This window comes from Triticum urartu, chromosome 7A (assembly GCF_056163025.1).
Source record: "Triticum urartu cultivar PI428250 chromosome 7A, HENAU_Tu73, whole genome shotgun sequence".
Taxonomy (NCBI): domain Eukaryota; kingdom Viridiplantae; phylum Streptophyta; class Magnoliopsida; order Poales; family Poaceae; genus Triticum; species Triticum urartu.
Genome location: NC_141879.1, coordinates 706,813,621 through 706,885,709, shown reverse-complemented (window position 1 = coordinate 706,885,709; position 72,089 = coordinate 706,813,621). Strand labels below are relative to the sequence as shown.

Genomic DNA, 72,089 nt, shown 5'->3' with positions numbered 1-72,089 from the left:
GTCCATCTCCGCTCACCAGGCGCCGAGTCTCCACTGCGCCACGCCGCCGAGATCCGCCGTCATCAATGGACAAGATGAATCACCGCTCCTCCTCTTGTCCCCTCCAACCAGCACTTGCTCCAAAACAATGCCCCCAGGAGGGAGAACGATACCGAAGGCACTGTCATCGTCTGATCCGGTAGACCCAGATCTAGGGTTTCCCTCGGAAGTTCCCAATCAGGTTGACGTGACCTGCAACGACGATGCCTTCAGAAGGGAACGACGTCTGAGACGCCACCATCGTCCTCCAAGACCGCAATCAGGCACGATTTTCACTGGAAGCCACATCTTCCCGACCTCTCGGCTGGCTGGAACCGAGCGGAACCTCGCCATGAAGACGTACATCGCCGTCGGTAGTCCGGCAGAGATCCGGCATCTCCTCACCGGCCCCTCCACGCGCCGCTGGTCAGCGGAAGGCCTCCCCGCGGCGGATCCAAATGGGGCGTTGGATCCGCAGTGACCGCCGTCACCATCCCGACCAGAACAGCCCACCCCGCCGGATGGGGCACTGCCACCGCCGCCGTCCATTCAGGGCCGCCACTCCGCCGACAATGGTGCTCCGGCCACCGCCGCACAGCCTGGGGTCGCCGCCCCAGCCGCCGCCATTGGATCGCACGAGAGGAGCCGCCCCTGCCGCCTCCTTTCAGATCCACCGCGTCCACCCGCCCAGATGCCTTCGGCACCGGGCCCGCTGCCACCGCGGCCCACGCCGGCGGCAACGACGACAGGAGGAGGCGCCTAGAAGGTGCTGGCGGCGCTAGGGTTTTGGGGCCCCTGGCGTCGCCCAGGTGGAGGCTGCGCAAGGGGGTACGCGAGGGGGAGGAGAAAAATCTGGCCTTCCTTACGTCTACTGGCGGGAATATATTTGTGATTCATTGTGTTGTTTGTTCCACTGGCCATTTTTAAGAGAACCAGACAAGACAAAATAGCTTATGTGTAGCCTGTTATTTTTAGGCCTCGTCAATTCACAAAATGCTAAATCGTAGTATTTATTTTGGAGGACTACTTTTTATGGTAAAGATAATTGAAAAGGAATACATCCACTTTACCTTCGGAAGTGGCAATTGAAACGGCATAGTCGTGCCATTGTACATCCCGGCCTTTCTTTCCATTTGCACAGTTCCGATCTCAAACGCCTTACGTAGTGCTTCGAAACCTAGAAGGCCCGGCCCAATACAATGATATTTTTGGCGACGACAATATAAGGACATTTCATTTTTAAAAGAAGTAAAACTGGTTCAAATTAGGATTACTCCAGGTGCTTGCTGCTCGTCCTTAATTCCACTCAGTCCGAAATTATTTCCATGCTTGCCGCCTGTTAGGAGCTAGGGTTCTGCCGGTTCTAGGGCGGAGATTGTAGAGGAAGGACGGAGGAGGACGAGGCTGGGCGCTGTCCTTGCGTGGTGGAGAAGAGGCGGCAGCGGCGGCGCAAGAGGCAGCTACGGTTAGGTCTCCCGGCTCCCTAAGGGAAGCCGAGCAAATAATGATTGCTTCTTGCTTGATTAGATTGATACATCTCCTCTCCTTACATAGATAGGTTTACTTGACTCCTAAGCAAACGATCCTAATAACGATAAGATAATTGGGTTAAGCCCCTAATAATGATAAGATAATTGGGTTAAGCCCCTCATAATGATAAGATAACTTGGGCCACAACCCATTGGGCTAAACCCCCAATATGCTGGTCATAACACTTCTCCCCGCCTGCACAAACAGCTCGTCCTCGAGCTGTAAGGTGGGGAAGCGCTTGCTGAACTCCTCGAGGTGATCAACCAGCGTCAAACACCTTCGTGACAGCTGGGGCGGCCAGGTCGGCGGCGACGGCGTCCTCCGGAATGTAGTCTGCAGCCTCCAAGTAGAAGAGTCACGGGCAGACGTGGCCGGGTGTGTAGGGCTCGTCGCAGTTGAAGCACAACCCTTGGCGGCGACGCTCGAGTAGCTCGGCCGAGGTGAGCCGGCGGAACGGGCGTGCCGCGGTCGCGGCGAGGGATGTCGTGGAAGCCTGAGCAGGCTGACCTTGCGTGGGAACATCCGGCGAGGGTAGGAACCCAGCGGCCCGGGACGGTGATTCCTGCTGGATGGCCACCGCGCGGTGCTCGAACGCGCGGGTGTAGTACATGGCCATCTAGAGATCCTGGGGTCCCCGAAGCTCCACGTCCACGTGGATGTGATCCGGAAGTCCACCGACGAAGAGGTCGACCCGCTGTTGCACCGTCACGCCCGACGCGTGGCATGCCAGGGCCTAGAAACGGTCGGCGAAGTCCTGAACCGTGGAGGTGAAGAGAAGGCGGCCTAGCTCTGCCAGGCGGCTCTCGCGGATCGGCGACCCAAAACGAAGTAGGCAGAGCTCGCGGAAGCGCTCCCAAGGGGGCATGCTGTGTCGCAGAGGTGGTAAGAGGCAAGCCAGGTACGCTCCGAGGCGAGGGTGCGCTGCCCGTGAAAGAACTGCTCGCACTGGTTGAGCCAGTTGAGTCCTCCGTGCCATCATAAGTGGCGAAGTCTAGTTTGGCAAACCGCGGCGGTGTCTAAGTCGGAGCGCCGTGGCCGACTGGCTCGGAGGTGCGAAGCAGCAAGGATTGGGGCGCTCGGTCAGCATGGCCGCGACCCGTGGAGTGCCCCGCCGAGCCGGAGGGATCGCCGAACTGCAGAGTGGGTGCCGGCGGGTCTCCAGCCGACGTGTAGACAGGTGGCGACGATGATCTAGTCAGCCAGGCCGGTATTGGGGACGGTGACGGCAGGAAGCGCACTTGCTGGATAGGTTCGCCTCCCTGCGTGGGTGACCCGGGCCCCGTGCTGGGCGGGAGCGGGGCCGGCAGCTGCGGCGGTACAGACCCGGGCGGCGTGGGGGGCACAACAAGCGCCGGGGCCGGCCACTGTGGCCATTGAGGCGCGGCAGCGGGCGACAGTGGGGCCGGCAGCTAGGGCTGCGGGTGCCCGGACTCGGGAGGCATCGGGGGCGCAACGAGGGCCGGGGCCGGCCACTATGGCCATTGAGGCGCGGCAGTGGGCGGCGGTGGGGCCGGCAGCTGGGCGGCGGCTGCCCGGACCCGGGAGGCGTCGGGGGCGCGGCGATCGCCTGAGCCGGCCACTGCGGCCAGTGGGGGCGACGGTGGGCGGCGGCTGACCGGGCCAGTGGTGGTGTAGAGGCCTGATCGGCGCCGTGGTGGCCGCGTACCAGGGCAGGGCGGCTGGCCCGGTCGCGGCGGCCGGCTCCAAGGGTGGCGGCTGCCCGTAGGGCCCGGCCAGGTAGAGGCGTATGCCCTGGACGGCGGTGACGAGGTCGTTGAGGACCCCGGTCATCTCCGCCGGCAAGTAGATGGTGACGGTGGTGGAGTCCAGCGGCGCGGTGGAGAGAGGCAGAGGCGCGGTGGTGATGGGCAGCGGCGGGTTGGGTGGTGGTGCATACATGATCGGAACTGAGCTATCTGATACCAAGGTGTTAGGAGTTAGGGTTCTGCCGGTTCTAGGGCGGAGATTGTAGAGGAAGGACGGAGGAGGAGGAGGACGAGGGCGCGGCGGCCGGTGGCTGGGCGCCGTCCTTGCGGGGTGGAGAAGAGGCAGTGGCGGCGCAAAAGGCAGCTAGGGTTAGGTCTCCCGGCTCCCTAAGGGAAGGCGAGCAAATAATGATTGCTTCTTACTTGATTAGATTGATACATCTTCTCTCCTTATATAGAGAGGTTTACTTAACTCCTAAGCAAACGATTCTAATAACGATAAGATAATTGGACTAAGCCCTAATAATGATAAGATAACTTGGCCACAACCCACTGGGCTAAAACCCCTAATATGCCGGTCATAACACCGCCATACTTGCAACCACTTGCTCATGATCATCCTCTATCGCTCCTTCCTGTGCTTGCCTCTGGGAAGCAAATGCTCACTCTCTGTTGGTCTCCTGGCTGGAGCCGATGCTACTTCGTGTTGTTGTACCTGGGACTAGATACACTATGGGAAGCAAATTATCCCAGGCTTGGGAGCATATTATGGCCAAGAGTGACGAACTGAATGCCGATGCTGGAAACAGTGAGAAATATGGGAAGGATAAGGAAGGATGATAGGAACGAGGAGTTAGGAAAATTCTAAGGTGTTTTTCAGGTCCAATTGCCCCTTTCTCAAAAGAAAATCCACAAAACCCAATAAAAATCTTTGATCTTTTGAATTGAGTTACTGTTCTTATGGTAGAGCTTGCTCGTCTATGCCAGGCTTTTCCTGGGATGCTGCTAGTGCTGCAGACACATAGTAAAATGTTGAGATCGGAGCCATCCAAAAGGAAATTAGTGGCTTAAGGTGTACAATTACAACACTATTATGCCTTTAGAGTAGTGTTGGCATCTCTGTTGGATGGCAGATGACACGCATAGTTTGTTGCATCGTTATGCCTTTAGAAGTTATTGTTTGTACCAGTATACTCTACTATGTAACTTACCAAGTCCTCTAACACAAAGCAACCGAATTTTGCATGACCTAAGTTTTGCCGCACTGATTTTGTTATGTTTACATTCCTTTGCGTACCTATATATTCCAACTTACAAGTACTGCAAAGTTATAGTGCTAAACATAGAAAAGTGATTATTTGCAGTTGGCCAGTCGCATATTCCAAATTCAGTTGAGACCAATACCAATTGGACGAAATGATACCCTGCTTCTGCCTTTGATACCATTATTATTTTAGGCCTAATATAAGACCAATGATTTGTTCCATTCTGCTTATAAGCTCTTAAAACAATTTGAGCTTAATTTCTAATTTTTATTTATTTTTCTCAGATTCCATGGAGTCATAGTCAGATCAACATTCATGTCCGCAAAGCTCAGAGAGATTGTGATTGCAACACCAAGGATTTCTCGCAGAAGGTGGCCACACCTTGCTTACAAGATGTGGGAATCTGCGGTGCTGTACTTGGTACTACTGGTCATTTTGCCATTCATGTTCACATGGCTTAATTGGTAGTGGTTGTTTTTCTTGTGCTTGTGGGAATGCTGACGGAACATAACTGTGTTATCTGTTGTCTTGTTTGTTCAAACTGCTGCTCAAAGGAATCAGATCGACGAGGAAACAAATCAGTGACATGCATCGACTATTAATTTAGGCCTCCTGAAATCACAAAGTACTAGAACCCAACAATTATTTTTGACGAATAGTTTATTGTGAAGATGAAGTATGACTCATCTTGTTCGCGTATATAAATCTATCTAGTGTTAGTTGTTTTGAAATGAATCTGACTGGTATGGTCGCAAAAATGAGATCCGTTGCTGCTCTGAATAGAAAGAGCAGTTTGTGCTTGGAAGCTGTTTGATTTAAATCAGCCTCATAACATCGGTTATTGGTAGGAGCTAGGGCCCTACCGGATATAGGGCGTAGGTTGCACGGGAAGGAGGGGGAAGGGTGAGGGCTGGTGCGCGGCGGCCGGCGGCGTGGCGCTGTCCTTGCGACGGGAGCAGCGGTGGCGAAAGCAAGAGGCGGCTAGGGTTTAGGTCTCCCGGCTCCCTAAGGGAAGCCGAGCAAATATTGATTGCTTCTTGCTTAATTCCAAAAGGAGTCTTACAGCCTATATTTATAACCTAGATAACTTGCATAAGAATTAATCTAAGATAACTTGTGGGCTAAGATTGCCCGGTGGGACTAGCTAAACCGGCCATAACACTTCTCCCCGCCTACACAAACAGCTCGTCCTCGAGCTGTAAGGTGGGGAAGAGCTTGAGGAACTCCTCGAGGCGATCAACCAGGGTCAAACACCTTCTCGACAGCTGGGGCGGCCAGGTTGGCGGCGACGGCGTCCTCTAGAATGTAGTCTGCAACCTCCAGGTAGAAGAGTCGCGGGCAGGCATGGCCGGGCGTGTAGGGCTCGTCGCAGTTGAAGCACAACCCTTGGCGGCGACGCTCGAGTAGCTCGGCTGAGGTGAGCTAGTGGAACGGACACACCGCGGTCGCGGCGAGGGGTGTCGTAGAAGCCTGCGCAAGCCGATCCTGCGTGGAATCCGGCCCGGGTAGCGACCCAATGGTCCGGGACGGTGATTCCTGCTGGATGGCCACCGCGCGGTGCTCGAACACGCGGGCGTAGTACATGGCCGACTGGAGATCCTGGGGTCCCCGAAGCTCCACGTCCATGCGGATGTGATCCGGAAGTCCACCGACAAAGAGGTCGGCCCGTTGTTGCGGCGTCACACCCAACGCATGGCATGCCAGGGCCTGGAAACGGTCGGCGAAGTCCTGCACCGTGGAGGTGAAGGGAAGGCGGCCGAGCTCCGCCAGGCGGCTCCCGCGAACCGGAGGCCCAAAGCGAAGGAGGCAGAGCTCGCGGAAGTGCTCCCAAGGGGGCATGCTGCCCTCGTCCTGCTCGAGGGCATAGTACCAGGTCTGGGCTGCATCGCGGAGGTGGTAGGATGCCAGCCAAGTGCGCTCTGACGCGAGCGTGCGCTAGCCACGGAAAAATTGCTCATACTGGTTGAGCCAGTTAACTGGGTCCTCTGTGCCATCATAAGTGGCGAAATCGATCTTGGCGAACCGTGGCGACGTCTGGGTCGGCGCGCCATGGCCGGCCGGCTCGGTGGTGCGGAGCAGTGATGATGACGGCGCCCGGTCAATGGTGGGGAGGCCGTCGTAGGCCCCCGCAGAGCTAGACGAGGCCCCAAACTGCAGCGTGGGTACCGGTGGGTCCCCGACCTCTATGTAAACTGGCGGTGGCGACGTCCCGGTTAGCCAGGCCAGGATCGGAGACGGTGACGGCAGAAACCGGATCTGATGGATCGGAAGACGTCCTGGTGTGGACTGGCCCAGTCTAGAGCTGGGCGGCGGTGGTGGGAGCTGGATCGGCGCGGACGACGCAGTTGGCGCAGCTGGGGCCGGCATGGGCCAGTGCGGCCACTGCGACGCTGGGGCGGGCGCGGAAGGCGCGGGTGGCACCGCGAGAACCGGCGCGGGCCACTGCGACCAGGACGGCCCTGGGGCGGGCGACGGCTGGAGCGACGGATGGGCCCCGGCGATCGCCGCGGGTACCGAGTACCAGGGCAGGTGCAGCGGCGGCGGGGGCCCGCCGGTGTAGCCCGCCTGGAACGGCAGCAGGGGCGTCCCGCTCGGGCCCGACGCGTGCTGGATCGGCCAGTGCGTCGCCGGGTGGCTGTAGGCGGGGGCCACAACCGAAGGGGTGGTGTGCGAGCCGGCCAAGTACAAGGAGATGCCCTGGACGGCCGTCACGAGGTCCCGCAAGGTGCTGGTCATCTCCTCCAGCGTGAAGACGGAGGTTGTCGGCGGTGCGGAAGTGATGAGGCCGGGGGCGGTGAAGAGCTTGCGGTGGTGACCGGGCCCGACAACGTGGAGGCCCCGGCGGTGGTCATCGGGGCGAACGTCATCGGCGCGGAGGTGGAGACGGGCAGCGGCGACGATGGTGTTGACGAAGACATGATAGGACCCAAGTCTCTGGATACCAAATTTGTAGGAGCTAGGGCCCTACCGGATCTAGGGCGTAGGTTGCACGGAAGGAGGGGGAAGGGCGAGGGCTGGTGCGCGGCGGCCGACGGCGTGGCGCCGTCCTTGCGACGGGAGCAGCGGCGGCGAAAGCAGGAGGCGGCTAGGGTTTAGGTCTCCCGGCTCCCTAAGGGAAGCCGAGCAAATATTGATTGCTTCTTGCTTAATTTCAAAAGGAGTCTTATAGCCTATATTTATAACTTTGATGACTTGCATAAGAATTAACCTAAGATAACTTGTGGGCTAAGATTGCCCGGTGGGCCTAGCTAAACCGGCCATAACACTTCTTCCCGCCTGCACAAACAGCTCGTCCTCGAGCTGTAAGGTGGGGAAGCGCTTGCGGAACTCCTCGAGGTGATCAATCAGTGTCAAACACCTTCTCGACAGCTGGGGCGGCCAGGTTGGCGGCGATGGCATCCTCCGGAATGTAGTCTGCAACCTCCAGGTAGAAGAGTCGCGGGCAGGCATGGTCGGGCGTGTAGAGCTCGTCGCAGTTGAAGCACAACCCTTGGCGATGGCGCTCAAGTAGCTCGGCTGAGGTGAGCTGGCGGAACGGGCGCACCGCGGTCGCGGCGAGGGGTGCCGCAGAAGCCTGCGCAGGCCGACCCTGCGCGGAATCCGGCCCGGGTAGCGATCCAACGGTTCGGGACGGTGATTCCTGCTGGATGGCCATCGCACGGCGTTCGAACGCGCGGGCGTAGTACATGGACGACTGGAGATCCTGGGGTCCCCAAAGCTCCACGTCCACACGGATGTGATCCGGAAGTCCACCGACAAAGAGGTCGGCCCGTTGCTCCGGCGTCACACCCGACGCATGGCATGCCAGGGCCTGGAAATGGTCGGCGAAGTCCTGCACCGTGGAGGTGAAGGGAAGGCGGCGAGCTCCGCCAGGCGGCTCCCGCGAACCGGAGGCCCAAAGCGAAGGAGGAAGAGCTCGCGGAAGCGCTCCCAAGGGGGCATGTGATACGTCTCCAACGTATCTATAATTTTTGATTGCTCCATGCTATATTATCTACTGTTTTGGACATTATTGGGCTTTATTATCCACTTTTATATTATTTTTGGGACTAACCTATTAACCGGAGGCCCAGCCCAGAATTGTTGTTTTTTTTGCCTGTTTTAGGGTTTCGAAGAAAAGGAATATCAAACGGAGTCCAAACGAAATGAAACCTTCAGGAACGTGATTTTCTCACCGAATACAACTCAGGAGACTTGGACTCTACGTCAAGCCAATTAACAGGTGGCCACGAGGTAGGGGCGCACCTGCCCCCCCCCCCAGGTGCGCCCTCCACCCTCGTGGGCCCCCTGTTGCTCCACCGACATACTTCTTCCTCCTATATATACCCGCGTACCCCCAAACGATCAGATACGGAGCCAAAAACCTAATTCCACCGCCGCAACTTTCTGTATCCACGAGATCCTATCTTGGGTCCTGTTCCGGAGCTCTGTCGGAGGGGGCATCGATCACGGAGGGCTTCTACATCATCATCCAAGCCCCTCCGATGAAGTGTAAGTAGTTTACTTCAGACCTACGGGTCCATAGTTAGTAACTAGATGGCTTCTTCTCTCTTTTTGGATCTCAATACAATGTTCTTCCCCTCTCTCGTGGAGATCTATTCGATGTAATCTTCTTTTTCCGGTGTGTTTGTTGAGACCGATGAATTGTGGGTTTATGATCCAGTCTATCTATGAATAATATTTGAATCTTCTCTGGATTCTTTTATGTATGATTGGTTATCTTTGTAAGTCTCTTTGAATTATCAGTTTGGTTTAGCCACTAGATTGGTTTTTCTTGCCATGGGAGAAGTGCTTAGCTTTGGGTTCGATCTTGCGGTGTCCTTTCCCAGTGATAGAAGGGGCAGCAAGGCACGTATTGTATTGTTGCCATCGAGGATAACAAGATGGGGTTTTTATCATATTGCATGAAACTATCCCTCTACATCATGTCATCTTGCTTAAGGGTTACTCTGTTTTTAACTTAATACTCTAGATGCATGCTGGATAGCGGTCGATGAGTGGAGTAATAGTAGTAGATGCAGGAAGGAGTTGGTCTACTTGTCTCGGACGTGATGCCTATATACATGATCATACCTAGATATTCTCATAACTATGCTCAATTCTCTCAATTGGTCAACAGTAATTTGTTCACCCACCGTAGAATACTTATGTTCTTGAGAGAAGACACTAGTGAAACCTATGGCCCCCGGGTCTCATTCTCCTCATATCAATCCCCATCACTTTATTATTGCTTTTCTTTTACTTTGCCTTTTACTTTTCACTTTGCATCTCTATACCAAAAATACCAAAAATATTATTTATCATCTCTATCAGATCTCACTTTCGTAAGTGACCGTGAACGGATTGACAACCCCTAAGCGCGTTGGTTGCGTTGAGCTATTGTTTTTGTGTAGGTACAAGGGACTCGCGCATAGCCTCCTACTGGATTGATACCTTGGTTCTCAAAAACTGAGGGAAATACTTACGCTACTTTGCTGCATCATCCTCTCCTCTTCGGGGAAATCCAACGCAGTGCTCAAGAGGTAGCAGCATGCTGCCCTTGTCCTGCTCGAGGGCATAGTACCAGGTCTGGGCTGCACCGCGGAGGTGGTAGGATGCCAGCCAAGTGCGCTTCGACGCGAGCGTGCGCTGGCCACGAAAAAACTGCTCACACTTGTTGAGCCAGTTAAGCGGGTCCTCCGTGCCGTCATAAGTGGAGAAATCGATCTTGGCGAACCGTGGCGACGTCTAGGTCGGCGCGCCATGGCCGACCGGCTCGGTGGTGCGGAGCATTGATGATGATGGCATCCGGCCAATGGTGGGGAGGCCGTCGTAGGCCCCCGCGGAGCCGGACGAGGCCCCAAACTGCAACGTGGGTACCGGTGGGTCCCCGGCCTCTATGTAAACTGGCGGTGGCGACGTCCCGGTTAGCCAGGCCAGGATCGGAGACGGTGACGGCAGAAACCGGATCTGCTGGATCGGAAGTCGTCCCGGTGTGGACTGGCCCAGTCCGGAGCTGGGCGGCGGCGGTGGGAGCTGGACCGGCGCGGACGACGCGGTTGGCGCGGCTGGGGCCGGCGTGGGCCAATGCGGCCACTGCGACGCTAGGGCGGGCGCGGAAGGCGCGGGTGGCACCGCGAGAACCGGCGCGGGCCACTTCGCCCAGGACGGCGCAGGGGCGGGCAGCGGCTGGAGCGATGGATGGGCTCCGGTGATCGCCGCGGGTACCGAGTACCAGGGAAGGTGCAGCAGCGGTGGGGCTCGCTGGTGTAGCCCGCCTGGAACGGCAGCAGGGGCGTCCCGCTCGGGCCCAACACGTGCTGGATCGACCAGTGCGTCGCCGGGTGGCTGTAGGTGGGGGCCGCAACCGGCGGGGCGGTGTGCGGGCCGGCCAAGTACAGGGAGATGCCCTGGACGGCCGTCACGAGGTCCCACAGGGTGCTGGTCATCTCCTCCGGCGTGAAGACGGAGGTTGTCGGCGGTGCGGAAGTGATGGGGCTGGGGGCGGTGAAGAGCCCGTGGTGGTGACCGGGCCCGACAGCATGGAGGCCCCGACGGTGGTCATCGGGGCGGACGTCATCGGCGCGGTGGTCATCGACGCGGAGGTGGAGACGGGCAGCAGCGGTGATGGTGTTGACGAAGACATGATCGGACCCAAGTCTCTGGATACCAAATTGGTAGAAGCTAGGGCCCTACCGGATTTAGGGCATAGGTTGCATGGGAAGGAGGGGGAAGGGCGAGGGCTGGTGTGCGACGGCCGGCGGCGTGGCGCCGTCCTTGTGACGGGAGCAGCGGCGGCAAAAGCAGGAGGCGGCTAGGGTTTAGGTCTCCCGGCTCCCTACGGGAAGCCGAGCAAATATTGATTGCTTCTTGCTTAATTTCAAAAGGAGTCTTACAGCCTATATTTATAACCTACATAAATTTTATAAGAATTAACCTAAGATAACTTGTGGCCTAAGATTGCCCGGTGGACCTAGCTAAACCGGCCATAACACTTCTCCCCGCCTACACAAACAGCTCGTCCTCGAGCTGTAAGTTGGGGAAGCGCTTGCGGAACTCCTCGAGGCGATCAACCAGGGTCAAACACCTTCTCGACAGCTGGGGCGGCCGGGTTGGCAGCGATGGCGTCGTCCGGAATGTAGTCTGCAACCTCCAGGTAGAAGAGTCGTGGGCAGGCATGGCCGGGCGTGTAGGGCTCGTCGCAGTTGAAGCACAACCCTTGGCGGCGACGCTCGAGTAGCTCAGCTGAGATGAGCTAGCGGAACGAGCGCACCGCGGTCGCGGCGAGGGGTGCCGCAGAATCCTGCGCGGAATCCGGCCCGGGTAGCGACCCAACGGTCCGGGACAGTGATTCATGCTGGATGGCCACCGCACGGCGCTCAAACGCGCGGGCGTAGTACATGGCCGACTGGAGATCCTGGGGTCCACGAAGCTCCACGTCCACGCGGATGTGATCCGGAAGTCCACCGACAAAGAGGTCAGCCCGTTGATGCGGCGTCACACCCGACGCATGGCATGCCAGGGCCTGGAAATGGTCGGTGAAGTCCTGCACCATGGAGGTGAAGAGAAGGCGGCCGAGCTCCTCCAGGCGGCTCCCGCGAACCGGAGGCCCAAAGCGAAGGAGGCAGAGCTCGCGGAAGCGCTCCCAAGGGGGCATGCTGCCCTCGTCCTGCTCGAGGGCATAGTACCAGGTCTGACCTGCACCGCTGATACGTCTCCAACGTATCTACTTTTCCAAACACTTTTGCCCTTGTTTTGGACTCTAACTTGCATGATTTGAATGGAACTAACCCGAACTGACGTTGTTTTCAGCAGAATTACCATGGTGTTATTTATGTGCGGGAGCAAACGTTTTCGAAATGACCTGAAACTTCACAGAGCCACTTTTCAGAAAATAAGAAAAATACCTGCAAAAGATGAAGGCCAGGGGGCCCACCACCTGCCCACGAGGGTGGGGGCGCGCCTGCCCCCCTAGGGCATGCCCCCTACCTCGTGGGCCCCCTGTTGCCTCTCCGACTCCAACTCCATATATTGAGTTTCGGGGAGAAAAAAAATCAAAGAGAAGAAATCATCACGTTTTACAATACGGAGCCGCCGCCAAGCCCTAAAACCTCTCGGGAGGGCTGATCTGGAGTCCGTTCGGGGCTCCGGAGAGGGGAATCAGTCGCCATCGTCATCATCAACCATCCTCCATCACCAATTTCATGATGCTCACCGCCGTGCGTGAGTAATTCCATCGTAGGCTTGCTGGATGGTGATGGGTTGGATGGGATCTATCATGTAATCGAGTTAGTTTTGTTAGGGTTTGATCCCTAGTATCCACTATGTTCTGAGATTGATATTGCTATGAATTTGCTATGCTTAATGCTTGTCACTAGGGCCCGAGTGCCATGATTTCAGATCTGAACCTATTATGTTTTGATCAATATAGGAGTGTTCTTGATCCTATCTTGCAAGTCTATAGTCACCTATAATGTGTTATGATTCGTTAACCCCGAGGTGACAATAATCGGGATACTTACCGGTGATGACCGTAGTTTGAGGAGTTCATGTATTCACTATGTGTTAATGCTTTGTTCCGGTTCTCTATTAAAAGGAGGCCTTAATATCCCTTAGTTTCTGTAAGGACCCCGCTGCCACGGGAGGGTAGGACAAAAGATGTCATGCAAGTTCTTTTCCATAAGCACGTATGACTATGTTCGGAATACATGCCTACATTATATTGATGAACTAGAGCTAGTTCTGTGTCACCCTAGGTTATGACTGTTACATGATGAACCGCATCCGGCATAATTCTCCGTCACCGATCCATTGCCTACAAGCTTTCCACATATTGTTCTTCGCTTATTTACTTTCCCGTTGCTATTTCTATCATCACTACAAAATACCAAAAACATTGCTTTTACTACCGTTACCTTTTGTTACCATTACCACTACTATCATATTACTTTGCTACTAAACACTTTGTTGCAGATATTAAGTTTCCAGGTGCGGTTGAATTGACAACTCAGCTGCTAATACTTGAGAGTATTCTTTGGCTCCACTTGTGTCGAATCAATAAATTTGGGTTGAATACTTTACCCTCGAAAACTGTTGCGATCCCCTATACTTGTGGGTTATCAAGACTATTTTCTGGCGCCGTTGCCGGGGAGCATAGCTCTACTCTTTGAGTCACTTGGGATATATATCTGCTTATCATTATGAAGAACTTGAGAGATCCAAAAACCAAGATCTATACCTAAACTATGAGGGGAGGTAAGGAACTGCCATCTAGCTCTGCACTTGATTCACCTTCCGTTATGAGCAAGTTTGCGACACCTACACCTGCTTCTGCTATTCGTTCTGATATGTCGCATGTTATTGATGATGCCACTTCTGCTATGCATGATACTTATGATGAAACTACCTCTATGCCTGATACTACTATGCCACTTAGTGACTTTCTTGATGAACAACTTGCTAGGGCTAGAGAAATTGAAAATATTGAATCTGATGATACTGATGAAAGTGATGATGAAGAATCACTTGTTATTCCTAAGGGTTATGTTTTTTATCAATAAGCTTCTTTAGCTATTCTAGCTTGCAAAAATAGAAATGAACTCAAAAGGTTATTACCTAAATGGAGTAAGGAATCTCTAAATGCTAGAATGAAACCTGACCCTGCTTTTGCTACTTCACCTATCTTTGTTACTGATAAGGATTATGAATTCTCTGTTGATCCTGATATAATTACTTTGGTTGAATCTGATCCTTTTCATGGTTATGAATCTGAAACTGTTGTGGCACATCTTACTAAATTGAATGATATAGCCACCCTGTTCACTGAAGATGAGAGAACTCGTTACTTTTACATCCTTAAAATATTTCCGTTCTCATTAAAGGGTGATGCTAAGATATGGTTTAATTCTTTTGATCGTGGTTGTGTGCGTATTCCCAGGATATGATTTATTACTTCTCTGCTAAATATTTCCCTGCTCATAAGAAACAAGCTGCTTTAAGGGATATATATAATTTTGTGCAAATTGAAGAAGAGAGTCTCCCACAAGCTTGGGGGAGGCTTCTCCAATTACTTAATGCTTTGCCTGATCATCCTCTTAAGAAAAATGAAATACTTGATATCTTTTATAATGGACTAACTGATGCCTCCAGAGATTACCTGGATAGTTGTGCTGGTTCTGTTTTCAGGGAAAGAACACCGGATGAAGCTGAAATTCTATTGAATAATATGTTGACAAATGAAAATAATTGGACACCTCCGGAGCCAATTCCTGAGCCTATTCCTAAACCAACTCTGAAGAAGAGGGGTATTCTATTTCTCAGTCCTGAAGATATGCAAGAGGCAAAGAAATCTATGAAAGAAAATGGTATTAAAGCTGAACATGTTAAGAATTTACCTCCTATTGAAGAAATACATGGTCTTAATTTACCGCCTATTGAAGAAACATATAATCTTAATCGATTACCTATTAAAGAACCTCATGGTCTTGATAACCCGACATAGATAGTAAAGGTAAATTCTCTCTATAGATATGATAAAGCTGAAATCCCATTTACTAAATTTGCTAGCCCATGCTTAGATGAGTTTGATAAATTTATGGCTAAGCAAGAAGACTTTAATGCTTATTTTGGTAGACAATTGAGATACAATTCAAATATGCTTGAACACTTGGGTAATTATATGGCTAATGTTAAAGGAGAATTTAAACTTATTAGTAAACATGCTTCTAAGGTTACCACACAAGTAGAACAAGTACTTAAAGCTCAAAATGATTTGCTCAATGAATTGAATAGTAAGGATAATGATAATGATGTTAGAGTGGCTACTAGGACTGGTAAAATGACTCAGGAACCTTTGTATCCTGAAGGCCACCCTAAGAGAATTGAGCAAGATTCTCAGAGAAATAATATAGATGTACCTAGTTCTTCTAAAAAGAAGAAAAAGAAAAATGATAGGACTTTGCATGCCTCTAGTGATCCTATTGTTGAAACACCTGAGAATCCAAATGATATTTCTATTTCTGATGCTAAAACACAATCTGGTAATGAACCTGAAACTAGTGATAATGTTAATGATAATGTTCACGACGATGCTCAACCTAGTAATGATAATGAAATAGAAATTGAACCTGCTGTTGATCTTGATAACCCACAATCAAAGAATCAACGTTATGATAAGAAAGACTTTGTTGCTAGGAAACATGGTAAAGAAAGAAACCATGGGTTCAGAAACCCATGCCTTTTCCTCCCAAACCATCCAAGAAAAAGGATGATGAGGATTTTGAGCGCTTTGCTGAAATGATTAGACCTATCTTTTTGCGTATGCGATTAACTGATATGCTCAAAACCAATCCTTATGCTAAATACATGAAAGATATTATTACAACTAAAAGAAAGATAACGGAAGCTGAAATTTCCACCATGCTTGCTAATTATAATTTGAAGGGTGGAATACCAAAAAACTTGGAGATCCAGGAGTACCCACTATACCATGCTCTATTAAAAGAAATTATGTTAAAACTGCTTTATGTGATCTTGGAGCCGGTGTTAGTGTTATGCCTCTCTCTTTATATCGTAGACTTGATTTGAATAAATTGACACCTATTGAAATATCTTTGCAAATGGCTGATAAATCAACTGCTATACCTGTCGGTACTTGTGAGGATGTGCCTGTTGTAGTTGCAAGCGTTACTATTTTAATGGACTTCGTTATTCTTGATATTCCCGAGGACGATAGTATGTCTATTATTCTTGGAAGACCCTTTTTGAATACTGCAGGGGCTGTTATTGATTGCACTAAAGGCAATGTCACTTTTCATGTTAATGGCAATGAGCATACGGTACACTTTTCGAGTTAACAACCTCAAGTTCACAGTATCAATTTCTATTGGAAAAATTCCATCGATTATATTTGGAGGTTTTGAATTTCCTCTTCCTACTGTCAAGAAGAAATATGATAGTCTTATTATTGGGGATGTGCATATCCCCGTTGAGGTAACATAGTGTTATTCGAAATTTCTTCGGTTCCATATTATTCGGAATGAGTTCGTTAACAAGACCTGATCAACCTTGTTAGTGGATTCCTTTTGATGATCATGAGATGGATGAAACTAGAAGGCACAACCTTCTATACCCCACTTTTACTTTTTGTTATTTATATTAAATAAAATAAAAATAAATATTTTTCTATCTGCTATCTGATTATCCGTGCAATATAAAAATACCTCGAAAATAAAAATTCTCCAAATGCCCTAAATTTTAAATATGATTTTTTCCAGAATATTTGAGAATATTTGGCACAAAGAACACAGCAGGGGGGTCAACCACCTGCCCACGAGGGTGGAGGGCGCGCCCTACCCCCCTGGGCGTGCCCCCTGCCTCATGGGCCCATGGTGGCCCTTCTCCGCTTATTCCTGCACCCACACACTTCATCTTCCTCCCACAAACACGAATATCCAGCTTAAGCACGAGTTCTAGCTCACTTTGCTGCCATTTTCGATCTCCTTGCTCAAAGCACCTCTCACAAAACTGCTTGGGGAGATTGTTCCTTGGTATGTGACTCCTCCATTGGTCCAATTAGTTTTTGTTCTAGTGCTTTAGTCATTGCAAATTTTTGTTCCTTAGGTGACCCTGTTCTTGAGCTTGCATGTCAAATTTATATGGTTCCAAGTAGTTTTGATGCATGATATAGGCTCTAGGCACTTGTAGGAGTAGTTGCTATCAATATTATTGAATTTGATTTACTTTTATTTTGAAGTTACTAAAAATTTCAGAATTTTTCAGAAAATGATGAGGAGACTTTTGAGGGGCTCATCGAGCCAAAGCTCGAAGGAAAAGGCACAAAAGCCTAAGTATAATCTGCCTCGCACCGCGGAGATTCGGGCATGTGAATGGCCTTCCGATGATTTCTTGAAAGCAGCCGGGATTTATGAAGATTTTCATGAATTGGCTAAAAATGCAGGCCTCACCGCTTTCCTCCACGACCAATGCGATCAGTATCTCTTACTCACAAATACCTTTGTGCAAAACTTTCATTTCCATTATAGGAACTCACCACCTACGGTGGAGTTTCATTTATATGATGAGCATAAGGAGATGTCACTTTATGATTTTTGTCGGATTTGTTTAGTCCCTTTTGAGGGCAAGACAGAAGAACCACATCGTGATGATGTGGAGTGGTTTATTGATACTATCACTGTAGGGGAAACAAGGAAGGTGTCCGATGCACGAATCACTAGCATACATTTTCCTGTTTTACGTTTTTTTGCATTATTTGCTAGTCGTTGTTTAATTGGTTGCGAAAACTGTGGAAACCTTAGTACCCCTGATATTATTATTTTGCTCCAAGGTTTATACAGTGATAACACTTTTAGTATGGGTGGAATTATTGCTAAACGGTTAAGTCTGAACTGTACAAAGGGCCCCATCTTTGGAGGCATCTATGCTTCACGCCTAGCTACACATTTTAACATACCTATTAGGCATTCTGAGAAGGAAGAAAAAGTGCTGCCTCGTGTTTATCTAGATTATAAAAGTATGGTGGCACATGATTTTATTGTTAATAATAGGGAAGGAGAACTTAAATATCAATTGTTTTTTAATAAACATCATCCTGAGACTATTACCCTACATGCTCCTTCTTTGTTTGATTTATGTGTAGGCACGTACCTTGTTCCATTGAAGGCTATTCACGCCTACCAAAACCCTGCACCAACCGTGGAGCCAGAGCCGGAACCACAAGTTGATCCTCCACGACAGTCTAATTATCAGTGGGATCCAGAGATGATTGTCAGCCAATGGCAAGCACAGTCTTCCTCCTCTTCTTCTCAGTACGACCCCAACTACTATTATGGATATCCGCCAGGCCAGCCATGGCCATAGACCAATTTAGGCCAAAACCCTAAGCTTGGGGGGGTACGTATTTCTCACCAACATTACATTTATGTTCACACACTCATTGCTAGATGTCGGTGCTCATACTTTTTCATTGTATCATCCATGCTAGTTTATTTTCCTTTTTATGCTTTCTTCTTGTGTGTTTGATAAACCTTAAGAAAAAACCCAAAAAATAGTTGTAGCTTTTAATCAGTTTAATTTCCATGCTTGTAGTAGTAATTAAAAAGAAAAAACCCAAAAAGATTTTATGTTCTTCTTTTGCTTGTTGAGAGCTTTCCCGTGTAAATAGTTTTTATTTCTTTTCTTTACTTTGGGCGTCGATAGAAGAAGACCATAATTAAATTGTTGAAGTGGCTCTTATATGCATTATTGTTTATCTGACAAAAGAGTCCATATTGCCTTGTCTTCTCCTGTTTATTGAATGCTTGCAGATTCCAGCTTAATTCAATGCACGCGCACTATTATTATTATTATTATTATTATTATTATTATTATTATTATTATTATTATTATTATTCACATCGTTCGGTCATGCAAGTGAAAGGCAATTATGATGATATATGATGGACTGACTGAGATGAGAAAATCTGGTATGAACTCGACCTCTTTTGTTTTTGTAAATATGATTAGTTCATCGTTCCTGATTCAGCCTATTATGAATAAACATGTTTGCAATGACAATTAGAGATCATAGTTTCTTGTGCCATGCTTGATTAGCTATGAGTTATAATGGTTTACCTTGCGTGCCAACATGTTATTAAAATGTTTACGATGTGGTATGATAGGGTGGTACCCTCCTCTGAATGATTTAAGTGACTTGACTTGGCACATGTTCACGCTAGTTGAAACAAAATCAACATAGCCTTCACGATATTTATGTTCATGGTGGATTATATCCTACTCATGCTTGCGTTCGGTGTTGATTAATTTTAATGCATGTTCATGACTGTTGTCACTCTCTAGCTGGTCGCTTCCCAGTCTTTTGCTAGCCTTCACCTGTACTAAGCGGGGATACTGCTTGTGCATCCAAACTCCTTAAACCCCAAAGTTATTCCACATGAGTCCACTATACCTACCCATATATGGTATCTACCTGTCGTTTCAAGTAAATTTGTATGTGCCAAACTCTAAATCTTCAAATAAATATCCTGTTTTGTATGCTCAAATAGCTCATGTATCAACTAGGGCTGTCTGTATCTTCCATGTTAGGCGGGTTATTCTCAAGAGGAGTGAACTTCACTCCTCACTCACGAGATAAATGGCTGGTCACCGGGATGCCCAGTCCCATGCTTTATGCAAATTAAATCAAAATAATTGCAAACAAAACTCCCCCTGGGACTCTTGTTAGTTGGAGGCACTCGTTGTTTCGAGCAAGTCATGGATTGATGCTTGTTGGTGGAAGGGGGAGTATAAACTTTACCATTATGTTTGGGAACCGCCTATAATGTGTGTAGCATGAAAGATATCGCCATCTCTTGGTTGTTATGTTGACAATGAAAGTATACCGCTCAAAATATTATTCAACTCTGTTTCAAACCGAGCTCTGGCACCTCTACAAATCCTGCTTCCCTCTACGAAGGGCCTATCTATTTACTTTTATGCTGATTATCATCCTTTTATTAAAAAAGTACCAGTTGAAGAGCACCGCTGTCATTTGCATTCATTACTGTTAGTTTACATTGAGTATGACTTGACTAGATCTCTTTTACCATGAATTACAATGTCTAGTCAGTCCTTGGTCTTTAAAGGTGCTCTGCATTTATGTTTTGCGGTCTCAGAAAAGGCTAGCGAGATGCCATCTTGTTATATCATATTATGATTGTTTTGAGAAAGTGTTGTCATCCGAGATTTATTATTATGGCTCGCTAGTTGATTATGCTATTGATATGAGTAAACTTGAGACCTATGCGTTACTGCAAATGTGGTTAGTTATAATCTTTGCTGAAAACTTGAATGCTGGCTTTATATATTTACAACAACAAGAGCAAACAGAGTTTGTAAAAAAATTTCTTTATCACTTCCAGTTTGTCAACTGAATTGCTTGAGGACAAGCAAAGGTTTAAGCTTGGGGGAGTTGATACGTCTTCAACGTATCTACTTTTCCAAACACTTTTGCCCTTGTTTTGGACTCTAAGTTGCATGATTTGAATGGAACTAACCCGGACTGACGCTATTTTCAGCAGAATTACCATGGTGTTATTTATGTGCAGGAGCAAACGTTCTCGGAATGACCTGAAACTTCACGGAGCCACTTTTCAAAAAATAAGAAAAATACCTGCAAAAGATGAAGGCGAACCGTGGCGACGTCTGGGTCGGCGCGCCATGGCCGACCGGCTCGGCGGTGCGGAGCAGTGATGATGACAGCGCCCGGTCAATGGTGGGGAGGCCGTCGTAGGCCCCCGCAGAGCCGGACGAGGCCCCAGACTGCAGCGTGGGTACCGGTGGGTCCCCGGCCTCTGTGTAAACTGGCAGTGGCGACGTCCCGGTTAGCCAGGCCAGGATCGGAGACGGTGACGGCAGAAACCGGATCTGCTGGATCGGAAGTCGTCCCGGTGTGGACTGGCCCAATCCGGAGCTGGACCGGCGCGGACGACGCGGTTGGCGCGGCTGGGGCCGGCGCGGGCCAGTGCGGCCACTGCGACGCTGTGGCGGGCACGGAAGGCATGGGTGGCACCACGAGAACCGGCGCGGGCCACTGCGGCCAGGACGGCGCTGGGGCGGGCGGCGGCTAGAGCAACGGATGGGCCCCGGCGATCACCGCGGGTACCGAGTACTAGGGCAGGTGCAGCAGTGGCGGGGGCCCGCCGGTGTAGCCCGCCTGGAACGGCAGCAGGGGCGTCCCGCTCAGGCCCGATGCATGCTGGATCGGCCAGTGCGTCGCCGGGTGGCTATAGGCGGGGGCCGCAGCCGGCGGGGTGGTGTGCGAGCCGGCCAAATATAGGGAGAGGCCCTGGACGGCCGTCATGAGGTCCCGCAGGGTGCTGGTCATCTCCTCCGGCATGAAGACGGAGGTTGTCGGTGGTGCGGAAGTGATGGGGGCCGGGGGCGGTGAAGAGCCCGCGGTGGTGACCGGGCCCGACAGCATGGAGGCCCTGGCGGTGGTCATCGGGGCGGACGTTATCGGCGTGGAGGTGGAGACGGGCAGCGGCGACGATGGTGTTGACGAAGACATGATCAGACCCATGTCTCTGGATACCAAATTGGTAGGAGCTAGGACCCTACCGGATCTAGGGCGTAGGTTGCACGGGAAGGAAGGGGGAAGGGCGAGGGCTGGTACGCGGCGGCCGGCGGCGTGGCGCCATCCTTGCGACGGGAGCAGTGGCGGCGAAAGCAGGAGCGGGTAGGGTTTAGGTCTCCCGGCTCCCTAAGGGAAGCCGAGCAAATATTGATTGCTTCTTGCTTAATTCCAAAAGAAGTCTTACAGCATATATTTATAACCTAGATAACTTGCATAAGAATTAACCTAAGATAACTTGTGGGCTAAGATTGTCCGGTGAGCCTAGCTAAACCGGCCATAACAGTTATAGGCAGGGCACCCTGTTTTCTTTCAATTTCATTTCTATTTTAGACAGCTCGACATTTCACACCCAGTATAAGTATAATCTATGTATATATATGATTTAGAGGACCACATAGATTGTTGAGTGTGGCTGCCCGACGACCTAAGTTGAAAGTTTGTTATACTACTAGGTAATATACGACGTCCTGCAAACGAAGGTACGCCCTCTGTTCCTAAATATCAGATGTTTTGTCTGTTCAATTTGAACTGTCAAAACGTCTTATATTTGGAAACGGAGGTAGTACCACTTCTGCTTGACGTGTGTTTTCTAGGACTCATTTCGCCATGTTTACTTGCCTTTGTTTGGCTGTATATATTTGAACTTCTGAATACTGCTATTTGCTGCCCCCTCCTTAGCGCAGTTTTGACGAGGCAGAACCCGCCAGCCTTATGTGTATGTTTCGGTTAGTGTAAAATCGATCTGGTTCTTCCCTGCCTAAGAGTGTGACATCTGAATCAAGAATGATTCAGCTGGCAGTGGCCATGCTAATTGTATGGAGGAGGAATGTTTTCTTTTTGTTGATTGTCCTTCAATACCCCCCTATTTTCCCCACTTTGGTAACCTAATTTAGAAGGTCGTTATTCCTTTGATATTCTTGTCAGCATATGATACTATATCTAGCCAATTATAGAAGATCCCAATTATAGAAGATCTATAGTTTATTCCTTTTGCTCCCGAAGTAATGAATATGTACAGATGGAATCGAATTTAGATCAGTATTCCTCTTCTCTATTGTTTGAAAAAAAATTGGTCTTGTTTGTTAAGGTCGAGTCAAAGTGATCCTTATTTCTATGGCGTGGACTTATCACAAAGTGACCCTGATGTCTATGTTCTTCCTTCCATGCTGCCTCTAGCTTCCCGTTTGTGTAACATTGATGTGTCTGGCTGTTCCCTGCCTAAACAATGTGACGTTGAAATTAACATCGTTGTGGGCGTGAAGTTAGAAGTTTGTCACTGCCACTCTACCTGGTATAATATTCGAAGCCCGCAGCACAAATCTACCAATTTTGCATGATCTAAGTTTTCCTAGACTTGATGATTTATGTTTACATGCCTCTGGATGACTATGTATTCCAACTTGCATTGCATATTATAATGTTCCCGTGCAAATAAAAATGTGTGTTTTCATTTAGAATTTTCAAATTCAGCTGAGATCAATCTTACCTATGGGACAAAGGCTATTCTTTGTCAGCCTATAATAGAATATCTACAGTTTGTTCTTTTTTGCTCACATAGTGTTGAGTTTGTACAAATAACTCTTTAAAAACGATGGAGTCAGAATGTACTCATGTCTTTGTTTCTCCTTTCATGCTACGGGTAGCTTCGCTGACTAAGAGTGTCGGTCCCAGACTCACAATTAACCAAGAATCTAGCACTTATCACTTACCAGTGCTGCCTTCTCTCGATATGACGCTACCCCTTGTTATCACTAGTTCTCTACGTATTGGGGCACACATGTTTCCAGAACTAATCTAGTATTTTAACCTTGCTTCAATTTGAGACTCTAAATCAGCTTAGTTATGTTTCTGATTGAATTTAAATACTCCCTCCAATCTACTAAAGTTGTACTAGGAGAGCGTCAATTAATTTGGATTGGAGGGAGTAGTATAATTTAAGCTTTGAGCATGACAATCAATCTGTTTTTTATTTCTTTCAAAAGAATCTGTTTTTTAGTTAGTAGGCTATGTAGGTAACTGAATTGTATCATGCGTGGGTTTTCAATTTGTAATAATTTAAGCCATGAGTTGCAGCAGATAGCACAGGAAAGAGTCATCAACATTACTATATCGTATCTGTTACTACTGGGAATACAAGATAGTTAAAGAGGAGGAGCTCAATTAGTATTATCCTGATCATCGATGAGGCTGGCCAGAAAGCAGCAGGAGGAGACCACGGGTGTCAAGCAAGGGCCAGCGTCCACATAACTGACCGTATTTGCTAACTAGTAACTGCCCCCCCCCCCCCCCCCCCCCTTCCCGCCCCAAAGGATCATCCTTTTGTTTCCATGAATCCCTGTTGCAGGGTCGATACAGTGGACCGCTGGTTTCTCTAGCTACTAGCGAGATCTTTTGAAAATCCCTGTTGCAGAGGCGAATCGTTCACGAGCATACTTAACAAAGTCACAGAACAATTACTCTCCACCCCTGGTCTCACATCTCTTCTAAAAATAATCATTTTAGTGTTATAACTGATGTGTATCTATCTAAATGCTTTTTATGTAATCCTTGTATGGATATTTTTGGGCAACCTCCGACCACCTCCAACCAAAGATCTTTGTCCGGCTATTCGCCGCCCCCCACGTCACTCAAGTTCAATCAACTTAGAATAGATGCCCGTTTGAGTTTTGTTACAAGACATATTTACCTTTATGAAAGCAAAACTAGTTCATTACGATGAACAAAATTTTTGACTAGGCGAAACTTATTTCATGTATATACAAAGTAAAAAAAAATATATCTATCATACACTCAACTATGTTTACAAAGCACAGCCGGACTTGCCAATACAAATCTGGATCTATTTTTCTGAGCTCATACGAATCTGAATCTAAATGCTCTCCAAATTGCCACTCTAACAGTTTGAACAAAACAAAAAATCTTCTATTTTCATTTTCAGAAACATTTTCTATTTGCTTTTCTATTTTCTAAACAAAAAATTTCGTTGGAGAAACTTTGTATAGAAAAGCTATTGTAAATCTGCCCAAAAAACTGGACAGAAATCTATATAAAAAAAATTGCAGCTGGCCCGTGGCCTGCTCGCGCGCGCTCTTCTGAGCGTCAGCGCATCGTGCCTGGCCGAAAACGGCCCGGCCTAGCGCCCGCAAGTGGCTGCAGTATGAGCCCAGTCGGCTCCCCCTTTCGGCCCAAAGGCCCAGCCGGACGCTAGGGATTCTTTCTGGGTCGTCCAATGCAATCAGACGGCCAAGCGTCGATTTCGCTCGGTCAAAACGGCTCGTCAGCGAGGCCGAGGGGAAAACCCTAAATCATTCCTCCCCTCGTGTGCCGCTCGCCTTCGTGTTTCTGCTCGCCCGAGCTTCGCCGGCAACGGCGTCGAGCGCCACCGCGCCGCGCCCGGCCGCCGGCGACGGCGTCTAATGCCACCGCGCCACGCGCGCCTCTGTTTCCTTCCCCCACTGCACCTCTCTCGCCCGCTCGCTCCTCTCTCGCCCGCAACGCCCGGATCCGGCTCCTGAAGCCACGCCGGCGCAGCGAGCCAGGGCGGAACGGCGAGCTAGGGCGGCGCGGCGAGCTGGGGCAGCGCGGCGAGCTGTGGCCGGTCCCCTGCGAGCCATCCACTTCCCCCTCCCCACCTTGTTTCTGCGAGAGAGAGGAAAACAGAGAGGCTCGGCCGGGCTACCCCTTTCCTTTTCATCGAGAGTAAGAGGAGCGCGGCCAGATCGCATCGTGGCCATCCTCCTCGCCGGTCGCGCGTTCTCCCTCAGCGGTGAGCGCACCGCCGTCGAGGGACTTGGCCGCGGTGTTGGCTTTTTTTGTCTTTTACTTTTCTTTTCCGGCAAGCCGTTGAGCTAGCTCCGGTGGTTCTTCGTCCGACGCCTCGGCTTGCCGATGTGCGCCCGGATCGAGAGGAACGGCGCGGCCATAACGGCGGCGCAACTTTTCCGGTGAGGTCCGAGGCCATTCTCCGGTGATTCACTTTGCCCTGTCTAGGGAAGGGATTTTTCTTTCTCTGTAATTCATTGTACCGAAAAATCTTAGCCTAGCACGGCTTTGATACCATTGAAAGATTCTCTGGATCGGGGTAGGCTAGATCAATCCGGTAACCTACCTTCTGCCTGTCTAGACGAGCTCGATCCTGCGCCGGCCATGGTGATGTGGCGACGGCGGCGCTGTGGACAGAGAGTGGATGGCGGCGGTGCTGGAGCTTCCCGTGAGCACCGCGCTAACCCTAGATCGGTAGGGCGTGTAGGTGGGGTTTGTGGCGGCGATGAACTTTGTCAGTCGTGACCCGGCCCCCACCTCTGTTAATATAGCGCGGGTCACAGGGGCCCATCAATTATAATGGGTTGGGCGCCCCCGATCAGGGCGAATTGACCAAGGGCCTGGTAGGCCGTTGGGCCTGCACAGAGGAGATCAACCTAACAGTTAGGACAGACCGATGCATACTAAATGAACACCCAACATTCACAAATGATGACTGAAGAAAGAAGAAGAATGAGGAGCTGGAAAGATACAGTAAAGAATGCATAAGCCTTGTAGTAGAAAGCAAAAAAAAATTGGAGGATTGAATTAAAGAATCAAAACCTTATAGTTTAGTTTGGTCAGGCAAAACTGGTAGTTTAGCTACGTCATAGGAAAGCTGAAGTAGAAAGGAATGAAAACCTGAACATGACGTAGAACTAACTATAACTAAACATTCATTGAAGTAAGTTGTAATTGGTTAGGTTTACTCATACTGAAAAAAATGATTGTAGCTCACAAACTGAAGAATGAACAAACTTATTAGAGCCTTATATCAAACTGACTGAACGGAAGATCAAACGCACACCCCTTATCTCTGAGTGATAAGCAGAATAGGTAAGACTAAACAAATACTCCCTTCGTCCCGACTTACTTGTCGTGGAAATGGATATATATCTATGTATATCCATTTCCGCGACAAGTAATTCGGGATGGAGGGAGTACTGAGAATGACATAGGCAAAAGAGACCAAATTCTTATTAAAGCATTCTCTACCATTGAATTCGGCCTTTGAGGTCAACCCAGCGGCTTCTATGAGGAAGGCGGCGCAAAGGAGGCTTGAGGGCTTGTTAAGGAAGGCGGCTAGGGCCGCTGAAGGGGGGAAATGGAAGTCGTTTTCTTGCTCCCCTTCGCCTGGGGGTGCTTGTGTGTGTGTGTGTTTGGGGGGTGCTAGGATTGAGGGACAAATAAAAAGACAACAACGGGAAACAGGTCCCTAGATTGGAGGAAATGAGGAAACCCCCAACACTGAATAAAGTCTTGTTCTGGTCATTTACCTCTTCAGTCAAAAAAGAAAGATAGAAGAATAAATAATGAAGAGAAGTAGAAAAAAACTGAATAATGAGAAAATGAATGAAAATGAACTAAAATGAAGAATTACATGGAAAAAATAGAATGGTCGGACTGACTGAATGAAAAACTAAATGCACAACCCTTATCTCTTGATAATAACCAACATAGGTAAGACTAAACAATTACTGAGAATGGCATAGGGAAAAGACGTGCCGAAGAAGAAAAGTGGACTGAAGACTGGGGGGCAAAATTAAATAATGAAAGACATCAGTTCTAAAACTGACATGAAAAATATGTATATACAGAACTGATGAAATAGACTTGGGTGACGAACAAACACAGAAAAGATTGATGAATATATAAAAAGAGAAGAGGGAAATAGACAGTGGAATGAACACTATACGGCTAGAATTTAATATGCCTAAGCACTTGAAATGATAAATAACTCATCTGCAGCTCTTGAAGATGATTTTAATTGCATAGGACAGTATGCCAAGATTTTGAAGTACTTCTTTCGTGAATACGCTAGAGTGCGTATCTTTTCATTGATAGGAAGAGAGGGCACAAAAGAGAGGCGGGGGGGGGGGGGGGGGGTGCAAACACAATGTCTTGTGCGCAAGAGGCAAGACAAGTTGCAGATCATTCATGACGGGTTGCTCAGCCCGAGTACAAGATTAGGACCCTATGCTAGTAACGTGTTCAGTCCGTGCACACCCGCCCTAGCCCAGGATCTAGCCTCGTCCTGGTAGACGCGAAAAGCCGCAAGATGGAGGGATTCTCGCCGTTGAAAACGTACCGATTGTGTTGCCTCCAAATGAACCAAGCCATGAGAATAGCCAACGTGGCTAGGCCCTTGCAGTGGTCAGTGGGTGATCTAGAGATTGCCGACATGCACCACGGAAGGAACTCCTCATTGCCAGAAGGTGGGGGTTGGTAGCGTACACCCAGGCTAACACATCGTGCCAAATTTGCCGAGGGAAGGGGCAACCCATGATGATATGTTGCATAGTCTCCTATACCTGGCAATAGAGGGCACGATGGTCTAGCATCGATTCAGCAATGATCGAGGTCGGCAAGCCAGGTGAACATCTTGACATGAAGAGGTGCCCAGCTTCTCCACGTGAGGCGCAGTGGGGGCTGAAGTAGATCCAGCAAATAGAATCCGATAGCAGGACCTGGTGGAGTACTTGGCGTCGGTGGTCCAACGCCAGACCAGGCGGTCTGGAGAATTGGAGAGGGAGATGGGTATGAGTAACCTCCAAAGTTACACATACTCGGTCATAGCCCCTGGCGTCAAGGCGTCATGGAGGTCAGGCACCCAACTATGGCCATGAAGCCCTTCCTCCATCGTGCGCTTACGCCGACGACGAGGCACGAGTGGAAGGAGGGATGGAGCCAACTCGGAGATGGCCTTGTCATCGATCCAAGGATCTGTCCAAAAGCGGTAGGTCTGTACGTCGCCGACGGAACAAGATGTGGATGCACGGAAGATGGAGGAGGTGTCTGGGTCACTGGGGAGGTGAAGATGCGCCGAAGGTCTGGTGGGGTCCATGCGTTGCAACCACAGCCAACGAACACGGAGCGAGATCCCCTGGCGGTGAAGGTTCGGATGCTGAGGCCACCCAGTTCAAGGTCGTGGCAGACACGCTGCCAATGGATGGGGCCGTGGCCACTATGGATCTCCTTTCGGCCGTGTTAGAGGAACTCATGAATAGTATGGTTCACCTCCTTGAGCACTGGCGGGCAAAGAGCAATGACTACCATGATGTGGGATGGGATCGCGCATAGCATGTGGTGAACTAGAGCAAGGCGCTCGCCACGGGAGAGAAGCATTGCGCTCCAGGTGGAAAGCTTCTTGGCAAGCTTCTCGGCGATAGGCTGGAGTGACGTCGCGGAGGATTTCCTCACCGAGAGTGGGCTGCTGAGGTAGGTGATGGGGAAGTAGACGTTGGCACATGCGAGCTCGTAGTTGATCGTGGCTAGCGGTAGGGGGGTCATTGCATCGGATGGGCGTGACCGAGCACTTAGCATAGTTAGTGCAAAGCCAAGGAGCCTCGCCGAAGACACGTAACAGCTCGTGGATGACCCGCAGATCTTGGGTCAAAGGATGACAGAAGACAACGACATCGTCGGCGTAGAGGGATGTGCTCGAGGGGGCATGGCGAGGTTGAGGCGCTGAAGCAGTCCGCGATGATGAGCGTGCGGGAGGAGCGAGTTCAGAGCGTCGATGGCCATCATGAAGAGCATGGGGAAGATGGGGTCTCCCTGGAGCAGTCCGCAAGCATGGGCGATCGGTGGTTCAGGAGATCCGTTGATGAGGACACGCGTGATGGAGGTGGAGAGTAGAACGATGATCCAGTCAATCCAACGTCTCCCAAAGCCCAGGTGGCGTACATCTATGAGGAATGGCCATGAGACCGTGTCGAAGGCGTGCATGGTGTCGAGCTTGAGAAAAACTCTAGGGCCCCGGAGATTGTGCAGCTGGCAGGCTGTCTGTTGGACCAACATGAAGTTGTCGTGCATGCACCGACCCGCTATGAGTGTGCTCTGGTTGGTGGACACGAGTTGACCAAGACGCGAAGCGGGGTGGAGCAATAAAACCTTGACAATGAGCTTGGCGATGAGGTGGATCAAGATTATTGGGCGGTAGTCCGAGAGGACGGAGGCATCTTGCTTCTTTGTAAGGAGCATGATAAGGGCCTCGTTGAGGCGTTGCATGATGCGCCCATTGAGCGAGTAGAACTTATCGAACACGGCACGTATGTCAGCCTTGATAGTATTTGAGCATGCCACAAGGAACTCCGAGGTGAACCCATCGGGGCCCGATGCCTTGCCGTGAGGGAGCGCCTTCACAGCCTGCCAAATCTCGTCCTCTGTAAATGGGTGCTCAAGATCGGACAGATCAAAGGAGCAGTCATCAATCTGGTCGAGGTCGATGGAGAATTGGCAGGGGCTGGAGGTGCCAATGAGTGAGGAGAAGTGGTGGAACGCCGCTTCGGCCATGCCCGGCTCATCGTAGACCGTGGTGTTCTCGTGCCACAGGGAGAAGATGAGGTTTTTCTATTGCCTGTGAGTCGCATGGATCTTGAAAAACACGGTGTTGCCATCGCCGTCCTTGAGACAGAAGAAACGTGCACTCTCGTGAGCAATGGACCTCTCAAGGGAAGCCAGGCCCAGGTAAGCACGCTTGAGATTGCAGCGTAGCCAGGACTTGGAGGGGGATAGGGCTCTAAAGTCTTGAGTCGCATAAAGCCGGGCATTCAATTCCCGCACAATCATGAGTTGCAATGATACATGACTGGAGGTACGCGCTGCCTAGCACTGGAGACGGCGAGCCGTGTGCTTGAGTCATAGGTAGAGGCGCTGATACGGATCCGGTTCCCGAACAACGCCCCACGCGTCCGCCACTATGTCCTGAAAGCCATCGAGCTTGATCCGGAAACACTCGAAGTGGAACCATTTTGGGCCAGCGTGACCCGGCGAGTAGTCAAGAAACAACAGGCAATGATGAGAGACTGTCGAGGCAAGGCATCGAAGAAGGCAATGCAGTTGCGAGAGCTCCCATTTAGAGGTGCACAGGAACTGGTCATTACAAACCAGCATGGGAGAGCCCCGCTCATTGGACAAAGTATAACGACGACCATGCATGGAGTCCCGCAGCTCCATGTCAGCAATGAACTGACAGAAACGGCTCGAAGTGCGGCAATTGATACGCCCATTACTCTTGTCCTCCGATGATGAGACAAGGTTGAAGTCACCCCCTAGGAGCCAGGGGCAAGCACAAGACGCGCGGGTATCCTGCAAGTCTTCAAGGAACAAGATCTTCTTGTCGTCCTCCTGTGGTCCATACACGCCAGTGATCCACCGGGGGTGCATGCCGGAGGTGGAGGAGACAAGGGTCGTGATGTGGTGCTGGCCAATGTACGTACCAGAGGTGGAGACCTGCAGCGGTTCCAGGCAAGGAGAATGCCACCGCGGGTGCCAATGGAAGCGAGAAAGGAAAAATCCACAAAGCAAGGACCAAGTGTCTCGATGACAAGGGGCAATGAGAAGGAATCTAGCTTAGTTTCCTGGAGGCAGACAATGTTCAGTGAAACAGCTGAGATTACAGAGCGAACAGTGTGCTTGGCCCTACAATTAAGGTCACGGACATTCCAGAAGGCCAGTTCCTAACCACCTATGTAGCATAATTATTGTCTGCACAATGTAGTAAGTATGGTACAGAATTGACCGAAAGGACGAAACTGGATAGAGAAATTACTATTAGTGAAGTTCTATATTTATTTTTTTAGAAAAGGAGGATTATCTCCGGCCTCTGCATCAGAGTGATGCATGCAGCCTCAGTGGAGTTTTATATTTGACTGTGCACCCATTGTAAAACAGCCAGCTGTTTAGGAAAACTATTATTTTAAGCTTATGCATGCCTCTGTCTGGCTATTGATCCAACGTGCATTGCACAAGTTATGGTGCTAAACACATAAAAGTTGAGTGTTTACAGTTACAAAAGTTCAAATCCAATTTAGATCAATATTACCAATGGGACACAAATGTTGTTCTACTTCTGCATGTAATACAGTATAGCCCCCACTGTAATCTGTCCCAGCTAGCTTGTTTTTAAACTACTGAATGTGTACAATCTGTGCTCGAAGTTCTTTTACATCGCCTGACTAACCCTTGTCTTGTGTTGCACAGAGTCGACGGATCAGAGTCATTGTCAAATGAGCACCCTCATCGTCAGAACTCGAAGCGGTTGCAATCTTGGCTGCATGGACTTTGTCGCGTGCGGATGTGGTTGCCTCGCCTAGAAGAAGACGCTTTTAATCTACAGTTGGCTTGCTCATGTCTATGTAGACTGTGTTGTTGTTGTTCCTCATGGTGGTGGTGGTGGTGGTGGTGGTGTAACATTGATCGAAATTAAGAGCGTGGCTCTGGAATTTTAAAAACAGTTTGTGATACAGTGTTTGTAAGATGAGGGTGCAAAAGATGGTACAGTTTTCAGAAGCTTGTTTTGGCTGTGACGGTGAGAGGATTGCTGTCACTTGTGTGACGGGTCTCCGCTAGGGCCTGGTTATACTAGCCAGCCTTATCCCTGTTTTGTCTATGGAAAATGGTATGCAGGATTGTTATACATGAATGAAATGGTGTTGACGTGACCCATACGTGGGGCACCAAGAAAGCCTAAGTTAACTAATGCGATTACTAGATATGCACATGCAGCAATTAGGAATTAAAGAAAGATTTAGTATGTGATGGGTGGGTACCATTCCCATCCCATTGCGTGTGGTTTTGGCGTGGACTGCTGGATGGTTAATTTATTTATAATACGAAAGGGAGGGGCGCTTTGTTCTGGCGTAGATTAATTATCTCTCAATGGAAGGGAGGGACACTTTGTTTTGTTAATGGTGTGACGAATCAATCCTTATCCCAGGCTGAGCGAGCTCAGCCTTAATATATATCATGGGCAACTGGGAATACTGCTAGTAGTAATCTAGTAGTACTCGAGAGCCCGGGAATAAGGTGTGGCTGAGCGAGCTCAGCCTTAATACATTGCTCCGACTTTGCAAGAGCATCGAGTGATTGATATATTAAATGAGCAGACTATCGCCGGACTCATCAGATCATCCGATCTAAATGAATGGATGGCGCCACCACGTATATACACAACCATTGATTCAGACTTGGGCTGCGAACAGACATATAGAAAAGATAGGTGAATATATACAAAGAGAAGAGAGTGAAATAGATAATGGGAATGAGAACGACAGGCCTAGAACTTCATATACTTAAACAATAAAAAAACCTTTGAAAGGAAAAATAACTCACCTACAGCTCTGAAGATTTTACTTGCATAGAACAGTATGACAAGATTTTGAAGTACTAGAAGGCCAGATCCTAACTAGCCGCATGTAGCATAATTATTGTTTACAAAATGTAGTAGTTCTGGTACCGAATTGACCAAAAAGATGAATGTGGATACAGAAATTACTATTAGTGGAGTTTTATACTTCTTTCAATTTAGCTCTTGAAAATGGACTGTCGTCGGAGGTGCCCATAGAAAAAGGAATACGTAATCACAGCGACAATTAACATGACGCAGGTGCGCAAATGACAAGTGACGCTCGATTTTTTTTCCTCTTTCGAAAACCCTGCGAGCAAATCGGTTGGAAAAATCCCCTGTCTATTACTCACCACATGCTCTCTCCTCCACACACACATGAGAAGGCAATCAACCGTACCATCCCTCTGCCAATCCAGATGAAGCGAAGTTGCACACTGATGAACCCACAGATCACAACTCCCCCCAACCATGTAGCTCCCATGCATGAAATCAAGACAACAGCGCCATCACTTACTGACAAAAAAAAGAGAAAATCGGGTGTTCCCCTACCAGCAGGTCGACCCCTCGTGGGCTTTGACGAAGATGAAATGCAAAGGGGGTGGGGGGGGGGGGGGGGGGGGGGCACCTCTGAAAATCGGGGGTCAGTTTTTTCAAATGTGTGCCATCAAATCCAACGGTCAATTTTTTTGCTGTGCAATGATTGAATTAGCTAGCCGTTATTTAGGAAAACTTTTATTTCAAATTTATACATGCCTCTACCTGGCCATTGATCCAACTTTCACTGCAAAAGTTACAGTGCTAAACGCAAACAAGTTTACTGTTTGCAGTTACAAAATTTCAAGTTCAGTTGAGATCAATGTTACCACGGGAACACAAATGATGTCCTGCTTCTGCTTGTAATGCTCTACACTATGGTAGCTCCACTGTGATCTGTCCCTTTTTGCCCGTATATATATGAACTAGTGAACCTATACAGCTGAGCTGAAAGTCTTGCATTGCCTGACTAATTTCTGCCTTGTTTGCACAGAGTCGATCGATGTATTCATAGTCAGATGAAGATTCTCAAAGTGGTTGTGATTTCGGTAGAGTGGACTTGCGCCAGTGGATGTGGTCGCCTCGCCTACAAGAGGGCGTGATTTTAATCTACAGTTGACTCACTTGTCCGTGCTCATGGCTGGTGTCTATTTTAGACTGTTGTTGTTCTTCCTTTGATGCTATAGTCGTCTGGATCCGGGATTCGGTTGGTGTAACATCAATCCAAGAATGTGACGCTGTAATTTAGTCAACAGTTGTGATATAGTGTTTCTGTGTTTGTAAAATCAGGGTTCAAAATATGGCCACAGGGCTTGTGACAGGGCTCGCTGGGGCCTGATGTTGATTGTTTTGTGTTGCCTATGTGATGCAGGATGAGTATACATCAGTGTGTGTGGTGTTGATGTACCCATACATTGGGCACCAAGGTAGTAATGCAACTTGGTCTCATAAGCTGTTTGATTTGAATTAGCCTCATAAGATCCATTATAAGCAGGGCATTGTTTCTTTTTTTTTCTTTCCTTTTTAAGACAGTTTGAACATTTTACCTATCTCTTTCTGAGTATCGCCAATGCATGCCAAATATAAGCATTAGTCTATGCGTCTTGTCGATGGTTCACATGCCAAAAAATCGCTTACAGAAAACCCAATTTTAAGGTGTGTTTCACTAACGCACACCATCAGACACACGTTATAAATTACAGATCCCATGGCATTAGTGTTCTATATATGGCTACCTTGAGAGGAGAAATCTTTGGCTGTGCTGTTAAAACTAAGTGGCATGCCATCCAGGAAGAATCAAATATATCTGCTATGCACTTACCTGTTGCTATATATGGCGTGTGACTTTTCATGGACTGTTCGTTAAAGTTTGTTATGAATGCATTATAGTACTATTTATTATACTAGATTGTAGAATCTCTCAAGGCATGCTTTGCGGATCATGAAATATTTTAGTGACAAGCTTGGAGGTAACCATGAAGGGAAGGAGTTTCGCTGAGTTAGAAACTAGTATTTTGCTTTTTACTCAAATATATGAGGCCTAGCTTAGAGGTAAAGATTGTATCTCAACACTGTAATATTTAGTGACAAGCTTGGAGGCATGAGGTCGGTCACAGCTGAGGCATGAGGTTGGGACGGAGGGAGTAGATTCATATTTCCAAGCTTGGATGGTTTCAGCTTTCAACTTTGACTCTTCGGTTTTTCTGGGTAAACTGCAAGTCTCCCATGTTTTGAGTTGAGATGCCCCCCCCCCCCCCCCCCCCCACCACCACCAAAAAAAGAAAAATGTCGAGCCTCAAAAGTAGACACGGAAATGGCCGGTTACATAATCTCACTACCCAGGGCCTATTTTAGCGGCATGGGAAAATTCGCACTAAGAAAGTTCTCGGTGTCGAGGATTCTCGGCAGCCAGCTCCTCTGTGCTTCAACGATGGACTCTTCTACGCCCCGCCCTCCCGCCTTCACTCGAGGCTGGCAGAGAACTTGGCTCGCCGCTGATGGGCAAACCCTGAGCACCTCGAGGTAGAGATCTTCGTCCGGCTACTTGCCCATTCCTATGCCACTTCCATCATGTTATCCAAAGTCACTATTTACATACAATTTGGCATTTACAAGTATATAATGTATCATTACTTTTACAAGCTTTAATTGTTTGAACATGCAACAGTGCATGTCTCTTGATAAAAGGGCAGTATATTTTGAATTAAATTAAATACTATGTTGGAAATCATTACCTTTTTTATTTAAGCTAATCATCGAAGAATTCAATGATAAAATGAAAAAGTATTGTCCGGTAACTTCAACCCACATTGGCCATCCCGATTATTATTTTTTCTCCAACCAGGCGAACACCATTTTCATTAATTTCTGAATAAACATATCATGTTCATACAATTTGCCCATCCTGAATATCACATAAAAAAGGATTTTTTTTGTAAGCACGGAAATTACAATTTCCTGAATACAAAAAGAAATATAGTGTAGAGAATGAATAAGTTTGATTACTAGATGGTTTAATATTTTTCCAAACTCAGCCCAATCATGGCCCGTTACACATTCTTAGGCCCGTTGTGGCAGCAAAGAAAATTTGGTTCAACTCCATCAGCATTCAACAGCACACTAAACACTTGGGCAAAGGCATGGGAGTTTGCACAAGGGTGTTTATGAAGGAATTAGGCATGGAAAGTAGATTTTTACTCCCATTCCCTTGTTTGGCATATGATGGGAATTGGCGTGGGATAAAACTCTCCTCACGAATTAACAGGGTACTCCTGGAAAGAAATCGGTGGGAATTGGCTTTCCCAACTCTCAGTCCCCTTCCCACTTAAACTCCAATTCCCTCTAATCAAACAGTGAATTTTTAATCTCCTTACCTCTCAACTCTCATTCCCCATCTCTAATTCCCCTGAACCAAACACATTGTAAAAAAAACTCCCCGTCTCGTCCAGCCGTCGAGGGTTCCCACTTAAACTCCAATTCCCTCTAATCAAACAGTGGATTTTTAATCTCCTTACCCCTCAACTCCCATTCTCCATCTCTAATTCCCATGAACCAAACACGCTGTAAAAAAAAACTCCCCATCTCGTCCAGCCGTCGAGGGTTCCCGGCGGCTGGCGTTTCCCCTGCGCCGCTGGCCTTCTTTTCCCCCACTCCATGTCAATGGACACCAGCCCAACTCTACCGGAGATCCCCGGCCAGCTCTTGGAGGAGATATTCCTCCGGCTGCCCTCCGCAGGAGACCTCGCCCTCACCTCCGCCGTCTGCGTCACGTTCCGCGGACTCGTCACCGCCGGCTCATTCCTCCGCCGCTTCCGCCGCCTCCACGTGCCGCCACTCCTCGGCTTCCTCGCCGTCGATGGGTTCCATCCGGCTCTGCCGCCTCACCCCTCCACGCCCGCCGCCCATGCGCTCACCCTCGCCGCCGACCTCACCTTCTCCTTCCTCCCCTCCCACTGCCAATGGACCGTCCAGGATACCCGCGACAGCCGCGTCCTGCTTGAACACAAGGACGGAAAGGACGAGGAGGATCTCCCGATCTTCCCGGAGCTTGTGGTGTGCGACCCCTTGCACCGGCGGTACATCCTGCTCCCCCTAGTGCCCGACGACTTAGCGGCATCGGTGGAGAAGCAAGGCCGTTTTTGGGGAGCTTCTGCGAGCCCAGCCTCATTCCACCCAACGTGGGGCAGACTGAAGAGACAGACTTTAGAGTGATCTGGTTGGCACGCTGCGGCATTAATCTGGCCGTCTTCGTATTCTCTTCGAGCACTGGGCTATGGCAAGCCGCCGCATCGCAGCCGTGGACGAATTTGTTCATTGGCGACCTGCCTTTATATTTTCTCAAGCATCATTTCGCTTGTGGCTGCATCTATTGGACCTCGCCAATGAACAAGAAAGAGCTGCTCGTGCTTGACACCAGAACTATGGAGTTCTCCATTGCTGACTTCCCACCTGGTGCATGGCTCCAGCTACAGGTAGCTATTGTGGATGCAGCGGAAGGCAGGGTTGGGATGTTTAGCACCCAGGATGGAAATGTATGCTATGAATCTATTCTCTGTTATATGGTTAGGCAAAACAAAGGTGAGAGTTCTGGCCAGTGGGATATGAAGACAATCTCAGTAGGATATGGGTACCGGCATTATATCAGAGCTGCAACAGAGAATTACTTGATCCTATTAAGGATGGACGCCCAGTGGCCGGACGTAACCTTATTAGTGCCCCAATCGAAGATGGATTTTTTCTCATTCGATGTCAAGACAATGCAGCTTGAGAGGATGTTTGCTGAACACAATCAAAGATCTGCAGTGCACATATATACCAACTTCCCGCCGTCGTTGTTGTCTTCACCGACAGTATGAACTTGGTAAGTTTTGTATTTCATCCTAGTTATGTCATTCCCTTAATGGCTATCTCCCAGCTTATTCATTACTGCAGTTGGTTGTTCTTGTCTGTATGATTTACTAGTGGTTATTTATATTGTGCTTGTGGAGAAGGTAATCATCACAGATACATAATTGTGATTCATTGCCTTGTCTTGTCTTGTCTTGTTTGTTTGTTTGCTCAAATTACCCTTTTCAGAGAACCAGACAAGAGAAAAGATTTTTTGCATCCACTATTACATTAGGCCTTATGAAATTAACAATTATTTTCGAGGAATATTTTGTGGTCAAGGTGTAGAAGGATTGATAGATCCAGATTACCTTTCTAGTGTTTCTCTCACCTCATTCAAGCATGGCTCTTCTTGTTGCCTTTTTTAATAGATAAAAGGAGGCAGAAAAGTGTTCATGTTCACATCTATGATTTTATCGTTGATGTTGTTTCAAAATAAATATGCTTAACTGCTACAGTTTGTATAGCCGTTTGATTCGAATCAGCCTCACAACATCCGTTATAGGCGGGACATTTTTCTTTTTCTTCCTTTTTGATAATAGTTTGAACATTTCACTTGCCTCTTTTGGTCCCATGCCAATGCATGCCAAATATAAGCATCAATCTCTGTGTCGCGTGGTTAGTTCACATGTCAAAAAATCGTTGCAGTCGACAAATGTGAGCCTTGCTGCCAACTTTCTTAATGTCTCCTTATCTTCTTTCATCTCCACAAGAATTGCCGTCCGTGCCTTATCTCTCATGTATCCACGCCAGCAACCAGAGCCAGTGATAACCCCGGCAATGAGTGGCCCCTGTGTGCCCTTTTTTCGTCGCCGCGACAAGTACAGTAACAAGGACTGTGATGCAGAGCGGAAAAGAATACAACGAGAAGTAGAACAGCAGTAGTTGGGCAGATCGGACAAGAGCCGATAACGCCCCGGCTTGCCGTGGCGGAGACAGGGCAGGCGAGATGACACCGAGACAAACCAGCGACGAAGCGGCTAACTGTGAGGCGCAGGCAAGGAAGAAACTTAGGGGTGGGTGGGAGGTGATGCCGGCACCTATGATTCAACACACTAAATAAATCAAAGCCTAATAGTTTAGCTAGGTCATAGGAAAACTAAAGTAGAAAGGAATGAAAACCTGAACATGGCAGAGAACTAACTATGACTAAACATTCCCTGAAGTAAGGTTGTAATTAGTTAGTTTTACTCAAACTGGAAAAAGAATGTAGCTCACAAACTGAAGAATGAACAAACTTATTAGAGCCTAATATCGATCTGACTAAATGAAAGATTGAACACACACCCCTTATCTCTGATTGATAACCAGAATAGCTAAGATTAAAGAAATACTGGGAATGGCATAGGAAAAAGAAGTACTGGAGAAGAAAGAGAGACTGAAGATTGAGTGCCAAAATATAATAATGAAAGACAAGAAATGGAAAAAGGTGCCTAGACTCAGTAATAGGAAAATACCCAACACTGAATAAAGTCTTGTTCTAGTCATTTATCTTTTCAGTCAAGAAAGAGAGATAGAAGAATAGATGGTGAAGAAAAGTTTAAAAAAAGAGACTGAATAGTGAAAAAAAAGTGAACTAAAGTGATGAATTATAATGGAAAAAAATAGACTGAGCGGACTGACTGAATGAAAAATTGAACGCCCAGCCTTATCTCTTAATAATAACCAGAATAGTTAAGACTAAACAATTGCTGAGAATGACATATGGAAAAGACGTACTGAAGAAGAAAGTAGACTGAAGACATAAAAATGAGAAATTGATTACAAGATAATTAAAAATGAGAAGACATAAAACAGGTGTCTGATGAAAAAAATGTGAAGAAATAGAGTAAACATTGAAGAGAGAGTGAACACTAAAGAAATAGAGACTAAAGAGACTGAGGACAGAGATTAGTGACCGAACAACACTGAGGGACCTAAGACAGAGAGAAGTTAGTATCACTCCTAAACTGACAAGAAAACGATGTATATACAGAACTGATGATATAGACTTGAGCGACGAACTGACATGGAAAAGATTGTTTAATACTCCCTCTGTAAGGAAATATCAGAACATTTAGATCACTAAAGTAGTGATCTAAACGCTCTTATATTTGTTTAGGGTTAATTATCCTTTTGCCCACAGTGGTGTCCATGTGCTCAGTTTTACCCTCAGATGCGAATTGTCCTCAGTTTTGCCCCTAGTCCATGCACATCAACTATGACGAGCCCAAACGGCCATATTTGAGTCCATTCCGTCCGCCGGCATTAGTGGTTGTGGGTCTGGAACTTACACGTGGGACCGCGTGGATGTGGGTCCGGAGCTTACATGTAGGCCCGTGCAACTAAATCCCCAAATCATTCTAGCTCAATCTGCCCATCCGCCGGCCGACTGTCCTGCGCCGCCGCCGCCACCTGCGCTGCCGCCAGCACCTGCCCCGCCACCAGCTGCACGGCCTGCTCCGCCGCTACCGTCCTGCGCCTACGCTCCACGGCTACCTGCGACGCCCGCCACCTTCCTGCGACGCCACGGGTGGGGCGCCCGCCACCTACTAGACCCGCGGCGCGGCCTCCTTCTGCGCGTCCGGCCGGAGCGCTCAAAGGTGGGGGCTATTGGAGCTAATTTGAACTAGGAGGAAGAACCCTAGGGTGAAATGGCGAGCAGCGGCGACCCCGGCGTATTTGGCGAGGCAGGCATTGGGCCGGAGATCCGCCGCGTCCACGACTGGGTTCCCGAGGGGTAAGTCTCGCCTCTTGTTTAGATTGAGCTTAGTTGTGCATTTAAACACTCGATTCGAGTAGGTTTGCCCAATTAGTGTGCTGATTGTGTCTTTGTTTTTCGCCAATTAGGATGGAGTTGCGGTTTGCTTTCATGGTGCGCATTAGAAGGGACCGGTACATGTTCGATGCAAAGAATAAGAAGAAATACCAAGGAGGTTTCGATTATCGGTTGCCAATGGCTAGTAATTGGAGTTTCAGACAATTTGGGGAGGTAATTTGTAGCCAATATCCTTGGGGTTTGCTTGATGAAGTGGTATACAAATACTATGATGGGGAAAAGAAATGGGTGACAGTTAGTAATGATGAAGAGCTAGCTACCATGTTTGTTAGGCATAAAGAGAAAGATAATTTTCATGTGAGGCTGCAAGTTGATGTGCTTGAGCAGGCATTTGGACCTAGGATGACGGGTGCAATATCTCGGGGAGAACCAAGTCGTCGTAATGGCATCTCTAGCCAGAACAGTTCAGTTGGTGCACAGCGACGTGGTGGCTCGGCAAGTGTGGGCAACAGCAGTAGGGTCCCCATTGAAGTGGAGCCTGATGACTACAATTCTGGGGTTGATGAAGAGAATCTATATTCTGATGTTATTCGGAATTTACGATGGGCACCTCGGACTGAAAACCAAGATGAGGCTCACAATGCAGTCCGTGTGGATGATGACGCGGTGGGTGAGGACGAAGACCTTGCAGCTGTTGAATGGGACCCTTTGAACCCTCATATGGAAGAAGGTACAGTTTTTGCATCCATGAATGTGTAGAAATGCACTTGTGACATACTGCATCAAGGTAGAACGTACTTTCAAAGTTGACAAGAGCGATCAAGTACGTTACAGAGTGCATTGTCCGACTGAGGGTTGTCCATGGAGGCTGCTCGCATCTAAAATGCGAAATAGCACTAATGTTTAGGTCAAAGTAAACCCTTTTAAGCACACATGCCAGGAATCAACCCTTAGGAAGGATACAATCAGTAGAGCCAAGTCAAGATGGGTGGCAGAAGAAGTAAAGAAGTGGATGAAAGAAAACCAGCAAGTGGGTCCAAAGGAATTGCAGAAGAACATCAAAGATAAGTTCAAGATAGATTTACCATACATGAGGTTGTTTAATGGTAAACATGCTATGGATTCTATTTATGGTAACTGGCAAGAAAGTTTTTAATTGTTGTATTCATTCAAAGGTGAAGTGGAGAGGAAAAGCCCAGGTAGAATTGTAGATATTGATCACCACACCATGGAGTACACATTCAGGGGAGTGACAAAGACCAAGGAATGCTTTAGGAGGGTTTTTGTCTGCTTTGAGGCTTGTCGCCGGGGTTTTTTGGCAGGCTGCAGGCCTTATTTGGCTATTGATGCCACTTTTCTCACATGGAGGTTTAAAGGACAGTTAGTAGCAGCTTGTGCAGTTGATGCACACAGTTTTGTATTTCCAGTTGCCTACGGTGTGCTGGAGACAGAGTCTGAGGAGAGTTGGACTTGGTTTTTGCATAATCTGCGCCGGGCTATTGCACATCCCAATGGGTTGGTCATTCATACAGATGCCTGCAAAGGTTTAGAAGTGGTCGTGGACAATGTGTTCCCTGGAGTAGAGCATAGGGAATGCATGCGTTACCTTGCTGCAAATTTCATGAAGAAATTCAAAGGAAAGGTGTATACCGACAATTTATGGCCAGTATCTTTGACTTGCAGTGTGAAGAAGCACAACTACCACTTGAGGTAGTTATACATGAATCCCAAAGTGAAAGAATACTTGGAAACACACCACTCCAAGTTATGGGCCAGAAGCCAATTCAGTGAAGTGAGCAAAGTTGACTATGTGCATAATAATCTAGCAGAGTCTTTCAACTCAACGATCCGAAAAGGGTCATTATGTGGTGGATTTGCTTGACATGATAAGGATAGAATACATGCAGAAATTTCATTATTGTGGAGGCATAGCCGAGGAAAAATTCATGGGCCACATTATCATCCCTGTCGTGATGAATGAACTGAAGCAAAAGACAACAAGCTTGGAAATGAACATGACTCTTTACTCGGGTACCACAGCAGAGATATTATATTTGGATAAAGAGAAGAGGGAATGGAGATATATAGTGGATTTAGAAGCTAGAACTTGCAGTTGTAGGCAATGGCAGATAACTGGGTTGCCATGCATTCATGCCTTGTTTTTCATCACTTCTCTCCCAGGTCCAGCATGGAACATACAGCAGTATGTGCATGATTACTACTCTGTTGCAAGGTTCAAAGCCACATATGCTTATGCCTTGCCTGCTATGGAGGAAAAACAACAATGGGACATGGTGGACCCTGGATTCAAGCTTTGCGCTCCAGTTCTGAAGAGAGCAGTAGGTAGACCAAGGAAGAGTCGAATCAGACCTCGCAGCGGAGGAGCTGGACTTGGAGCGAGGAAGCGTAAGTGCACAAGGTGTGGTGAGTCTGGTCATTTCGGTAAGTATTGTGATAACACAGTAGATCTAGCATTCGGAGAGAGTTTCGATGACGGCTTCGATGAAAATGTTGGCCAGCAGCCGGTTGCCTCAACGGATGATGAAAATGATGGTCAACAGCCGGTTGCATCACATGAGGATTTTGACGAGGTTCCAAATGATGATGGTCAACAGCCGCATGATTTTGAAGATGATCCAAAATATCCTCCAAATAATGATTCAAGTGAGGCTCCAAATGATGATCCAAGTGAGGCTCCAAATAGTGATCATGGTGATCCAAGTGAGGCTCCAAATGGTGATCATGGTGATCCAAGTGAGGCTCTAAATGATGATCCAAGTGAGGCTCCAAATAGTGACCAACCTTCTGTTGTTGTGAGTTCTGCTAGGTATGTAAATCTTGCAAGGGTCAAATACTACTATACATTTATCACTTGACATGATCTCATTACCCTTTATGTTTTGCACAGCTCTATGATAGGTTTGCAAGGTACCGATAACCAAGAGGAGAAGAGAAGAAGCAATGAGCAGAAGGTGCACGAGGAGCAAAGTGATGGCAAGAAGCTCAAGGAACAGAAAGAAGCCCCAACGCTATATATGAATAATTATGAAACATTATGAATAAGGGATGATGTTGTATTATGAAACATTATGAAACATTTATCACTTGACAAGTTGTATTTCTGTTGGATGATGTTGGACCTATGTTAGAAGTATGTTTGACATGATGTTTAAATCTGTTGGATGATATTTGAATGAGCACATGGTTTTTCCTTTTTTGATTTTTTTTAATTTTGTTTTGCTCATTTGAATTCTGGTCAAACTTAACTTTGACCAAGATTTAAACAAGTCTAAAACATCAAAATGAAAAACTAAGCCTGGATCCTTCATAGTCAATCCAAAATGAAGCTGTGGTGAGGTTTTTGAAATTTTCATGAAAAATGTGCTAAAAAGAGGGGTCCAAAGGTAGGGTAAACGGCCTCATTTGTAAGCAAGGTTTTTTCGACCTTGTCTAAATCAGCCAAATAACTTTCCTACACATATATTCTATATATACAGACTATGTGCGCTGGTTTTTCCATTTTTTGACTTTTTTTATTTTGTTTTGCTCATTTGAATTCTGGTCAAACTTAACTTTGACCAATATTTAAACAAGTGTAAAACATCAAAATGAAAAACTAAGCCTGGATCCTTCTTAGTCACTCCAAAATGAAGCTGTGGTGAGTTTTTTGAATTTTTCATACAAGAGAGTTTGAGATACTCGAGATATCACACAATACACATGAACTTATCGTTTAAATGTATGTAAACCTTGTTTATCAACTTAAATCGTTAGTATATGACATAAGAAGACTATGTGCGCAGGTTTTTTATTTTTTTGATTTTTATTTAATTTATTATGCTCATTTGAAATCTGGTCAAACCTAGCTTTGACTGCTCCAAACCCCTCCCAAACCCCGCTAACCCTAGTGTTGAACAAGGATCGTTCATCTAACCCTAGCGGCGATCAAGAGCCGTCGATCTAACCCTTCTAGAAGGAATCTGCGAGGGAGAGGGGGGCGATCCGCGAGATGCAATTTGATTGGCTGGGAGATTATTTTTTTAAACAAATATCGGGCGCGCTGGATGGACCGTTGGGCCGTCTCGTTGTCTGGACCTGAGATCGCAGTAAATAGCCCGTCTCAGCCTTTCTAGGCCTTGCATGCATGGGAGGCGGCGACGTGGGTTTGCATGCGCGGGAGGCGGCGACGTGCATGCATGCGAGCGAGGCGAGCGAGGCGCGCTAGGCGAGCTAGGCTAGCGAGGTGAGCTAGGTGGTTCAGGGCAGCGAGTCAGATGCACTGCCTGGTCAAAGAGTTATGCAGTGATTCAGATGTACGCACACGCCCCATGCATCGTTTTCGTGCAAAAATTTAAGAGTGCAAAACGTAACAGATACACACATGCGTCCGGATACACACACGCGTCTGGATTCACACACGCACCGTTCTCATCCTTTCTCTCTTCCTTTTCCACCCACAGGCCTATAAATGGGGTGCCTCTCTTCCTCTCCCACCCACAAGCCAGATCCGATCCATTCTCTCCAACTTCAAACACCCAAGCGACCGAGCCCTCCCCAAGCGAGACCAAGTGTCGGGGATATACCCCGCGGTATGACCCGGCTGGTGTTAAACTGACAGACAATGTTAAATCGGCAGACAATGTTAAACTGGCAGACAATGTTAAACCGGCAGAACAATGTTAAACCGGCAGAACAATGTTAACCCGGCAGACGTTAAGAAGCCCAGGAAGGGAAGTCAAAATAGTTTAAGTTAAAGTACGAGTTGGACTCCACATGTATCCCGCCCCTTCAACATATATAAGGACGGTCAGGGCTCCTCAAAGGGGAGAAGGAAGAAGAAAGAATTTTAGGGCTACACACAAAGAGGAGAGCCAGTTTACGGCGACTCCCTCGTGATGATAATGAGACCTAGCCTCAAACAGCATGTAGGGTTGTTACCAGATGATGTTTCCCGGGGCCCGAAGCTGTCTAAATCCCTGTCTTGTGTTGCGTTTCTCGATTTTGCTCAACCCCTCTCAAGCTACCACGTAGATGCGTTGGCCTCACGACTAAGTCCTCACCCTAGGACATTGATCTGCCGTGACAATTCCGTGACACCAAGTGAAGATGCAGTTCAACGGGCCGACCTTCAACCATCCGCCTGTCGTGCCGGAGCTGCGCTACCCACCGGGTGTGCTCGTGGAGAGGGAGCTCCGTGTGTGGGCTATTTCAAGGTGGAGGGGTTCCGTCGAACTCACCCGCGCCTTCCTCACAGCCGTCTATGCCCACCTCCCACGGGGCTCGCCGAGGATGTTCACCCTCAACGAGGTTCGTGACCGCGGCGGCATCCTCCTACTGCTCACGGTCACCTTCACCAACCCGTTTGACGCGCGGGAGCTCCTCAGCCAAGTCTTTTGGTGCAGCTGCGAGGCCATCTTCTTCACCGTCTAGAACATCTACACCAACTACGAGAGCATCTTCCCCACTCCAGGCCAGATGCACTCCCTTCCCTACGACGAGGAGGAGGAGGTGTGAAGATGAAGATGGTGTTGAAGGGGCGCGCGCGGCCAAGGTGGAGAAGAAGGTCAAGAAGAAGATGTTCAAGCCCGGAGTCAAGCTCGTCATGTTTCGTTTTTTATTTTGTTGCTTTTGTATGTCGTGTCGTGTCGTATCATGTTTCGTCATGTGTCCATGAACTGTCCGCGAACTTATTATTGTAATGGTATGGTGTGTTGCATCTTATCTAAGTTATTAGGGTTTATTATGTGTGTTAAAAAATGTTCGTGCTCAAACATATCATTTCTTCCCTAAACCAAGTCATGAAGTTCGAGAACTTGTGGTTTTCATTAATGAAAACCCTAATGAAAATCGGAGGGGGTGAGAAGCCCTATGTTTCATTCAAAAAAAGTCATGAACTAACATGCAAATTTATTCCCTCTAAATCCTAAACCAAGTGCCACTCTAACCCTAAACCAAGTGCCACTCTAACCAAAATCATGTGGTAGGGCAAACATACGTTTTCAACCTTCCAACCCTCCAAAATTTCAGTGAAAAACAAAGGAAAACCACTCTCACGCGTGTGCAAACATTCACGGTCTCACTATTTTTTTGACAAATTTCACAGTCTCACTATGTATACCTTCCTTCCCTACCTATGTCAAAGTCTTGCCATCTGTCCTAGCGGTTACCAGCGCAGCCCTAAACACCACAAACCCACGCGGTGCTGGGTTCGAGTCCCCAGCCGCACCATTTTTTGTGCATTTTTCACCCTTCATTTTTTAGACAAATTATTTTTTTCTCAATGTAATGCCCTTAAAAATGTTCATTTATTTTGGCACCAGGTGTAAACCTCTACCAGAGCTGAGGCACATTTTCCATGACATTTTGGTCTTTGATTTAAATCACGGTGTATTTGAATTGGATTAATTAACAGCTCCAAAAAATTTCTAACCTTAATTGTTTAGCTCTGGAATAATTCAATTAGCTTCCACAACAAGTTTCAGCATTATGATTTACTATCTAAATTAAATCATAACAGAAAACAGAAAAATATGCAAGAGAACCCCCAAATGGGCCTAATTGGATGCAGTTGGCCCATTAGTCTAGCCTGCACTTGGCTCTATGCTCTGAATTTGGCCCAAGAGCAACCTTTTTTTTTACAGAAAGGCAGAGCAGAGAGCTGCATTTCATTGATCAAAAGTTTTTGAATTCCTAATTTCTTCTCCTTTTTTTCAACATATTTAAATGTTGGTCACTTCTTCTCTTTTTTTCAACATTTAAACAACTTTGACCAACATTTAAACTAGGTGAATTTCTCATACAATTTCAAGATTACAAATTCCTCCATAGTTCATGCCTTTCCATACATTTTCAACATTACAACCAGTGCGATTACCATACCTACAAATGCACAAAAGTATTTGCAAATGGGTATTGGTAGTGCTTGATCTTCAAGCTTCCTAACCTTCTTCTTCAACATCCTAAGCTCAACAGTTAGCTCTCTGTCAGTGTGTGCGCTTCGCCCTCCATCTCTTTTTCCGGAGCTCGTGATGCGGCCACTGCCATTCGTGGCAGCATGCGCAACCATTCTTCATGCTCTTCTTGCAGTTCATTCATCAGAGTCTTGGCCAGAGCATCGACCCAAAGAAAGAAGCATGTCACCTGCATGAACACCAAACAGATCAACCCATTGCTCAAAGATCCCGACCACGAAAATGGTGCAATTGCCCCGATTCTTACCCCATTCTTGCTGCACACGTAGAACGGACGATTCTGGTTCCTCGGTGTCTGAGAAACCCTCCGATCAACGCCCGCCCGGCACCGTGGACAGACGAAGACAGGCATGTCGACACGCACCCGGCTCTGCATCCGCGAGGTGGCGCGGGATCTTGAGGAAGACATGGAGCTCCGAGCCGAAGGGGATCTCAACGCCGCCGCACCCTCCACTGCTAGCTTCCCACCGCCGTGCCCTCCACAACTAGCTTCCCACCGCCGTGCTCTCTCTCTCGCCGTGGTCACCGCCGTGCTCTCTGTCGCTGTGGTCACCGTCGCTGTCTCACCCTTATATAGCACACCCGCCAACGGCTCTCTACTCAACGGCTCTCTGCTGGGTCCCACAAGCCACGCGTGCAACGGTCTGAATAAAATTGGCCGTCTTTGCTGCCTGGTCCCACCTGTAAGGACCGAGTCAAAAGGTTGACCTGACGGAGACGGCAGAGTTCACGGAACGAGTCGGTGCGCACGGACTAGGGGCAAAACTGAGCACAATTCGCATCTGAGGGCAAAACTGAGTACATGGACACCACTGAGGACAAAAGGATAATTAACCCATTTGTTTATGAAGGGAGTATATACAAAGAGAAGAGAGTGAAATAATAATGGGAATGAGAACGACACGCCTAGAACTAAATATACCTAAACACTTGAAACAAAAAATAACTCACCTGCAGCTCTGTGAAGCCCCCGGTTTGACCGTACACTAATCATACACGCAAACCTGTACGATCAAGATCAGGGACTCACGGGAAGATATCACAACACAACTCTACAAATAAAATAAGTCATACAAGCATCATATTACAAGCCAGGGGCCTCGAAGGCTCGAATACAAGAGCTCGATCATAGACGAGTCAGCGGAAGCAACAATATCTGAGTACAGACATAAGTTAAACAAGTTTGCCTTAAGAAGGCTAGCACAAACTGGGATACAGATCGAAAGAGGCGCAGGCCTCCTGCCTGGGATCCTCCTAACTACTCCTGGTCGTCGTCAGCGGGCATCACGTAGTAGTAGGCACCTCCATCTTGCAGCCTCCATCTGTGGAATCATATGTGGACTGAACTGCAGAAAGCCGGAATAAGGGGGGGATAGCTAGTCCTTTCGAAGACTACGCTTCTGGCAGCCTCCATCTTGCAGCATGTAGAAGAGAGTAGACTGAAGTCCTCCAAGTAGCATCGCATAGCATAATCCTAACCGATGATCCTCCCCTCGTCGCCCTGTGAGAGAGCAATCACCGGTGGTATCTGGCACTTGGAAGGGTGTGTTTTATTAAGTATCCGGTTCTAGTTGTCATAAGGTCAAGGTACAACTCCAAGTCGTCCTGTTACCGAAGATCACGGCTATTCGAATAGATTAACTTCCCTGCAGGGGTGCACCACATAACCCAACACGCTCAATCCCATTTGGCCGGACACACTTTCCTGGGTCATGCCCGGCCTTGGAAGATCAACACGTCGCAGCCCCACCTAGGCACAACAGAGAGGTCAGCACGTCGGTCTAAACCTAAGCGCCCAGGGTTCTGGGCCCATCTCCCTTAGCACACCTGCACGTTGCGTGGGTGGCCGGAAGCAGACCTAGCCTAGTAGGCGGTCCAGTCCAATCCAGCGGCGCCGCTCCGTTGCTGACGTCACGAAGGCTTCAGCTGATACCACGATGTCGAGTGCCCATAACTGTCCCCGCGTAGATGGTTAGTGCGTATAGGCCAGTAGCCAGACTCAGATCAAATACCAAGATCTCGTTAAACGTGTTAAGTATCTGCGAACGCCGACCAGGGCCAGGCCCACCTCTCTCCTAGGTGGTCTCAACCTGCCCTGTTGCTCCGCCTCAAAGTAACAGTCGGGGGCCGTCGGGAACCCAGGCCCACCTCTACCGGGATGGAGCCACCTACCCCTTCAGCCCCCATCTCCGAACAGTACCACAGGTAATGTAACTGTGTAAAGTATATAGTATATGCCCGTGATCACCTCCCGAAGTGATCACGGCCCAGTAGTATAGCATGGCAGACGGACAAGAGTGTAGGGCCACTGATGGAACACTAGCATCCTATACTAAGCAGTAGGATAGCAGGTAATGGTAACAACAGTAGTAGCAAGGATAGGCTATGCATCAGGATAGGAATAACGGAAAGCAGTAACATGCTACACTACTCTAATGCAAGCAGTATAGAGAAGAGTAGGCGATATCTGGTGATCAAAGGGGGGGCTTGCCTGGTTGTTCTGGCAAGAGAGAGAAAGAGGGGTCGTCAACACCGTAGTCGAACTGGGGTCACCGGCGGTCTCGGGGTCTACCGGAAAGAAGTAACGGGGGAACACAATAAATAATGGAGCAATCAAAGCAACACAAAGCATAACATGGCAATATGCAGTGCTAGGGGTGACCTAACGCAGTACTAGGCGATACTGGCAAAGGGGGGAAAACATCCGGGAAAGTATCCCTGGTGTTTCGCGTTTTCGGACAGATGAATCAGAGGGGAAAAGTTGCGTGTTCGCTATGCTAGGGATGCGTGGCGGACGAACGGGTTGCGTATCCAAATTCGTCTCGTCGTTCTGAGCAACTTTCATGTATAAAACTTTTTCATCCGAGCTACGGATTATTTTATATGAATTTTCAAAGTTTTAAGAATATTCTGGAATTATTATTATTTCAAAATTAAATGGCTAAATTGCTATGGGTACACAGAAGTGTACCCAGCTATTTGCACAGGGGCTGACAGGTGGGGTCCAGTTGACTGCCAAGTCAGCAGTCAACTAAGACCGTTGACTAGTCAAAGGTCTCAGGGGACCCGCATGTCATTGTGTGGGTTATCCCAGTCAGCAGTTTGACTGGTCAAAAGGGACCAGCGGGACACATGTGTCATAGGAACATGTTATAAACTGAGTTTTAGTAGCTTATCTAACTAGATGGGGTCCACCGGTCCGTATCTATTAACTAAAATATCTAGGCAATTAGATTAATTAACTTAAATAATTAACAAGGGGGGTCCAATGGTCAGTGGGGGTTAGTAATAAAGGGAGATTTGCTCCCACTAATTAACAGGGGGCCGGCCCAGTTAGTAGCGGCCTCAGCACGCACGGCGTACAGGGACGCCGGCGGCCAGGGCGAGCAGCAGCTCGTAGCAGCTGCAGCTACACCGAAGTAGCAGCGGCGCGCAGCAGTGGTGCTAGGCGGCGCCGACCAGAGCAGCAGCAAGCGGTGCAGACGGGCGCTGGGCGCGGCGGCTGCGGCTCGGCCAGGGCGCGCAGGGGGTGTGGGTGCCACTATGAGCTTGTGGAGGCGGAGCCCCGGTCATGGCGGACGACAGCGCGGTGGTTTCACGAGACGGCATGCATTCGAGCTAGGGGGGAGACGGGAAGACGTGAGGGCTCACAGCGATGGTGAGTAGAAGGAGGGCGCAGCGAAGATGGTGCATCCACGGCGGACGCCATGGCCTTGAGGAGGAAGGCTCTGGCGCGAGCTCCCCTACACGAGGTGGGTGCGGGCCTGTCGGCAGAGGAGGGTGCGGGCGTCGCGCGGAAGGAGTCAGTGGTGCTGGCCGGCTTGCTTCGGTGGCCGACTAGGCAGGGGCGCCGGTGACGAGGCAGTGGACGGGCGGCTCAGGCGAGCACACACGCGCGCCGGTGAGCGCCGCCCATGGCCGGGCGTCGAGATCCAGGCGGCGGCGCGAGGACAGCGGGAGAAGCTGCGAGGCAGCATGGTCGGGTGAGCATGAAAGGGGGTCAAGCGCGAGCGCGAGCGCTTCCCTCTATGGGTGGCGGCGCGAGGAGGAAAGAGGCAAGGAGCGAGGGGATCGGGAGAGATGGGGATTGATTAGGAGGCTGGGCTCACGATCGTCTAGGGTTACGGGGGATTTAGGTGGGCTTTGGGCCGGCCATGGTGGCTTGTTGGCCGGCTGGTCCAATTGGACCAATGGGTGGGGGTTTTATCTTTTCTTTTTACTTACCTTTTCTTTTTCTTATTTTATTCTTTATTGTTTAAATTTTATTCTTACATTAATTTTAATTCTAAAATATAGGAGTATCTCCTAAATTAGTATAACTAAATATACTACTACCACATAAGGTTTAGTCCACAAATAAATTAGTTTAATATTTTATTAATTATAAAAGGCATTTAAATAATTGTCTTTGCTACTGTTTTAATTAGTTTAGTGCATTTAAACATTTTATAAAAATGTGGTTTCCCCACCATTATTCCTTATGATTTATTTGTCACATTCTGAACATCTTAGTTTTGACATTTGAAAACTTTTAATGTTTGACTTTATTTTAAATTTGAATGTTGAATTGATTTTTGAATCAACGAGAGGTTGGCCAGTAATCGAAGTGACGTGGCATCATTAGCAGAGAATTACTGTAGCTTAATTATCCGGGCATCACAATTCTCCTCCACTACAAGAAATCTCGTCCCGAGATTTAAGAGGGGAGTAAGGGGAAGGTTTGGTATCGAATCTAGCATGTCTGCTCATCCTGGCTTGCTTTTCTCGAAGAGGCCGGTCCAATACATTGATGTCTTCATTTCTCTGCTTCAGGTCATCATGGTGAAGTCGTCCTTTTCTTTGGGAACTGCAACGTACTTACGAATAGGTAAGGGGCAGCTCGGCTACGACAAAATGCCTATGAGGGAAACAATCTGGGGGTTAACCCATGAATGAGCATAAGATTTTCTCTCGAGTTGAACATATAAAATACATCGAGAGTGAGGTACGAAGGTACAATAAGAGGTTCCAAGCAGATTGATAGTTGCTCGAAGTCTGAACCAGAGTGAGAAAGGGGTTCAGAGCGGCGAGAGTAAGTATAGCGTCTGATACCAGAATAGAGCACTAGGAAGGTGGCTCGTAATTTAATATGAAGCCAAGCATGGGGAATAACCATTAGAAACATGATTGTACAGGTGGGTCAGGTTTCGATCCTGTGGAACTGTGGGTTATGGGCCCACCATGTGGGTTAAAAGTAGGAAGGGCAATGACGTCTTGCACGATCATGTAAGCAAGGCATGTCAGAGGATAGCCTATCAGTTATGTTGATGGCATCGTTGGTACTAAGGGCGAGGGACGAAGAGAACCATTTTCCTGCTTGTTGAAACGAGGCGGACCAATAGGCAAAGTTCTTGTCCATCGGTGGTTTACCGAAATGTCATCAACAATAGTAACACGACCTTACTGATAAGGTTGTACACCAGGGTGTTCATAAGCAACGAACATTACTGCTTAGATCATATAAACCACGAGAAAGGTTAAACAAGACAATGGAAAGGAAAAGTGATTAGTAGGCTTAATCAGAACAATGGGGAGGAAAAATGTGTATACACACATATTTCAGGGGTATATCCTTCCCAAGGACAAGCGGGGCATGATATCCATGACAGGATAGAAAGTAGAGAACCATTGAGGTAAAGGGAGAGGAATTTCATGACGTTACCCATACAACGGTGTTTGGATAATTGATAAAGAGAATTTAGCATTGTGCTTCAAATGTTCTTGTTGAAAATCAGAGTACCACAGACATGCTTCGAGATAGCATTGACATGGTCATCAAGTAAGGGTCAGAATTTGGATGCACAAAGGATCCATCAGGAACAACTTATAGAATAAGTCTTACGATTTCCTCATGGAAGAATGGATAACCTTGCTGAAAAGGAAACTATAACAATAGTCCTCCAATCAGGTGTGCTAGGCATGACCTTACCTTACCGGGTCATATAAGACCAACGCTATAACTCTTGGATATATGTCCCAACCATCATATCTGACCAAGATTCAGATCTGATTGGTGTTAGGATAACTCAGATTCAGGATGCCTAAGAAGAAAGGTGCAAAACAAATTGTCGAGATGACATTGTAAGGTTCTCAGGGAAATGAACTATGGGAGAGGGTTCCTGGAATAATAGTTCATCATTAAACCAAGGAGGGGATGAGAAGGTGGCTGATGGGCATCAGCGACAATTCATCAAGAATTTCAAACGGATGGCTTTCCACAATAATGTGAACAAGAAGATGACACTAGTCAATTCAAATGATATAATTTTGTATGCTCTAGGAAAACATACACCATCAATCATAGTTGAAAGGTGCAACCGAAATGTGGGCTTATAGTAGCATGATCAACGTTAGAATGGTGGTTCAGCAACCGATAGGCTAAGAATGAATTATCGATCATTAACTCCAAAGCAATAGGGTTGCTAGTAGGGCAAAATCCAAACAGCACCATTCACTTGTTGGTACCCCGGTTGGAATCAATACGAGGACCAAGAAAGAATGGTCATGGTGAGAAGTATCACTATACCAAGAATTCTTAAGTGGTGGAGCAATCCTCACAACATTCTTGACATCAAAGATGGTAATACTCCGCGGTAGAACATAACATAAGTTGGATAGCAAGGAACTCAAGGTACAACACAAAACAGGAACAAGTTTTGTGTTGGAGGGAATGCAATAATGTTGTCGATGATAACCCAAATCATCGAGGGCAAAGGATGCTATTTCTCATCAAGAATTCGATAGATAACATGGAAGACCTCATAAGGTTGATGATGTTCACGACACATTTGTCGAGAGATTTCAAGATGTAAACAATCAGCAACGACATCGAGTCAAAGAAATGATGAAGCGGAAGGTCATTGGAACCATGGGTAGGACACAAACTTTAAATCAAGCTTGTTGCTCAAGGTGAACTGATATGACGAGGAAGATCGATGTAAGCTTAGCTCATCATCGAAAGTGGTGCTCCGAGATTAAGGACCAGGTAGCACAGTTAAAATTTAGCACGATAATGATATAGTCGATCAAGCTAGGAATGACTTGAAGGATTATTAAACTCGTAAGCAACAAGAATTACTTAGAGTTATTGAATCAGAGTGCGGAATCGATTCACTTATCGGTGTTCTCGAGTGACTAATATCTCAGAACCTGGGGGGATCCGAGATCGGTGAGAAACAATACTAGATGAAGTATCACAGGAAGCAACACAGTACTCGAGATACCAGAGGTTAATACTCGAGGAAGATCAAAAATAGAGGCTGCAGAGATGTATCGATCAACAAAAGACAAGTGCTTTAACTTGTCTGAGAAATGGAATCAAGGAGAAAATGTGGTCGGGATCATGATTGCAAATGATCAATACATAGGTACCAGATGATGTCATATCAAGGAAATAGTTAATATTGCAAGAAGCTTCTATGATAGGATCTACATCGTGTCCATGCGCATGAACACAAGGTTCAAGGTCGACTCCCACTTCTTTAATGCATAATCTTTCATTTACTTCTCGCCTTCAACGAAGTTGTGGTGTTGACAATTTTATCCGTCATAACACCAGTAGAGTATGACCCGTAGTAAGTTCCGGGTTCACACAGATTAGAAAAAAAAAGCATATGTTCAACCCGTCAGGGTATCGTGGAAACATATACCACAAGCTTCAATAGTAAATACCACAAGCTTGAAAGCAGAGCATGGTTGGTCAATCAGAGGATAGGATTTACCAATGGAGAAAGAACTTCCAAAGGGATTGAATATGAAGGACGCTATCGGATAAAATCCAACAAAGGATCCGGTGGTCCTCAAAGGATCTGAGGTGAGCATCGGTACTCAACCAGAAGAGGAAAGAATGCAAATGCAACAGGTTGTGGAATCATCTGAATAATTCGAAGCTTAAATGCAAAGGTATTATGATTCCAAATCGAAGGATCAGAAGCAGATGCATCTGATCAAGGATGGATAAGTTGAATAGACTTAGGGGCACAATCGACGGCAATTTGATTGGTCGAGAACTAGCTCCTATTCAAAATGACGTCTGAGCCGGAAGGTTGAATTCTAGGATCTGATTGAGAATTGCGAGCATTCGCAAAAAATTGAATCAACGGACTCAAAATGATAATGACAAGAGATGCCAATAAGATTACGAGACTTATGGGATTAACCATAATGCAAGCAAGCAAGAATTTCAAGAGCAATAGGATGCTCAAGATTTTTGGAAGATCAAATGGTATTTCGAAGTCTTTTGCGAAACACATGAACAACTGGGAATGAGCGGATACTTGATAAGTGCGAGGAATTATCCGTAGGGGTATTCAGGTGACAAGGAACAGCAAGGCGGTAAGCTCAAGGAGTATCGAAACAACGACGAGTATTTCGGGGTATCTTATAATAACAAAATCAACTATGGATGAATGTAAGAATAACAACTGCAAGTAGTTATCCATAAGGGTTGACGGTGGAAGGGGAATTGCAAACGCGATGAACACAAGTCATCGGGTTAACAGCGGAGAGTATCTTCAGGGTCTTTACGTGTAGCAGACGATCATCAGTAATAAGGGGCTCTCCGGGTGAAAGTGATAACGAGATCCTAATGTTAGATTTAGCAAAATTCATTTAACCCGAATAGAAGAGAGGTTAGAGTCCCAGAGTAAAGGTCGAGGAGCAAAAGATCCTAGTAACAACCGATGGCGACGTGGGCCCAGGGGCCGCACAGCCATGTTAGTAAAACTTTTTGCAATGTCTAGACTCGACTTCGGCCAAGGAGTGTGGAAGGGGGATTCCTACAGGCAGTCGGCTCTGATACCAACTTGTGAAGCCACCGGTTTGACCGTACACTAATCGTACATGCAAACGTGTACGATCAAGATCAGGGACTCACGGGAAGATATCACAACACAACTCTACAAATAAAATAAGTCATACAAGCATCATATTACAAGCCAGGGGCCTCGAAGGCTCGAATACAAGAGCTCGATCATAGACGAGTCAGCGGAAGCAACAATATCTGAGTACAGACATAAGTTAAACAAGTTTGCCTTAAGAAGGCTAGCACAAACTGGGATACAGATCGAAAGAGGCGCAGGCCTCCTGCCTGGGATCCTCCTAACTACTCCTGGTCGTCGTCAGCGGGCATCACGTAGTAGTAGGCACCTCCGGTGTAGTAGGAGTCGTCGTCGAAGATGGCGTCTGGCTCCTGGGCTCCAACATCTGGTTGCGACAACCAGGTAGAAGGGATAGGGGGAAAAGAGGGAGAAAGCAACCATGAGTACTCATCCAAAGTACTCACAAGCAAGGAGCTATACTACATATGTATGCATTGGTATCAAATGGATTAATGGAATCATATGTGGACTGAACTGCAGAAAGCCGGAATAAGGGGGGGATAGCTAGTCCTTTCGAAGACTACGCTTCTGGCAGCCTCCATCTTGCAGCATGTAGAAGAGAGTAGACTGAAGTCCTCCAAGTAGCATCGCATAGCATAATCCTAACCGATGATCCTCCCCTCGTCGCCCTGTGAGAGAGCGATCACCGGTGGTATCTGGCACTTGGAAGGGTGTGTTTTATTAAGTATCCGGTTCTAGTTGTCATAAGGTCAAGGTACAACTCCAAGTCATCCTGTTACCGAAGATCACGGCTATTCGAATAGATTAACTTCCCTGCAGGGGTGCACCACATAACCCAACACGCTCAATCCCATTTGGCCGGACACACTTTCCTGGGTCATGCCCGGCCTTGGAAGATCAACACGTCGCAGCCCCACCTAGGCACAACAGAGAGGTCAGCACGTCGGTCTAAACCTAAGCGCCCAGGGGTCTGGGCCCATCGCCCTTAGCACACCTGCACGTTGCGTGGGTGGCCGGAAGCAGACCTAGCCTAGTAGGCGGTCCAGTCCAATCCAGCGCGCGCCGCTCCGTTGCTGACGTCACGAAGGCTTCAGCTGATACCACGATGTCGAGTGCCCATAACTGTCCCCGCGTAGATGGTTAGTGCGTATAGGCCAGTAGCCAGACTCAGATCAAATACCAAGATCTCGTTAAACGTGTTAAGTATCTGCGAACGCCGACCAGGGCCAGGCCCACCTCTCTCCTAGGTGGTCTCAACCTGCCCTGTCGCTCCGCCTCAAAGTAACAGTCGGGGGCCGTCGGGAACCCAGGCCCACCTCTACCGGGATGGAGCCACCTACCCCTTCAGCCCCCATCTCCGAACAGTACCACAGGTAATGTAACTGTGTAAAGTATATAGTATATGCCCGTGATCACCTCCCGAAGTGATCACGGCCCAGTAGTATAGCATGGCAGACGGACAAGAGTGTAGGGCCACTGATGGAACACTAGCATCCTATACTAAGCAGTAGGATAGCAGGTAATGGTAACAACAGTAGTAGCAAGGATAGGCTATGCATCAGGATAGGAATAACGGAAAGCAGTAACATGCTACACTACTCTAATGCAAGCAGTATAGAGAAGAGTAGGCGATATCTGGTGATCAAAGGGGGGGCTTGCCTGGTTGTTCTGGCAAGAGAGAGAAAGAGGGGTCGTCAACACCGTAGTCGAACTGGGGTCACCGGCGGTCTCGAGGTCTACCGGAAAGAAGTAACGGGGGAACACAATAAATAATGGAGCAATCAAAGCAACACAAAGCATAACATGGCAATATGCAGTGCTAGGGGTGACGTAACGCAGTACTAGGCGATACTGGCAAAGGGGGGAAAACATCCGGGAAAGTATCCCTGGTGTTTCGCATTTTCGGACAGATGAATCAGAGGGGAAAAGTTGCGTGTTCGCTATGCTAGGGATGCGTGGCGGACGAACGGGCTGCGTATCCGAATTCGTCTCGTCGTTCTGAGCAACTTTCATGTATAAAACTTTTTCATCCGAGCTACGGATTATTTTATATGAATTTTCAAAGTTTTAAGAATATTCTGGAATTATTATTATTTCAAAATTAAATGGCTAAATTGCTATGGGTACACAGAAGTGTACCCAGCTATTTGCACAGGGGCTGACAGGTGGGGTCCAGTTGACTGCCAAGTCAGCAGTCAACTAAGACCGTTGACTAGTCAAAGGTCTCAGGGGACCCGCATGTCATTGTGTGGGTTATCCCAGTCAGCAGTTTGACTGGTCAAAAGGGACCAGCGGGACACATGTGTCATAGGAACATGTTATAAACTGAGTTTTAGTAGCTTATCTAACTAGATGGGGTCCACCGGTCCGTGTCTATTAACTAAAATATCTAGGCAATTAGATTAATTAACTTAAATAATTAACAAGGGGGGTCCAATGGTCAGTGGGGGTTAGTAATAAAGGGAGATTTGCTCCCACTAATTAACAGGGGGCCGGCCCAGTTAGTAGCGGCCTCAGCACGCACGGCGTACAGGGACGCCGGCGGCCAGGGCGAGCAGCAGCTCGTAGCAGCTGCAGCTACACCGAAGTAGCAGCGGCGCGCAGCAGTGGCGCTAGGCGGCGCCGACCAGAGCAGCAGCAAGCGGTGCAGACGGGCGCTGGGCGCGGCGGCTGCGGCTCGGCCAGGGCGCGCAGGGGGTGTGGGCGCCACTATGAGCTTGTGGAGGCGGAGCCCCGGTCATGGCGGACGACAGCGCGGTGGTTTCACGAGACGGCATGCATTCGAGCTAGGGGGGAGACGGGAAGACGTGAGGGCTCACAGCGATGGTGAGTAGAAGGAGGGCGCAGCGAAGATGGTGCATCCACGGCGGACGCCATGGCCTTGAGGAGGAAGGCTCTGGCGCGAGCTCCCCTACACGAGGTGGGTGCGGGCCTGTCGGCAGAGGAGGGTGCGGGCGTCGCGCGGAAGGAGCCAGTGGTGCTGGCCGGCTTGCTTCGGTGGCCGACTAGGCAGGGGCGCCGGTGACGAGGCAGTGGACGGGCGGCTCAGGCGAGCACACACGCGCGCCGGTGAGCGCCGCCCACGGCCGGGCGTCGAGATCCAGGCGGCGGCGCGAGGACAGCGGGAGAAGCTGCGAGGCAGCATGGTCGGGTGAGCATGAAAGGGGGTCAAGCGCGAGCGCGAGCGCTTCCCTCTATGGGTGGCGGCGCGAGGAGGAAAGAGGCAAGGAGCGAGGGGATCGGGAGAGATGGGGATTGATTAGGAGGCTGGGCTCACGATCGTCTAGGGTTACGGGGGATTTAGGTGGGCTTTGGGCCGGCCATGGTGGCTTGTTGGCCGGCTGGTCCAATTGGACCAATGGGTGGGGGTTTTATCTTTTCTTTTTACTTACCTTTTCTTTTTCTTATTTTATTCTTTATTGTTTAAATTTTATTCTTACATTAATTTTAATTCTAAAATATAGGAGTATCTCCTAAATTAGTATAACTAAATATACTACTACCACATAAGGTTTAGTCCACAAATAAATTAGTTTAATATTTTATTAATTATAAAAGGCATTTAAATAATTGCCTTTGCTACTGTTTTAATTAGTTTAGCGCATTTAAACATTTTATAAAAATGTGGTTTCCCCACCATTATTCCTTATGATTTATTTGTCACATTTTGAACATCTTAGTTTTGACATTTGAAAACTTTTAATGTTTGACTTTATTTTAAATTTGAATTTTGAATTGATTTTTGAATCAACGAGAGGTTGGCAACAGTAATCGAAGTGACGTGGCATCATTAGAAGAGAATTAATGTAGCTTAATTATCCAGGCGTCACAAGCTCTGAAGATTTTACTTGCATAGAACAGTATGCAAAGTTTTTGAAATTTCTAGAAGGTCAGCTCCTAACTGCCCAAATGTAGCATAATGTAACTCCGGTACAGAATTGACCATAAAGATGAAAATGGATACAGAAGTAAACAGAATTTAGACCGCGGATAGGCTGCAACGTCGAGGATGGCCAAACTGTGACCGGTGCCCGCTTTGCAATCAGGTGCAAGAATCAGCAGCCCACATCATTTTCAAGTGTAGGTTCTCGCTCCGGGTTTGGGATGAGGTGTTCGCCTGGCTCGGGCTTGCTATTCCCATGGCTAGTTGGCACCAATTCAGCACTGTTAAATCATGGTGGGATGAGCTACTCTCGAAAAACACCCAACCGGTTAAGGCCTTATCTTCTCTTCTACTCCTTGTGGGGTGGGAACTTTGGAAGGAACAGAATGCGCGCGTCTTCAGGAGCAAAGCGGCACCGGTGGCGATCGTCATATGGATCATCAAAGAAGAAATGTCTATTTGGGCTATTGCGGGCGCCAAGCAATTGAGCAATGTAATGCTGCAAGAGTAATCCGTTTAAGCTTTTGCCGTTCCACGGCATTTCTGTAACAATACTCTCTTCTTAATTAATGAAAATGGCAAATCTTTTGCCTAGTTTAAAAAAATGGATACCGAAGTTACTATTAGTGGAGTTCTGTACTTCTTTCGATTTAGCTATTGAAAATGGACTGTAGCCTACATATAGATGTTTGTTGATGCTACTCTGCACAACGTCAATCAAAAGTTCAATGCTAAACTTGATGATGTTACTTCAAGCATGACCTAAATATACACATTGTTCTAATGTTAGACAAAAAATATACCAGCCTGGAAAATAGTCAAGAAGAATTTCCATGTCGGTAAGGGAGAAAATGAGTGAAAGTGCTTCCATTTAGTGTCGGTCTCGAGTCCCCTCAAAACTGTTGGAAATATGCCCTAGAGGCAATAATAAATTGGTTATTATTATATTTCCTTGTTCATGATAATCGTTTATTATCCATGCTAGAATTGTATTGATAGGAAACTCAGATACATGTGTTGATACATAGACAACACCATGTCCCTAGTAAGCCTCTAGTTGACTAGCTCGTTCATCAATAGATGGTTACGGTTTCCTGACCATGGACATTGGATGTCATTGATAACAGGATCACATCATTAGGAGAATGATGTGATGGACACACTAGTAGAAAACAGGGCTATGGTCCAGGCCGGCTCAGCCCATTAGTCCCGGTTCAGTGTAGAACTGGGACCAATGTGGGCATTGGTCCCGGTTCGTGAGCCCCGGGGGCCGGCCGGGCCACGTGGGCCATTGGTCCCGGTTCGTCTGGACCTTTTGGTCCCGGTTGGTGGGACAAACCGGGACCAATGGGCCTCGCTCCTGGCCCACCACCATTGGTCCCGGTTGGTGGCTTGAACCGGGACCAAAGGCTCCCCTTTAGTCCCGGTTCATGCCACCAACCGGGACCAATGAAGTGCCTATACATACCCCCTCGCGCAAGAGCAGAGCACAGTGCTCTGTTTTTTCTGGCCGAGTGGGAGAGGGCTTTGTGGTGCTCTAGCTCACCTCCTATGCACATGAGGTGTTCGATGGAATGCCCGAGCCACACTACTTAAGCTTTCTCCTCTCGAAGCTCGACCTCCAAGCTCCATTTTCCTCGAGATTTGTCTAGATTTAGCGGTCCGTCACGCCCCGTCCCCGTCTTCACCGCCGTCGATCACCCGCGCCGATCTCATCACCGACACCACCGTGGTGAGCCTCTTGTTCTTATCTTCTTTCTGAAAGGAAAAATATTCTTACTTGTATGTTTAGATAGATACTTGTATCATTTTCTTACATTTATTATTGCATCTTATATAGTGCGATGGTTTTGGTATCCGCCCCCGTCGGCCCTCGTCCTGTCTATGATTCGGATTTGGTACGTATATTATTTTTATAACTATTGGTTCATTTATTGTTTATGAAAATTATGCCGACCAACGTGACATAGATTTTATTTATCTAGGATGTATGTGAATCGGAAATGCCAACCGACCCTATTGTCGAGAGGTTAAATTTAGTTGAAGAAGAAAACAATTTGTTGAAGGAAAAAATAAAAAAAATTGAGGAGGAGAAGATCATATTGGAGTTGCATGTTGCGGATGTCGTCGATGATCACAAGATCAAGATGGATGCAATGCGCTTGAAGATTAGAAAGATTAGAAAATATGCCATTCATACCGAGGCTTGGTATCATTATGCCATTGGATCAATTGTTACCTTGGTTGCGATTATGATCGCATTTGTTTTCGCATTGAAATGTTTTACATAGTTTCAATGTATGGTTTAATTAATTAGATGCTCTGGAGAGCTATATGTTGTTAGATGAGAACTATGTATGCACTTTGGTTTTAATGTGATGATGAACTTCTATTAATTTGGACACTTAATTATATATAATGCACGCAGATGAACCGGCAATGGATGTACGGTGACAGACACACCCGCGAGTACATTAAGGGCGTGCATGAGTTTCTCGATGCGGCTGAGGCAAACAAGCGGAATGGTTTTATGTGTTGTCCATGCACTGAATGTGGGAATACGAGGTCTTACTCTAACCGGAAAATCCTTCACTCCCACCTGCTTTACAAGGGTTTCATGCCACACTATAATGTTTGGACGAGGCACGGAGAAATAGGGGTTATGATGGAAGACGGCGAAGAAGAAGAGTACGATGACAACTATGTGCCCCCTGAATACGGTGATGCTGCAACGGGGGGAGCTGGTGAAGATCAAGAGGAACCAGACGATGTGCCCAATGATGCTGCCACGGGTGAAGCTGCTGAAGATCAAGAGGAACCAGACGATGTGCCTGATGATGATGATCTCCGTCGGGTCATTGTCGATGCAAGGACGCAATGCATTAGTCAAAAGGAGAAGCTGAAGTTCGATCTATGTTAGAGGATCACAAAAAAGGGTTATACCCCAATTGCGAAGATGGCAACACAAAGCTCGGTACCGTACTGGAATTGCTGCAGTGGAAGGCAGAGAATGTTGTGGCTGACAAAGGATTTGAGAAGCTACTGAAAATATTGAAGAAGAAGCTTCCAAAGGATAACGAATTGCCCGACAGTACATACGCAGCAAAGAAGGTCGTATGCCCTCTAGGATTGGAGGTGGAGAAGATACATGCATGCCCTAATGACTGCATCCTCTACCGCGGTGCATACAAGGATCTGAACGCATGCCCGGTATGCGGTGCGTTGCGGTATAAGATCAGACGAGATGACCCTGGTGATGTTGACGGCGAGCCCCTCAGGAAGAGGGTTCCTGCGAAGGTGATGTGGTATGCTCCTATAATACCACGGTTGAAATGTCTGTTCAGAAACGAAGAGCATGCCAAGTTGATGCGATGGCACAGTGAGAACCGAAAGAAAGATGGGAAGTTGAGAGCACCCGCTGACGGGTCGCAGTGGAGAAAAATCGAGAGAAAGTACTGGGATGAGTTTGCAAAGGACCCAAGGAATGTATGGTTTGCTTTAAGCGCGGATGGCATTAATCCTTTCGGGGAGCAGAGCAGCAATCACAGCACCTGGCCCATGACTCTATGTATGTATAACCTTCCTCCTTGGATGTGCATGAAGCGGAAGTTCATTATGATGCCAGTTCTCATCCAAGGCCCTAAGCAACCCGGCAACGAAATTGATGTGTACCTAAGGCCATTAGTTGAAGAACTTTTACAGCTGTGGAATGGAAACGGTGTACGTACGTGGGATGAACACAGACAGGAGGAATTTAACCTTAAGGCATTGCTGTTCGTGACCATCAACGATTGGCCCGCTCTCAGTAACCTTTCAGGACAGACAAACAAAGGATACCACGCATGCACGCACTGTTTAGATGACACTGAAAGTATATACCTGGACAAATGCAGGAAGAATGTGTACCTGGGCCATCGTCGATTTCTTCCGACCATCCATCAATGTCGAAAGAAAGGCAAGCATTTCAAAGGCGAGGCAGATCACCGGAAGAAGCCCGCCATGCGCACCGGTGATCACGTGCTTGCTATGGTCAATGATTTACACTACGTAATCTTTGGAAAGGGTCCCGGTGGACTAGCTGTTCCGAATGACGCTGAGGGACACGCACCCATGTGGAAGAAGAAATCTATATTTTGGGACCTACCCTACTGGAAAGACCTAGAGGTCCGCTCCTCAATTGACGTGATGCACGTGACGAAGAACCTTTGCGTGAACCTGCTAGGCTTCTTGGGCGTGTATGGGAAGACAAGATACACCTGAGGCACGAGAGGACCTGCAACGTTTGCACGAAAAAGACGGCATGCCTCCGAAGCAGTATAAAGGTCCTGCCAGCTACGCTCTTACGAAAGAAGAGAAAGAAATCTTCTTTGAATGCCTGATCAGTATGAAGGTCACGACTGGCTTCTCGTCGAATATAAAGGGAATAATAAATATGCCAGAGAAAAAGTTTCAGAACCTAAAGTCTCATGACTGCCACGTGATTATGACGCAACTGCTTCCGATTGCATTGAGGGGGCTTCTACCGGAAAACGTCCGATTAGCCATTGTGAAGCTATGTGCATTCCTCAATGCAATCTCTCAGAAAGTGATCGATCCAGAAATCGTACCAAGGCTAAGGAGTGATGTGGTGCAATGTCTTGTCAGTTTCGAGCTGGTGTTCCCACCATCCTTCTTCAATATCATGACGCACGTCCTAGTTCATCTAGTCGACGAGATTATCATCCTGGGGCCCGTATTTCTACACAATATGTTCCCCTTTGAGAGGTTCATGGGAGTCCTAAAGAAATATGTCTGTAACCGCGCTAGGACAGAAGGAAGCATCTCCATGGGCCATCAAATAGACGATGTTATCGGGTTTTGTGTTGACTTCATTCCTGGCCTTAACAAGATAGGTCTCCCTAAATCGCGGTATGAGGGGACACTGACTGGAAAAGGCACTCTTGGAAGAGACTCAATAATATGCAGGGACGGATATTCTTGGTCTCAAGCACACTACACAGTTCTACAGAACTCTACCTTGGTGACCCCGTATGTCGATGAACACAAGAACAGTCTGCACTCCAAACACCCGGAGCAGTGCGACGACTGGACTACATGTGAACACATCACGACTTTCAGCAGTTGGTTGGAAACACGTCTCAGAGGTGACAACACTGTTTGTGATGAGTTGTACTTGTTGTCCAGGGGACCATCTTTGACTATATTGACTTACAAAGGATACGAGATAAATGGGAATACATTTTACACGATCGCCCAAGATCAAAAGAGCACCAACCAAAACAGCGGTGTCCGCTTTGATGCAGCAACCGAGAGCGGAAAGGACACATATTATGGTTACGTAGTGGACATATGGGAACTTGACTACGGACCTGATTTTAAGGTCCCTTTGTTTAAGTGCAAATGGGTCAATCTGTTAGGCGGCGGGGTACAGGTAGACCCACAGTACAGAATGACAACAGTGGATCTGAAAAATCTTGGGTACACTGACGAACCGTTCGTCCTATCCAATGATGTGGCACAGGTTATCTATGTGAAGGACATGTCTACCAAACCGAGAAAAAGAAAAGATAAGGAAGCGAATACATCATACGATGAGCCAAAGTGCCACATAGTTCTTTCAGGAAAAACGGACATCCTGGGAGTGGACGGCAAGACAGACATGTCTGAAGATTATGAAAAGTTTCATGAAATTCCTCCCTTCGATGTCAAGGCTGACCCAAGCATCCTGATAAACAATGAAGATTATCCATGGTTACGGCGCAATAAGCAAATGACACAAGCGAAGAAAAAGTGAAGACTTTCTCCCGCAATAAGAAAATGCTATGTGGGTGAAATTATGATACCATCCCAACTTTGATGTCTTATGGTTCGAAACTTTGATACTTCGAAAGTGATTGTCCATTTTGTACACGAAGTGCATCAAGTTTTTGTCGTAACCCTCTCTACTTTTTGGAACATGCTATGTGGGTGAAATGATGATACCATGCCAACTTTCAACCTTTTCAGAGTTCATTTTGAAATGCTTTCCAACTTCAGAGTCATTTAGCTCAAAGAATGAATTAATAGCAAACAGAATGAACTACAAAACTTTTATGAAAATAAAAACTATAATATTCTTCAATAGCAAAAAGAATATAATTTTTGTGACCTAAAATCAAACTATAAGTATTTAATTGTAAGTATAAATAAAAAATAAATAGCAAAGAAGAAAAAAAATTCTATTTTTATAGTAAAGTTATTCATAAACTAGTGATTCACACAAAATTTATAAAATTCCAATTTAAACTATTCAAAATTTTAAAACTAATGGCACTAACAGAAAGTTTATAATTTTTGTGACCTAAAAGCAAAAAGAAATCACTAAAAAACTATAATATTTAGTTGTAAGTATAAATAAAAAATAAATAGAAAAAAAATTCTACTTTTATAGTAAAGTTATTCATAAACTAGTGATTCACACAAATTTTTAAAAATTCAAATTTAAACTATTCAAAATTTAAAACTAATGGCACTAACAGAAAGTTTATAATTTTTGTGACCTAAAAGCAAAAAGAAATCACTAAAAAACTATAAGTATTTAGTTTTAAGTATAAATAAAAAATAAATAGAAAAAAAATTCTATTTTTGTAGTAAAGTTATTCATAAACTAGTGATTCACACAAATTTTTAAAAATTCAAATTTAAACTATTCAAAATTTAAAACTAATGGCACTAACAGAAAGTTTATAATTTTTGTGACCTAAAAGCAAAAAGAAATCACTAAAAAACTATAAGTATTTAGTTTTAAGTAGAAAGAAAAAAATAAAAACCAAAAAAATGTAGAAATAAAAAAGAAAAAACCAAAAAAAATGCCTCCTACTGGGCCTCCACGGCCTGAATACGACTAGAAACCCTACATGGGCCAGGATTCAGGCCCGCAGAAGGCCCAATAGGCCCACAGGCAGTAGCAAGTTTAGGCCCGAAAGCCTGCATTAGAGAGGAGCTCGAATGGGTAGGAACACCAGCGCTTATAAACCAGTGCCGGTGCCCTTCAGCTAGCGATGTGGGACTAAACTTTTGGGCTCGGGGCAGCAAAGGCCATTGGTCCCGGTTGGTGGCACCAACCGGGACTAAAGGTGGCATTGGTCACGGTTGGTGCCACGAACCGGGACCAATGCCCCCCTTTAGTCCCGGTTGGTGCCACCAACCGGGACCAAGGGCCGCCGCTTCCCGCCCTTTGGGTTGCTGAAAATTGGCCTTTGGTCCCGGTTGGTGGCACCAACCGGGACTAAAGGGTGCATTAGTCCCGGGTCGTAGCACCAACCGGGACCAATGCTTTTGGTATATAAGCTGGACTTGTGAAATTCTCGATTCAGTTCGATCGATCTCCTCATCCTCTCCTCCGATGACGCCGCCAGGCTGCTCCTCGTCCTCGTCGCCGCCGAGCCCTCCGTGAGCCCGCGCCGTCCTCGTCGCCGGCATCCCTGAGCCCGCCGCCCTCGTCCCCGTCGCCGCGTGCCTCCCCGAGCCCGCCTCCTTGTCCCCGGCCGTCACCGCGTGCCGCCTGGCCCGAGGCTGCCGTCCCCGTCACCGCGTGCCGCCCCGAGCCCGCCGTCCTCGTCGCCGGACTCCAGCCGTCGCCGCCCCCCTCAAAGTGAGCCCCCCTCTCGAGTGCCACTCTTGCGCCCGAGCGCCCTTGCTCCGCCCCTGCTCCATGGTCGCCGCCGGCTCCGATGCATTCAAGAGTAGAAGGAGAGGAGAAGTAGAGGAGAGGAGAAGTGGAGCAACAGCAACGCGCTGTCCACTTTTCTGAATTTTTTGGAAATTCTGAATTTTTTTGTCCATATAGAAGGTGTTTGATGAAATGCTAGATGGCTTTGGGCATTTTTGGAATTTAAAAAAAAATTGGTGAGGTACTGATGCAAGACAAAGGAGATGGCAAAATTTCAGAATTTTTGGAGAGGTTTAGAATAGGTTTTCAACAAGTTATTTGAATCCGATTCAAATTTCATTTGAATGAAATTTGAAAATTTTGAACTATGGATCAGAATATGCTAAATATGTCAAAAATGTTTTTTATATGATGTTTTTTTTTCATATATGTATTCATTTTTTTATTTAGGTTGTTAATTAGTAGATATCGATTTTAGGTTAGTGTAGAGGAAAAAGTAAAATAAGGAAAAGGAAGAAAAGAGGAAGAAGGAAGAAGAAGAAGAAGAAGAAGAAAAGGAAGGAGTGGAAAAAGGAAAATAAGAAGAGGAAGACTTCTTTTTTTTCTTCGATCTTCTCCTCTATATTGTTCATGGATATATGCTAAAGAAACCGAGGGGGTGATAGATGATGATGACGGGTCGAGAGTGGGACGAGAGGTCGAGAGGGGTCGAGGGGAGAAAAAATATGTTATCAGGGACGAGGGTCATCGAGGGGTCGAGAGAGGGACGAGGGGTCGAGAGAACTAAATAAGAAGAAGAAGAAGAGGAGAGGAAGACGAGGAGAAATAAATAAGAAGAAGAAAAAAGAATAAAAAGAAGAGGAGAAGAAGAAAGGAATTGTGAGCTCGTCGTTCTTCTCCTCTTTTTTTTCTTCTTTTCTTCTTCTTCTTCTTCTTCTTCTTATTAGCCGGAAGTAGAGAGAGGTTTCCTAGTGTCAAAGTATTGAAGAAATCCATGCCTTCATCATTAGCCGGAAGTAACCAGGGCATGTTGGTATGAAGTTCTGCAAAGTTGTTCTGGAATGGAGTCCCGGATAGAATAATCCGCCTTTTGGTACGAATTCAGCAAAGGCCTTCCAAATAGCGATATTCGGAAGGCTCTTGCTGAACTTTGTACCAAAAAGCGAATTATCCTATCTGGGACTCCGTTCCAGAACAACTTTGAAGAGCTTCGTACCATCATGCACATGTTACTTTCGCCTAATGATGAAGACATGGTTTTGTTGAATCCCTTGACACTAGGCAACCTCCCGACCCCTCGGCGATCCTATCGAACATGAGAGGAAGAAGAGGATAAAAAAAGAAGAGGAAGAAGAAAAAAAGAGGAGAAGAAAGAATAGAGGAGATCTTCTCCTCTATTCTTTCTTCTCCTCTTATTTTTCTTCTTCTTCCTCTTTTTTTTATCGGGAACGAGGGTCGTCGAGGGACATAGATGTAGTGTCGTCGTTGTCGATATATACCCCCTCCCGATAGCTTACTATGATTAGGTAGCTAGTTCTACGTTGGGCACTAATATATCCATCTGTCATGTTTGAATAATAATTGCCATGTTGTAAATATTTGTAGAAACTATGGACACCGCCCTAGACGAAGCAACAAAAGAAGCGTTGTTGAGGGACATAATCGCAGAAGGAAGTGATGCCATCTCGTTGTTTCTCAACGAAACCGATGGTCTGGAAGGAGAGGGTGAACAAGCTGGCTACGGTGACCTAATGCCGGTGCAAGAAGAAGAACATGAGGACGGCTCCGGTGACCCAATGCCGGTGCAAGAAGGAGACCGTGATGACGGCTCCAGTGACCGAACCGAGTCCGGCCAGGTATATATATTAGTTAAGCCTATGCTGACTAGCTGATTGATGCATTCATTGTTTGGGTATGTACACATATTAATTAAGTCTTTGTTCTTTTTTCTAGCCCTCCGAATCGAGCACAACTTCGGTAAAGAGACGAGACCCGAAGAAAATGTTGAGCTCGGATGAAAAGTTTGAGATCATAGCAATCGCGCCCGACGGACAACCTATTGAACCCCTCCGGACAAAGAGCGCATTTGTTGCTCAGTGCGGGGTTCTGGTTAGGGACAAGATCCCGATAAGCATCCAGCAATGGTTTAAGCCGGCTACAGAAGACCCTGAGGTGTCTTATGTCAATGATATGCAGAAAAATGATCTTTGGACTGAGCTGAAGTCAAATTTCACCCTACCGCCTGAGGATAATCCAGAGAACCCAGTTAAAGAGAAATTAATCAAGTCTTTTGCTCTGAAGAGGATGGCAGAACTATTCAGGAGGTGGAAGAAAGAGCTGAATAAGTTTGTCGAAAATAATGAGACACCAGAATTCAAGGGCAGATATGAGAACATCAGAGATCACTGGCCCGCATTTGTGGCCCACAAGACATCAGAAAAGAGTAAGAAGATGTCGGCGACAAACAAGCAAAATGCTGTGAAGAAGAAGCTTCACCATCGCACGGGGTCAGGTGGCTACCTCGTAGCCCGACCTAAGTGGTCCAAGACTGAGAATGATCTGGTTCATAAAGGGATCGAACCAGAGACAATTAACTGGCCAGACCGTTGCCGGACTTGGTTCTTCGGGGCTGGCGGAACACTGGACCCTGTAACAGGGAAGTGCATTTGGACGAACGATCAAATGGACATACCAGTCAGTAAGCTTAAGCAGTATATCGAAGCAGCGCAGGAAGGGACGTTCTTTCCAGACAGAGAACGACGAGCTCACAATGGCCCTCGGGAATCCTGAGCACCCTGGACGGACACGAGGCACGCCAGGCTCCATTCCGTGGAAGGTTGGGTTTCCGGACGCAGGCGGTTACAAATCCCATGAGAGGAGGAAAAAAGTGCAGCAGACCCAAATACAGGCGCTGCAAGCAAGGGTAGACGCGATAGAGGAACGAGAAGCAAATCGCAGCAAACGTACTGCCGAAGCCTCCTCCGAAGCTACCCCGCCATCTCAGTGCAGAAGCAGCGTGGCTTCCACCGAGCTGCTTCAGCTGGAGCCTGCCTTGACGGCTCGTGCCAGCTATCCCGTGGATACTATAATGGAGTCTCAAAATTGCCACCTTATAACGGAGCTCATCAACCTTCCGAACTGGACGCCACCGCCTCCTCCTCCTCCTCCGGCGAGTCAGGGCACTCCGCCTCCACTGCCTCCTCCTCCGGCGAGTGACGATCAGGGCCCTCGGCCAGCTCCTTCTCCGGCGCGTGGCGGCACTCCGCCTCCTTCTCCGCCTGCGTCGACGCGCCCGAGCAGCCAGCCTCCTCCTTCTCCGCCTCATCAGCAAGGGCGGAAGAGACCTGCCGCCGCTCCAGCTGCTCCGGCGCGTCGTAGTCCTTCTCCGCCGCCGCTTAAGCAAGTAAAGAAGACAACCGCTTCGTCTGCTCGGTCGGCGTCTAGCAGTACAACCAGAGGCGGGAGGACATACAGATTCGGTCCTTCTCTGAAGACTCCAGAGAAGTTACCATATGAGAGGACCCTGGAGGAGAACACCGAGATCGCGCGAGAAGAAGTGAGGAACTTCTTTGAAGGGGTGAAAGCAAAGAAACATCCACCTCCAGAGGAGAAGGTAGATCGGGTGAAAGTGAAGCGCACTCTGGCTGCCCTGACAAAACCACCGAAGTCTGATCCGCCGAAAGGAAACTATGACCGCATTATTGGAAAGGAATTTGCCGAAGCGGAGCGGTCGGGAAGTACTGTCAGTGATCAAAGGCTGAAAGAACGACGAGCTAGGAAACAAATTGCCCAGCTCGGCGAACAAGCGAAGCAATCGTGTCCCCCGCTCAAGGTGCCTAGCCACAACGTCGATAATGATCCGAGGATGGTGCCCGGTTATAGCAATCTTGCAGATTACCTGCCCGACGAAGTACATTATGAACCCATGGAGGTGCAGATACAAAGATACAAGTACGGGAAGCCTCTCGTCAAAGATGAAAGATCTCTATCAACGATGATGCGAAGATTGCATGATTGGTACTTGAAAATCTGCAGAGACTCTGGGGGGAGGAGTACTCTGTATGTGAAAGTTAAAAAGGAGCATGACCTCGTTGGAATTGATCTGTTGCCTGTTCCATTTGAGGAGTTCTATCAGTTTTTCAATCAATTGGCCCTCGATAAAACAACGGTCGCCTGCTACTGTCTGTAAGTAGTACTACTTCTGTCATTAAGTTTCTCTATATAGCTTAGCTCTTTCATTGCATGT

General features: G+C 47.6%; 2 pseudogenes; one reads left to right on the top strand and one right to left on the bottom strand.

Annotated features, from left to right (window-relative positions):
• Positions 1–28,206: 28,206 nt before the first annotated feature.
• On the bottom strand, positions 28,207–29,945 carry LOC147961852 (uncharacterized; annotated as a pseudogene).
• A 6,446-nt stretch (positions 29,946–36,391) lies between these two features.
• LOC147961851 (uncharacterized) lies at positions 36,392–38,200 on the top strand (annotated as a pseudogene).
• Positions 38,201–72,089: the final 33,889 nt, after the last annotated feature.